Source organism: Schistocerca serialis, chromosome 2, assembly GCF_023864345.2.
Source record: "Schistocerca serialis cubense isolate TAMUIC-IGC-003099 chromosome 2, iqSchSeri2.2, whole genome shotgun sequence".
In the NCBI taxonomy this organism is placed as follows: Eukaryota; Metazoa; Arthropoda; class Insecta; order Orthoptera; family Acrididae; genus Schistocerca; species Schistocerca serialis.
In genome coordinates this window covers 372,513,570-372,585,658 of record NC_064639.1, presented here as the reverse complement: position 1 = coordinate 372,585,658, position 72,089 = coordinate 372,513,570, and the positions used below count along the sequence as shown (strand labels likewise).

The 72,089-nt window shown below is 43.2% G+C and overlaps 1 protein-coding gene across 1 annotated transcript; it reads right to left on the bottom strand.

The window, feature by feature from the left end:
* Nucleotides 1–37,622: 37,622 nt before the first annotated feature.
* LOC126456000 (gustatory and pheromone receptor 32a-like) lies at nucleotides 37,623–38,171 on the bottom strand. The gene has a single exon (XM_050091755.1). The coding sequence runs from the start codon at nucleotides 38,169–38,171 to the stop codon at nucleotides 37,623–37,625; it is 549 nt and encodes a 182-aa protein (XP_049947712.1).
* Between the last annotated feature and the right edge of the window lie 33,918 nt (nucleotides 38,172–72,089).

Below are 72,089 nucleotides of genomic sequence, written 5' to 3'. Positions count from 1 at the left end.
CTGTGCGATACAGCATGAGCTAGAGGGTCGACAAAGATGGTAGCCGCATTTATACCGATTCTACGAGACATTGTGGAGTAATGTATTGGAGATAGGCTGCCAAATTGACCACCCATCCGAAGAAACCATAGCTCAGTTACATGATGCATTCTGGTCGTCAATGGAGGTGGATGTGTATGATTCAAAATTTCCAGTTGTGGGCATGGAACTGTGATCTTCTTTAAGTTCTTTGTATACCCAGTTACATACAAAATGTTAAAAAACCACTGCATCCAAATGTAAGCGAACAGTTACCACCATGTCCGAATGGATAAAACAACCTCGCCCAAGAGTCTTGTAGTGAGTTACCCGCCCTTCAGTGATGATGCTGCAAACCAGAAGAACAAGATGAATGTTTCGTTACTTCCTGATAATATACATTCTTTTGTAATTGCGAATTTGGGTTGTGGAGACACTAATCTTCCTCTAACACTGTTAACTCATCCCGAGGAACTCTGCGCTGGGAATGTATATACCTTATCAAAACTCCTGTTTCATACAGAATATCAGCTATTGCAAGAGATTGCTCATAGCTTTGGGAGAGTAACATACTAGACGTTCAGAGAAAGCAATGATACTCCACCTCCTGAAGAAGTAAATCGAAACAGCGTATTCATATTCAGCAACATTACATTGTAAAAACAAGATGTGATCCACAGATATTTCTGCTTTGGTCGCCTTATGCAAGTCAACAAATTTTATTTGAGCCAGACGTACTCAAAAATGCTGAAGCAGTTGGCCCAGAATAATGTGAACTTAATTATAGCTTTCAAACAGGACAATCTGAATTTAAAGCAAATTTATCAAGAACATGTAGGAATCGACATGTTATTCAATGAATTCATTACCATATGCAAGGATTGATGGAATAACCGGCAGTGTGGCTCTGTGGTTGTAGATAAAACTGGAAAAATGAATGAAAGTCAATATAGACGAAATTGCAATGAGAATCTTTATCAAAGACAGTGTATCAAAACCTAACTGTATCAGTATACTGTAGACTATGGACAAATTTGCACACGTGTCACACAGTCAGTCGAAGTGGATAAAACACATGCTTCAACACCGTGACAGAAAAGTCGTTCAAATGGCTCTGAGCACTATGGGGATTAACTTCTCAGGTCATCAGTCCCCTAGAACTTAGAACTACTTAAACCTAACTAACCTAAGGACATCGCGCACATCCATGCCCAAGGCAGGATTCGAACCTGCGACCGCAGCAGTCGCACGGTTCCAGACTGTAGGGCCTAGAACCGCTCGGCTACTCCGGCCGGCGACAGAAAAATTGAAGCAATCAAAGCTACATTGATGGAACTATAAAGACTTATCAACATGGAGGCTACAAATATCTAAGCGTTTAATGCTAGGATACAGCAACGTGAAGTATACGTCAACTATGAAGTTGAAAAAGTCAACAGAACACTAATCGATATGCATGGATGTATCAAGGCAGTAACTAAGGTACTAGAATCTCAACATCAGTAGTTTAGAAGCATATACATATATGTTGTACACTCTAACGAGGACGGTTTAGTATACAGCAGCATATCGTTGACAAAGAATAAAGTCATTGAGGCGCAGAAGGCTATTCGAAAAAATGAAGATTCTTAAAGTTAGGGCAGTTGCAATGAGATCAACATCTCTCAGAAACACTTAAGCCAGTAACCAACAATCTGAAAGGTCCGTCACACGTTTAAGATGGAAGCAGAAAGGACGAAGACGAATAAGGTGAGGAGTATATGCTATTACTGACCATCGATAATACTCTTAAAAATCTCGAAATTCAAAAAATACACCGTGAAAGATCAAAAAGTGTGTGGTCAAAATTACACATGACGAATGCACTTAGAACCTCAAAATGACGAGTGACAAATACAGCAATGTGACTTCTCTATAATTACAGAAAGAGCATAACCATAACAATTTTGAGAATCACTCATTATGAAGTTAATTTCATTAAGGTGGCCCTTATTAAAAGAATTTTACAAGTTGAAGACTAAGATGAAAATAACTTGAGATCGTTTCTGGCGCTAGTAATTTAGAAACCGAAGGATAACTTCTTAAGAGGAGAAATACAGGTTCAGCATTTCTCTAGAAGATTGGTGGACCCGAGCTTAAATACTATGTTTAAGGCTCTGAGGCGTTAGCTGCCTTGTTCACTCTCAAGAAATTTGAACTTTATTTGGAACACTAGGAGTTTGATCCGAGACTGACAACCAAGCTCTTCGTTGAGTCCTCAGTCGGCCTAAATAGACTGGAAGGATCGCGAGGTGGGCTGTCCGTATCTCCACCTTTCGTTTTAAAAGCGCGCCATGTTAGAGGTTCTGATAACTTGGTTGCTGATGCACCTAGACGGTCCTTTGGAGAGGATAGCGAGCCAGTTCTTCGGTGTCCTCCTGAGACAAGCATTCTTGTGGGCAGTATTGTAACTGACGGTCCCCAGCTCTTTAGCGATTTAAAGGGAAAACAGGATCTAGACCCTGACCTGGCGCCTATTCATGTGCAGCTTTTGGCTGGAATATCGTCCTAGGTTACGCCTTGCAGCAACGCGTTCTTTCCTAATAAGTAGATAGGTCTCCGCAGCTTAGAATTTGTTTACCGATCGAGATCATTCCTTTGATTTTCAATTACTTTCATAGTTCATTGGCGCGAGGCCAACTAGGCATCCGCCAAAAACAAACCTTTCCAAGCACGTTCGCTGCTTAGTGGGGTACCGTAAATTCTGTAGAACAGCTAAGCCCGGGTCGCCGTGACTCCGAGGTCCGAAAGGACATGGAGTTGAGTCGGGTTGGAGCTGCAGTCAGCTTCGGACAGCCAAGACTCGCCTGACCGTTGCCAACACGTGTAACTTGAGTGGGAACGACCTGGGTTGGTTGTTCGGTCTGTCGTCTCATCGGACGATGTGTATTTGGTCGCCAACCGCGTGTGGAAACTCTCTGTGTGTCGAATTGATTCGTTCTTGTTGTTGCGCAGTGATTGTTTTTACGGTTATTCGGGTTCTTGTGCAAGTGTGTTTACAAGGAACCGTGTGTAGCTCCTGTGATTTCCACTGAGCAGATGAATGCTGTCTGCGTACGGGAGCAGTCGGTCGGTCGGTTGTAACGTGATTGACCTGTTAATCGTTTAACAGTAATGACCAAACGTAACAGTTAATTTGATAAAACAGCCAACTATTAACAAGACCCTCCCATGAGGGTCTAGCTTCAGAACAGCTCCGAAAAGATTTCTCTAATACGGAAAATTTCCCCACCGCTGGTTTTATCCAGCGAAATTTTCGGAAACATTGATCAACAGAAATACCATACATGCTCTTCACGCAACATATTGTTGAAATCATTCAAAGTAATGAAGAAAAGAGGTTATGAATACCTTGACATATGATGTTTTATCTGGTGAATAGCAAATTAATATTGTCGTAGGTAGTAGTTCAGCGAATTTACTTCAAAAATGAGGTTTCCGTGGCGGTCAGATTAACACAGAGTTCTGGATCAAGAGATATTTATGACATTAACACGTGTATCTATTTATGGTTTATGCTGCACGCTGCAACCATTCTTTCTTCAGTGGTGTTTAAATTTCTTGTAAATTGCTAGCCCTCATTCCTGAAAAATCTTCTGATCTGACTTTTTGGTTTTCTTGCTGAAGCATTCTGCTGGGAAAAGACTGCACACTGTTCACTACAATTAGCAAAAGTTGAAAATACACTTTGTGTTGCAGTTTATTTATTGCCCTACTAGTAGCGATTCCATCTTAATAATTCCAATTCTCTTGATCTTCTGTTTTATTAGTGTACATCATTTGCAAATCTTAATGCAGCTTTTGACGCTACCATTACACTGTGGAACGTAGGAGATGCTGATTTCAAGGGTAATATTCATTATGTCAGATGGCGCGTTCTTAAAATATGTATGGTAATGGCTTCGTTGGATGTGCAAATAATATCTGACCACGGCCATAATTTGTTGTTACCAATGATACCTCTTGCACTGATTTATCTTTTCATCCTAAAGATGTTTAACTAAACGTTGGTTCCAATAGAAGTTGAAGAGTACTGTCTAATTTTTTTTTTTTTTAGCACTGAGAATGGTATTAAAAGATTGGTTCAATGTGTGATTTTTTTCCAGTTTTTGCTCCTACGTTATTTCTTTACAATGTTACAGTACATCTTAATTAAGTAACGTTTGTTCTCTGTGTAATTCATGGTTAAAGTGTTTCTTTAGATCATATTATAATGACACAGTTACAGTTCAGATAGTTTAACACATCTTCGTCTTCACTGAGGCAGTTGAAAATACAAACACTTGTAACTACAGTATCTATAAACAACTATTTTTAAATGTTTGAGCATCACCTACTACTGTCTTTATCTGTGGACTAAATTCTCTGTTATATTTATTACGTTCCTTCCAATTCAGACATTAAATAGTCTATTTATTCATCTTAAAAATAGCTACCACTACCCCTTTTTGCTCGTACGTCTTATACCAAGTATCTTTTTTGTTTTAAAACAAAACAAAAAAATGGGAAACTGATGTTAAACACTTACGTCCTCGATTGCAGTTGTCAAATATTTCTATGGGATGAGAATGTTAATACAAATTTTCCTACTATATAGTATGTCAATTATGTATATGTACCAATAAAGCGTTATTATTGAGAAAGTATTCATTGAGGGAGAGTTCCAAGTCAGAAGGGGTGAAAATACTTTCTTATTTTGAGTTCAGAACACGGATCCATATTATTTGTCAGAAAGGTATGTTACTAAAATATAAGGGCAGTATTAGTACGTTTTTAAATCTTTTGGCTGCTATCTCAAGTTTCCAGTCTGAATCCTCCGATACTAAAGAAAACTTTTAGTCGATTATTTCATTCTAGTAGGCAAGTAGTGTCCTGAAATTGCAGCTGAAATATCGGCAAAATGTCCTATTTTTTAACCAAGTAGCGAACTGAAGCACACAAAATGGCAACGTCAGGAGAACATGTAGAAATTTGGTGAATGTTGTAACTTGTTGTAGTAACTCTTTCTAACCACACCTCTACAAAGTTTCTTGCAGCTGTGTTGTACAGATATTTTCAGAAAAATGTGTAGTTTTATTCAATTGGGGTTACATCAAATATACCAGAATTGAATAAAGTGAAAAAATGATAATATTGAGTTCTAAACTTGCCACACTAATTAATTCCAATACTGAAAATTTTGAGTGCACAAGTGTGGAACCTGGTGAGTAAATGCCCAAATTTGAAAAACTTGTGAAAGCAGAAAGTGGCAGATGAAGAACTGGTTCTCGGCGGCAACAGAACAGAGGAAAAACAGATACCCTGAGAAAATAGTTTTTTTTGTAAACTCTGTCGTGTGTCGGAAATGTTAGAAGTGGACGCATTCTGTTTTAGTCATAAAGAAACCGATAAACAGCAGAAAATCACCAACTGTCGCTGTGTGTATCTGGCTCTTTAGCCGATTAAGTCTACGTCTTGATAGATTAAATGCAACTCCGTCTTCACACAATGCATCGCATTTAATGTGATGTCGTCATTATTAAAATGTAACACTTATTATACTCTATATTGTATTAAATTACAACATTGAATTTGTGATGACCTTTGTAGTCTCCAGTTTGCTATTTTTATAGTATTGACATCCATAGCCCCAGTAGATCCAACCTAATTAATACGATATTATAGTGCCTATGTGATTCCGAATTACGATTGAAGTTCCTTCGGTCAGGCATACATGTCCAAAGGAACAGGATGGCGGTGACTGTAGCCATCAATAACTACATTAAATGTATTCGCAGTTTGCAAACGAGGGACACCATCAACTACACAATGGAATGTCGGCGATGAAAATTTGTGCTGAAATGGGACCCAAATTTTCATTGTCGTCATTTTATTTTACAGTTGATGGTAGTCCGTATTCGCAACTGCGAATACATTTTATGTGTTTCGTGACGGCTGTAGTCGCCGTAATGTAGTCGCTGCAGTGGCTGTTCCCTTACAGCGTGATTCGGAATAACACAGACACTGCAATGTCGTATTTATCCGCCAGTACCAGGCAAGCGACTTTTAAAAGTAAAATATCTCCTGTCTACCGGAATGAAGATAATATGACAGGATAAAAACACTTGATTGACGACATGTGACTGTTTCGGTTTGGCTGTGAGTCGTGCATGGAATGTTTAGTCGTCCAGCACAAATTTTCATTATCCTTATTCCATTACATAGCTGAATAGGTCCATACTCGCAACTGGGCATACACTTGAAGTTTAACCAATTTAATCTCTGTTCCTTGTCTCATTTCTTCTTAAAATGCTTATTTGTGTCGGTGTTTTTCTGAAGTTAAATTACAATATTTTATGATCTTTGTCATCATTTTGACAGCTTAATTAATAGAAAAGCTAATGAACTTTATCAAAATTTGAAAGAAACCATAATCTACTACTTTCAGTATCTACATACTAAACCCTTTACTTCGTTTTTAATTTCATTATTTTTATTTACCTTAGTCACATAAAATTTTTTCTTTGTTACCTGATGCTGTACTATTTAAAATACGAATTATTTCATATCTAAATAAGCACAGCTGGTTACTACTATTCATTTTCCTTCATTCTGCTTATTTCCAAACATATCGATCAACTGATTTTAAAATTATAAACAGTCCGACTTTATTTACATTGATAAAGATTTTTATGCTCTAAGAATAATGAAATATATTATCAGATAAACATGAGTCAAACGTGGAACAACTCGAGCTTTGCTGCAGTGTGTATGTAAGCACTCATTAAGCCGTAGCAAATCGTTGTTCTTGCTGTGTCTCTTCTTCTTAATTAATTACTGGCATCCAAGCAAGACTATAGAGGCAATCCCAGTTGATGATACTGTCACTGGTGCGTATTTCGCTGGCTGATTTCGAAGTTTGTGCTAAAATCCTGGTGCGTTCATATTCCACTGCATGAGTTTCGCATATGTTGGATTCTGTGACCGTTAATTTGGTAGGATAGATTAGCCGTGCAGCCACTGGTGGCGCACACAGTTTGTGCAATTCATGTCTTGCCACTCTGGCATGGAATCTGTAAACCGAGGTCATCTTAGATGCTCCCCATTAATGACTGCGTTTTCTTGGGTGTACAGAAGTCATTTTTAATCTCTCCTTCTCAGCATGCTCCTGAGTTTTCACGGTAGCATGCTGGTGTATGACATTAACACTGTGGATGCCTCTTTCCTCATACGTGCGTTCATCTCAACGGGATGTACTGTACTGGTAGGGCGTGGAGCATGATTTATCTGCCATTGCGAGCAATCGATTCCCCAGAATACCATTCTGAGGTGTCCCACTTCTCGAGAGAGAATTGAATTCGAGGTAGTGACCACCCTGTGTAATGGCATTTTGAGCAGTTGTCTTCGTTCAGGTACAAATCAATGTGCGTTTTCTTGCGGTATACACTGAAGCGCAGGGTGTCATCCACTCTTCGCTCGACAATGTTGTCCAGATATGGTGTTCTCCTGTCTGCCTGCGCCTCCATGGGGAATCTGACCTGCGAAGGGATAGTGTTTAGACGTACGAGGAAACATGAGGATATGGAGCCAGACGAACGATTCGCGCACATAAAGAAAAAAGCAAGCGAGTTTCCGTGTGGATGACTTCAGGACTTCTTCTTCAGAGTGCTCCATACACAAATCCATGAGTGAAGGCAAGAGTTGGCTGGACAATGTCACTCTCTCTGTCTGCAGTATCCTCCATCAAAGAGAATATATGTGGAAGTGAGGATATGACTGAAAAGGTGTAAAGATCGAAACTACGTTGGTGAATATGAGGATGGGTCAGGATGTGTATAGACGACTGTGGATCTAATATCCACGTACGATCTGTTAATATCTTTAGTAACATTGTTTTTACTAAATGGTTCACCACGTGTTAGATATTGTAGCGTGTTGGTAAGATGGATGTAGGTAGTTATGGATGGTGAGCTGGAAGTCAACAAGACAGATTACATGAAACATGTCCTATGATTTGCTGCTGTATGTACTGTATACTGTGACACAAAGGAATTCGGAACACCAAGTTCCAATTACTGTCCCGAAGTCAAGTGACTGATGACACAGCCGACGAGCAAAACGCCGCATGTGTTACGTCAGTGTGTGGTAAGGCGTACGTAAGGACTCGATGTTGCAGCACTGCCTCGACTGGTGGAACATGGTTTCGCCACCAGGCACCCAAATAGTCAATGGGTTGTTCCTTACACGTGCTTATCAAAACACCTGGGAGGATCAATTTGATGAACGTAGCTGGATTCCCCAGAATCGGTTACACAGCTGTCGTCATCATGAGACCGCCACTCTCACACCGGCGTCCGGAGTTCTTTTCACCATACCACCCCACCTTCAACCTACTGTCGAGCGCCACAGACAATGTCGGCCGTCGCCTGCTCAGTCACTAGGGCCATGACCAACAATTTCCGCCTCAGCACGCGGTGTGGCAGCGTTCGCTTGCAACCACGCTGTCTTCCACAATGAGCATGACCTTTAGCACGGCCTGGAGTTCCTGCCAACCCATCGAACACCCAAAGCTGAACACTGTCCTGACAAACCAGAAGAATGCCTCCTCCACTGTAGCTCTCAACGTAACCCAGACCTCATCAACTTACTGGCTGGTGTTTGACAGTATTGATTTTGTATTTCCAGATGATGTATCAGGAGGAAATCCTAGCGATATGGTTCTGAACACTATTTTCGTCAGCAACTTCGATGCATAAGCCGCTAATCGGATTGTGCGATAGTTCTCATATTTATCTGCTCTTGCTACGTTTGGGACTTTGTGGATAATATTTTTCTGAATGCCTGACTCTAACCTTACAGAAGCAATGCACCAATTTGAATATTTATTTGACTCCCATTTTGCCATTGCTTTTAAGAATTCCAATGGAATGTTACTTATCCAATTTAGGTAATTTTATCGTAAGTTTCCCAAGCTCTTTTAAGTTCTGATTCTATTATTGTATCTCTCCAAGTCTTGCAGTCAGCTCCCATTTTTTTCTATAGTGTCATCGGATAACTCCTCCCGTTGTAGAGGTTTTCATCGTAGATGATACTGTTGCGTCTAAAGGATAGTGTACCAAGGAACACGCGATGTTTTTTGGTCGTTACTTCGCTCTAGTGACTGACTTTAGATTCACAAGAAGGAATGCTCACTGCAGATCGCCATTTGCAGTTTAGGCCATTTTCTAAGGTTTTTGTAGTCGTCAGACACGGGGTTAGGTTTTTTGCAGTATTTGTTAGTATTTCGCTATCTATGCACTTAAGTACTGTGCAACATATTAAAGAAATTAGGAATATATTGTTAACTCTTCTGGTACAGAATTATACAGCGAATAAAATGCTTCATATCTTCAGTACTATTTACATAACTTGTGGACAATTAAGCTGTAATTTGTCGGTCATTCCATGAAACGCAAGAAGGTGTTTTACCATGGATGGTGAAATACCTACAAATGAACTGAGTTTCTTTAATCTCTTAACAATTTTATGTATTTTGAAAATGGAAATTTGTGTTGGTTTCAATAGTATGTATTTCAAAATGTATCTAGCTTATAACTTGGTTTTGATAATACTTATGCTTAATTTTATTTCACTTAGTGTTTACTGGTGGATGGTAGAGAAACATACATATTATTAAAAACAGTTTTGACAAGTTTTTCTCCATAACAACGCTTTTAAATTTCGATTGAATATTTTTCGCTACTTATGTGCATGGGACTTTTGTACCTGCCAACAAATTTTGGAAAAATTTAATTTTCCGACCTAATTTTTAGAAAAAGTATTCATCATATAAAAAGTGAATGCCATCATTCAAAAACAGATGATAAAATCTATACTTATCTAACTTAACATGAAACAGTTTGTACAGGAGAAGTTAAAGAACATAATATAGAATAGTTTGAGGTTGACGATCAACCATTGATTATTACACCACAAACAGTAGTACAATACAATATATAAAAAAAAAATCCACAAGGAGAAAGAACGTATGTAAGTTAAATAAGGAAGAATTACCCAAACAGTTAAAGAAATTACAAAATTAAAATCAGGAGAAAACTAATAAAGGAAACAATTTGAGAAAGTAGGAATAGGCTGTTCCTCTAAAAGTAATTTAAATGCATCAGTAAAATTTACAGGAATAATAGCAAACCCTACTGTACCAGAACCCTTACTAATTTCATTATAACCTAAAACCTATAGCCCTAAGTTACAAGAAAAAGACTAAATGAAACACAAATAACGAAGAGAAGACGATTTACAATACAAATAGTTCAATACTATTTGTAGAAAAATCTCCACAAATGAATTCTAAATTCTAAATGGTATTTCAAAACTCTTTTTACGAGATAATTTTCCTTTTCCCTGATCTGTGTTCAGAATGGGCTTACGTGGGCACACTTACTATGTACTAGAATGGGCAGTTATATGAAAAACAAACACCCACCACAATGGGACTACTCAGTGGTTCCCTTCAAAAGTAATCACCAAATGCGTTAAAACATTTATTCCACTGGGAGCTGAGACGATCAATTCCTGCTCCGTAGAACGGGGCCGGTGGCTGACGGATCCACAGCCATATCCACTCTTGCACTTCCTCACCCGAATGAAAATGATATCCACTCATGTGTTTCTTGGTCACCAAAGAAGCGAAAAACACGCTGATAGATCAGGGCTGTACAGAGGTTGTTACAATGTTTCCCAACAAAATCGATGAAGCATCGCCCTCGTCCCTGCTGAGGTCATCGGTCCCTAGACTTACACGCTACTTAAACTAACTTAAACCGACTCATCCTAAGAAAAACACATACACACATACCCATGCCCGCGGGAGGACTCGAGCCTGCGGCAGGAGGGGCCGTACGTTTGTGCTGAAAGAACCCGACAAAATAGACTGCACAACAATGCACCCACATTGCAGTTAAGATCATGAATCAAAATTATCTGTTTAGGCTAGGCTAACAACAACGACCAGGAATCAACGAAGTGAACGGAAAACCAACAACAGACACGTCGTGTGTCTTATCTTTAGATGAACAAGGTCCACGTTCATATGTCCCCATCAGTGAGGTACAATTTTCTTTAAAATAAACTAGTTTCCATCCAGGAGAGAGTGAAACTTATTTTTCTTAGTGAATCCAAAGAACAGGGCGTGTCAAAAAGAATCATCCGATTTCGCACCTCTATATTTCTGGAACTAATAAACATGTACAATGAAATTTTGTTTTTTGATGAACAGGAAACTCAAAATACTTTTTCATGCCTTTTCGTTGGTGTTCGATATGACCCCCTTGAGATACACGGCGTATGTCAATGCAGTATTCAAATCGTTCCGACACTGCAACGAGCATGTCTTGAAATACAGCTTCCACAGCTGCTGCTGTACGATGTCTCAGTTATTTCATTGTTGTTCGTAACGGAGGCACATAAACAGAGTCTCTTATAAACCCCCACAAGAAATAATCACATATAGTCAGGTCCGGTGACCTTGGAGGACAGTGATGAAAGGCTGAATCATTTGGTCCAGTGCCACCGATACATCGTTCAGTAATCATTTGATTTAAAAATTCCCGCACTTCCAGCTGCTAATGTGGCGTTGTCCCATTCTGTTGGTAAATTAAGTCGTTTGAATCAGTCTCCAACTAAGGGAAAACAAAGTTATCAAGCATATCGAGAAATTTGCTTCCTGTAACAGCAAAGAAAAATGGACCATACACTTTTTCCCTCGACACTGCACAAAACACATTAAATTTTGGATAGACCCTCTCATGTTGTACAGCTTCATGTGTTTGTTCCATACCCCATATTCTCACATTATGACGGTTCACCTATCCATTTAAATAGAATTTTGCATCGTCACTAAGCACTAAGCGGGGAAGAAAACTGTCACCCTCCATCTTGCCAAGAACGAAATTACGAAAATTCCACACGTTGTTGTTTGTCACCTTCACGAGGAGTTTGCAGTAGTTGAATTTTGTTTGTTTTATGTGCAAACGACGATGTAGCACACGCCAGAGTGACATCGGGTGCATGCTCAGCTGTCGAGCTGCACGGCGAACGGATTTCCACGGACTCCTTATGAAACTATGGCGGATGCGTTCTATGTCTGCGTTAGACACCCGGGGACGGCCTGGCGAATTGTCATGCCTTCCTCGAATGCTGTGTGCTGTGTGCTGTAGTACCTTGCAAGGATGTCGCGCTGGACAGTTATTACTGACCCGCCGTGCCCAAAACGTAGAACACAAAACGCTCTCTTTTGTCTAGACGCCATTTTTACTGCAACTGAAGGGGGCGCACATTAGTGCTGCTTAGCGGGAACCGTGTAAAACAGAGAGTTTGCGCTTTCCAACAGTACGTTGTTAATGCATATATCTCAGATGACACAATAGTTGTGATTTTTTAAAAATCATATCATTCTCTTTGATACAACCTGTATAACTCTTTCACATTCAACGACTAATTTTACATCCAAGAAAATGGACCAACCACGGTTTCTATAATCTCCAGCACACTTTCAGATTTTTTGTTATTCTAGTTGGAGGAAGTCTGAATTACTCATAATACTCAAAGATTAAAATTTTATACTATAACTAGGCTGTTATTAGTAGATGGCAACGATGGGGTAATGTAAAACGTTTAGAACGCTAACAACCTTAGTTCCGGTATAAGTTACATGCCGACGTCGTAAGTAAGAGAGGATTAGTATATATCAATGAAGTTACGTCTAATCCGTAAGTAGATACAACGAAAATGTAACAATAATGAGGAACTGAACGTGGTAGCAGCGGAAGGAATGGAGACAGATTTACGGAAGAAATAATGGTCGGCAATACGTATGCCAAGGGAGAAAGACTCCTTGAATTCTAAAGATAAATTTCTGATGATAATTGCAAATAAATTCGACGAAAACCACGAGAGGAGAAGTATAACTGGAACAAGGCATCTGAAACAGGAAGGTGCCTGCTGGATTACATCACAGTGAGAAAGAGATATTAGATTGCCAGATATGAAAAGAGATCATAATTTTGTAAAGACGATGAACACAATGAAGTTTAGGAGGATCATCAGGAAAAATGAGAGTGCAGCCAAGTTGGCTACTAAAGTACTGAGGAGCAATAATGAGCAGTCGGAGTTGTGGCTATCACAGTAAGAACTGTAAGGCTGGTGAAACTAAACTGCTGCAGGTGAAAAGGGGAGAAAATCGAGTAGTTGATGGTAATCGGAAAGACAGATTCATCATATCAACCAGCTGAAATAACTTTAAGAGAATTTCAAGATGAAATCCCCCGGTATTAAGAGTCGAAAAGGAATTCCATTGGCAAACGCGGAGGCGAAAGTGATGAGTGAACCAAATAGACTCCAGGATAGTATGTCGTGCTATTGAGATGAAGGAGATTAAAGAGACGATATGAAGGTGGTAGCGGATCCAGTACTAGAGGGAGAGTCCGACAAAACTTTGGAAAACCAGTGAACAATGACAAAAGAAGGTTCAGATAACGTTCCCTAGCATTTTACTTAATCATAGGAGGAAGTGGTGAAACATATCATGTTGCACTATGGTGCTGACCACTTCCTCCCTCTACCTCGGAGTAGCGCCACTCGAGGCGGACGGAGTGTGTTCTGTTAAAGTGCGAGGTACATCGCGAGATCGTTTAGGGACTGCGCAAGTAATGTGGTGCACCGTGACAGAATGTGTTCCTTTAGTAATATATCAGATAATTCGGATTACATGTACGAATCTTTGAACTATATACAGTGTTAATCTCTGTTGATCCATTGTGGACTCAGGGCAGCAGCTGGTCAAATATTTATCAAGGAAACTCGGCAAACAGCTGTACGTATTTGAGAAGTTATTTTATTATGCTGTGGCTATCAGTTTCAGCATTTCAGTATGCCTATTTCAGGATCCATATACTTCATGTACATGCTCATATGTATCGGTATTGGCATACGGGAGCCATCAGCGCCTGGATATCCTGAATTCGTTATTCGAGTGCTTCCTTCGATGAAACAACAACAAATAAAATAAATTCTCAAACATGCTGCGGCTATTTGCCGATCATCTTGATAAATAATTATACAGAATTATTTTTTTACCCTCTATCATGTGGGGTATGACTAAAAGTAACAGGTGAATAACAGTTGAGAGGCAATTGTGTTTTTATGGCTACCGTAAGAAAAATGTCAGGTGAGAAAATTGACTTTGTAGCGATACTAACTAGGGAACGAGAGAATGGCGATGACATAGCTGTTTGTTTAAGTTCAGTGCCTACTTCGTTCACGGTGGAAAACAAGTAAATTATTTGGGCAACCAAACGAATCACTGATAAAGCCATACTGTGTCAAAGTGAGGACGAATATAAGGCCTGTTTCATGGAAGGAACGATACAATGATTAGATTGCTAGAATTGTCCAGTGGAAGAAACAATATAATGAGAGCGACACACCAAAGACTTACGAAGTACTATGTAGCAGCAGAAATGACGTGGAATAAACTGAACACTGAAGCTGGAGTCCATGTAGGTGACGAAGTGACGAAATTCTACTACCTTAAAAGCAAAATAACTCTTCACGGACAAAGCGAGAACATAAGCAGCAGATTAGCTCATGGACAGGGAGCATCCGACGCTTAAATAGGTCCGCAATTGTCAAACATAGGTCTTGATTTCAGAAAGGAATTTCTGGGAATGTACGATGGAGGACAGCACTGTGGGAAAAAAGAAAAGATAATCGAAATATTCGAGAAACATGCTGAAAATTAAGCAGATGGCAGAACAAAAAGTACGGACGTGTCGACGAGCTTCTGGAGGAACAGTTTGGGTTACCAGTTCCCATTAACATTGCGCATTGTGCGCTCTGTGGCACATGTGGTGCGTACGTGTTAATTATCGTCATCGTAGGGTGTACCGTCTACGGATATCCTACCATACAGTAAATCAGTAACCAAGTCTGTGCTATGGCTCGCCTACCACTGCCACAAACTGGTGGACTCGGCGCTGTCCTGTGCTGCAGTGGAGAATGCAGCAGAACGTACCGGGTGATCCTGCGGAGATCGTCGGTGCTGCACTCTTCATTCGCTGACGAACTGGAAGCCTTTCTGCGTGTGACGTCGCAGGACTCGCTACTGCGTTTACTGTAGAACTTACGCAGTCCCATTGAGCCGTGGTAAAATTTGCTCTTTTGAAGAGTGCGCCGCAGAGCGTAGTGTAAAGCAGTCGCCCTCCGTTACTGGCGGTGGCGCCGCAGTGGCAGCTTTGGTATCTCCCTCTGGTGTGAAAGGGGAAAAGTTGCCTGTTCACGTGCATTTAAGGGGCGCTATGAGCTCGGCAAGGAGGCATTCCGGTCTCCTCTTCAAGCTCCAAACCTTCGCCCTTCCCCTTAACTACGTCCGTGTGATCGGCTCCTTTCTCTCCCGCCGTCCTTCCTATGTCACCATCCATAACACAGATTCCTACACCTTTTTCCCCTCTGCCGGTGTGCCCCAAGGCTCCGTCCTCTCCCCTCTTCTGTACCTTTTGTACACGGCGGACATGCCGCCGTCGTCAGCCCCCGTCCACCTTCTCCAATTTGCTGATGTCACCGCCTTCCTTGCCCTTGCCCCCACCCTACAGCGCTTCCAACACCTTCTCCAATCCCATCTTGACCGGTTCACCGCTTGGTGCAACCAGTGGTTGCTCAAGGTCAATCCCTCCAAAACCCAGGCGATCATTGTAGGCAAAACCACCCCTTCCTTCCGCCTCCTTGATTTCTATCTCACCATCTATGGCCGTCCTATCACCCTCACTCTCACCCTTAAGTACCTTGGCGTCACCCTCGACCGTCGCCTCTCCTGGACTCCCCACCTCCGGACAATCCAAGCCAAGGCACGCTCCCGACTCAGTCTCCTCAAGCTCCTCTCCAGCCGTACGTGGGGTCTGGACCCCTCCACCATCCTCCACACCTATAAGTCCCTCATCCGCCCTATCCTTTGTTATGCCCATCCGGCTTGGATCTCCGCCCCCCCTACCTTTTATAAATCCCTCCAAATCCTTGAACGACATGCTCTCCGCCTCGCCTATCGCATCCGTCTCCCCTCCCCCACACGGATCCTGTAGGATCTCATCCCCTTCCCCCACCTCCTCCTTTTCCTTGAAAGGATACGGATCCTGTACACCTCCAGCAAGCTCGATTCTCCTCACCCGCTCGTCTCCCTGATCCTCTCCCACCCCGCCCACTGCCGCGCCTGAATTCCCACGTCCCGCCCGGCCTCCATCTCTCCACCCTCCTTACCCTCTACCAAGGTGGCTTCCGCCAGCTCCCTGATGATGTCCTTCTCCCCTCCATCTATCCCTCCTACCAACCTTAATCCTCCCTCCCTCTTCCTGTCTCTGTTCCTTTGGGCACCCCCCATCCCTCCCCCCCCCTTCTCCCCACTTCTCCCCTGGGCCTCCCCTCCCCTGTCCTTCTACTCCTCCTCCCCTCTCCTCAGCCATTGGCATCTCTGTTCTCCCCTCTCCACCCTCTCCACCCGCCCTCACACTTCTTCCCCTCTTGGCAGGTCCCCGGACTCGCACACGCTACGTGGACTTTCGCGCGCCGGAGATCATCGCCATCTGTGTCTCGTGTGTGTGACGTCGTTTAGTGTTTTTAGTGTCCGCCGTCACGCTTCTCCGTTCACTTGTGCCATCGGATTCATCAGTGTTATGTGCGTCGTGTCAACGTGTTTTCAGTGTCTTTCTCGTCGAGTGTGAACGGCTCCGTGTTTTTTGTGTGACTGTGACCACTATATTTTGCCCGTCACTATGTTCATTTTCATTCTCCATTCTTGTACTGTGATTGTCAACTCTATGGCTGAAGAGCGGCGTAGCATGCCGCTGCCAGCCTACCTGATTGTTCAGGTGTTAAATTAACAATAAAATAAAAAAAAAACTCGGCAAGGAGGTCAGTTGCTCAGTCGCAGCGAGTCTGATCAGTTGGTCAGCCAGGTCATTCTGGGCCAGTCAGTGTCTGTCTGTCGTTCGGAGTGCTAGTATGTGTTAGGCCGCCAGTCTGCTCGAGTTTGTTCAGGCAATGGTCATTGGCTATTGGCTCGATCGATCGGTTGGTCGGTCGCGCACTGGGACACAAGATGACTTGTCCGTCTTGAGCGTCAGCGCATCTGAGGTCGCCACGTCAGTCCAATGGGTCGCGCCGTATAGCGAGGGTTAGTGGCTTCGCGGCCGACACGAGAGCAACAGGAGTCAACCCACGACATCGGGTTGGCCGGGGCGAGCTGCGACGCCGTGAGACGGGAGATCGGCTCGCCTTCCTGCGTTCGTTGAAGCGGCTGGCAGCTGACGGTTCGGAAGAGCACTTTGGGGATGCTGCGCCAGGTCCTCGCCAGAAATCGCAGTTTATTACGACTGGAGATACCTCGTTTCATTTACTTGTTAAATTCTACGGGTTTTCTTGGTCAGTCGCCTCCCGATGTGGCCGAGCGGTTCTAGGCGCTTCAGTCTGGAACCGCGCGACCGCTACGGTCGCAGTTTCGAATCCTGCCTCGGGCATGGGTGTGTGTGAAATCCTTAGGTTAGTTAGGTTTAAGTAGTTCTAAGTTCTAGGGGACTGATGACCTCAGATGTTAAGTCCCATAGTGCTCAGAGCCATTTGAACCTTGGTCAGTCTCTCATTCCCATCTTGCTCGTCTGTCTCTCGCCCGCATTTGTTAGGCAGTTAGTGTTTGTCTGTCTGTCTGTCGGTCTGCCTTAAGTTAATAGCTGCCTCTGTCATGTTTGTCGGATTCGGTGTTCACGAATTTATTGCTTAAAGTGTAAAGGCCGAATTCCTGAAACATGTTTTTATCTTGCCTATCATGTTGAGAGGTGGTATATGTGTAATGTAGAGCATGTTTGTACGTTTTATGTAAGACTGCATTTCATGGATTTTTATTTAAATAGTTATTTTAGTATATAAAGTTGCCACCCTTCCACCGTAAGAGTTCTTTTAAAAACAAGTTGCACTTTCGGTGGCAAATGATTTTTAATGTGAGTGTTTTGTACCATTTCCATCCCTCTTACGGGGTGCATAGTTTATGTGTTTGTGTGAGTTGTTAAAATTTTTAGTTTTAAGTAATTTGGTGTGTTGCAGACTTGTACTCTTTCAGAGGTTGTTGTGAGCGGTCGTCACTATGGCCGTGTTGAAAGGGAGCGGCAAGGTTCTCAGCCCAAAAGCAAATACTAACAAAAAAAAATTGTTATTTCTGCCTCTGAATAAAATGTAACTCGATATTTACAAGGTCCTTTCTGGTCATAATTTTAAATCTGTTTAAAAAAAGGAGGCTTTTAGGAATAAAATTTCCATTTATTGAAAAAAAATTAACTTCTTTCATCAGTTAACCATTGACAATTACTTCCAAGCTCACATAGTGTGATTAAATGTGTTAATGTTCTTGATGTATCGTTAGTAAATAAAGTAAATACTTAAGAAAAGGTTTTGAAAGTAAATCCAGGGTTCACCCATCAGACTGCTGCTTCAATGCTTAAAATATGAAATTCTTAAAATATTTCTGCTAATGGCCTTATTTGGTGTAAAAATTATGTATGATATAATGTATTTTATCCATAGTATCAGTTAACATGATTTTTTTACCCATTATATAGGCATTTCAATTGTAAACCTTTCAAAATTTGATATTTCTGTTCACTACATTGTATACTGTACTTTTACTTAGGTAAAATCATTTATAATTTACACAGAGTATCATACTTCGTGTAATATAACTAATATTAAAATATTGTTTTACTTTCTTATATTATTATCTCATATATTGTATGTCCAACACAGTTAATTTCTCACGTCAGCGCCAATCATTGTTTAATTGCTTAGACATATTATATTATTATGATCTATTTATGATTTAGAACACATAATAAAAGCATTTTGGTTATTACTGAATCAGTTTAACTTACTATTAAATTTTAAACTAATTACTTATATTTCATTTTGAGAATAAATCTGATTTTCACTTTCGTTAGTACTGCACTAGATCTATACTAATAATAAATGTGTAGACTCTTGTTTATTTCTTCTTGCCTGTTTGAAAACGCTTCTCCAAAACTACGGGACGAATTTCATGGGACTCTGCCAGGTAACTAAAGAATAGCGTGCGGCATCGTATAAGCTTTAGTTCATAAAAAAATTGGACCAATAAAAGAAGAGGGAAAAAGATATTGTGACCTAAGGATACACTGAAAGCGTATTGTCTTTCTGTTTGCGCCTTTTAACAAGCTAGCTTTAACTACTAGTCCAGTTTTCGTGAGGTTTTCTAAGATGACTTCAGCATAGCTTGGGGCACCGTTTAGGCTTTTTTCCTCATAATTGGATCACGGAAAAAAGATATCGAGATTTAAAATTATATCTATAACCGCCCTTCTGTCCGTCTGTTTGAACACCCTAATCTCTAAAACTTCTAGACTAATTTTCGTGAGGTTTTCGCAGTTAACTTGAACGTAGTTTGGGTCATCGTATAGGCTTTATTTCATTAAATCGTATCACGAAAGTAAAGATAACCATACATTTTATGTGTGTGTGTGTGTATATGTGCGTGTGTGTGTGTGTGTGTGTGTGTGTGTGTGTGTGTGTGTGTATGTATGTATGAATGTTCCACATCTTCTCAGAAAGCAGTGGAACGCTGGAACTATATACATGTCACTTAATGTCTGGAAAGAATAGCTGTGGGGGTAAGGACCACCGAACTATCAACGAGGTGGGGTTGGGGTAGGCGACGACGAACGAATACCCTGATTTTATTCATCCAGAATTGAGAATGACAGTACTTAGTGACTTCCAACAAGACTTACACGTAAGTAAAAACCCAACAAAATGATGAAAAGATACATGTTTATCGCTTACTATATTTTCACTGTTCATGCAGTAAAACTCTAATATCAGGCATGAAGTTTCAATTTACTGCTTTTTTTACAACTATTTGCATTCGTTACACATGTACGAATGAATATACTTGCAAAATTATGTCATCGTACGGCCCCTAGTATAGGATATATGAGGATATATGACGTCATAAACACTGAGTTGCGTGCAAACGAAGCTGCAGGGCAAAATTCGCTAGAGATACTGGTGAAATATGTGTCCTAATATCTGTTTCAATTATATTTAGCACAGAGATAGCTGGAACTTCGACGAAGAACATAGGCTACATTATGTGGAGTACAGTACAAGATATTTTAATATGTAGAAAATTACGCGAATTAGAGAAAAATATTTACTCTTTGAAAATGCTATTTGCTCTCTGACTTTTGAACTACATGACTTACGTGAAAATGTTTTTATTGCTTGATATGTGCTACGATTCAAAGTAGTGAATACAATGCTTATACAATCTTTAATGTATTTAATCAATACTTCCGCATTATTTGTTGCATGGTGTTACGTTGTACACTGCTTGGCAACCGCTAAGTAACAGAGACGCTATCGGACAAGAACAATCAGCAGGTGGTGATGGACGACATGAAACGCGGCACAAAACTAATATTGATGGAATTGTATATTTATAGGAAAAAATCGTACAGAATTCACCACATGTGAAAGCAAGAAATTAGACATTAAATGACGTTTATATTTGGCACAGGTCAGACTCCCAAAGCGAATGTCGATAGCGGGCTTCCATTCAGGGATACACACTCCTTGGGTCTAACGCACATTTTGTAACTATTATTCATGATAGCTACCAAATTGTAGAGGAGTCCTTGGGAGGATATTGTTCTCTCGTCCCTCAAGAATGTTTTCAGTTGTTGGACGGTTCGAGGAGGACTGTTCGTTGAGAAACACGTCTACCAAGAGCATCCAAGGTATGCTCTACAGAATTTAGGTCCGTGGAGTATGCGGTCTATTCCATGTGTTCAATATCTTCACATTCCAGTGTGTCCGACACCTCAGAGGTCCGGTGTAAACTGGCATTGTCGTCCATAAGCAGAACGGAGGGTACCTCCCGCACCTCCAAAGAGACTGAAATTATACAGAATAATCTCTTTGCAATACCGATGAGCTGTAAATGTACCCCACCCGCAAAGATATGTAGCAGAGTGACCAGAATCGCTTGGTCAGTGTGGCGGGATTCGTCGGAGAACATCACTCTGGACCAGTGCCGCTGATCTCAACCGACATAGCTCCTATTCCAAAGAGCTCCATTTCGACAATGGCGTAGATGCTGAGGGATACATTTATCAGGCTTTCGAGTATACAAACAAGCCTGACTTTATCCCCACGAAATGGTTCTGGCAGAGACTTCTACCGGTAGCGACTGCAAGTTCTGCAGCGACCTGCCTAGGAGTGAGACGTGGGTTACTTTTTGCGGCTAGGGTTACGTGTCGGAACTCCTGCTGTGTGGGAGTGTGTCTACTCGTACTGACAATGTTTCGTATAGCATTTCTACATTCAGCGACTTTGTTTCATCTCGAAATAACACTTCTGGGCACACCCATTACAATGACGACAGCAGCGACATTTTGCCGGGCTTCGAGGCGTCAACTACTCGTCTACGATCGTAAACACTCATCCGACAAATCTTCCCCCTCATGCAGCCTTTCAATGTACTATTTCCACCTACCCGCTCTCGCCTCTACATTTAACAATGGAGTTCCTGTTAGACTCTTAATATTATCACCTTTCCTGTCCGGCCCCGGTAGCTGAGTGGTCAGCCGGCACGGTAGCTCAGCGTGTTCGGTCAGAGGGTTACGTACCCTCTGTAATAAAAAAAACTGAGTTAATAGATCATCAACGAACTTAATCGGATGTCTTACGACGTCCGCCCCGAGCAGATACAACGAACAAAAGCGAACAAAATGAGATTAAAAAAATAAAAGTGGTCAGTGTGTCAATCCTAAGGTCCCGGGTTCGATTCCCGGCTGGGTCGGAGATTTTCTCCGCTCAGGGACTGGGTGTTGTGTCGTCCTAATCATCATCATTTTCATCCCCATCGACGCGCAGGTCGCCGAAGTGGCGTCAAATCGAAAGACCTGCACCAGGCGAACGGTCTACCCGACGGGAGGCCTTAGCCACACGACATTTCATTTCATCACCTTTTCTTTTAATTTCACCGATGGTCATTTTGATTTTTCTGTATGCTGACTGAGTCCATCCGACAATCATTTCTTTTTCAAATTTTTAACATTTTTCATGCAGCCATTTCGTCTTAGCTTCCCTGTACTTCCTATTTATTTCATTTTTGAGCGACTTGTGTTTCTGTACTCGCGAATTTCTTGAACATTTTTGTACTTCCTTATTTCATGGATTAACTGAAGTATTTCTTCTGTTACCAATGACTCCCTCAAATGGTTCAAATGGCTCTGAGCACTATGGGACTTAACATCTGAGGTCATCAGTCCCCTAGAACTTAGAACTACTTGAACCTAACTAACCCAAGGACATCACACACACCCATGCCCGAGGCAGGATGCGACCGTAGCAGTCTCCGCGATTCCGGGCTGAAGCGCCTAGAACCGCTCGGCCACCGCGGCCGGCATGGTTTCCTCGCAGTTACCTTCTTTGTACCTACGTTTTCCTCTTCAACTTCTGTGATTGCCCTTTGTAGAGATGTTCATTCCTTCTCTACCGTATCGCCTGCTGAGCTGCTTCCAGTTCGTATATCTATCACCTTAGAGAACCTCAAGCGTGTCTCGTCATTCCTCAGCACTTCCGTATCCAATTTCCTTGCGTATTGATTCTTCCTGACTAATATCTTCAACTTCAAATTACTCTTCATATCTACTACATTGTGATCTCAGTCTATATCTGCTTATAGGTAAGCCTTACAATCCAGTATCTCATTTCGGAATCTCTGTCTGACCATGATGCAATCTAATTGAAATCTTTCTGTACCACCTGGCCTTTTCCTAGCATACTTCCTCATCTTGTTAGTCTTGAACAGAATATTCGTTATTACTAGCTTAAATGCATTACAGAACTGAGTTAATCATTCTCCTCTCTCGTTCCTTGTCCCAAGCACGTATTCTCCTGTAACATTTTCTTCTACTCCTCTCCCCACAACTGCATTCCAGTCTCCCATGACTATTAGATTTTCATCTCCTTTTACATACTGTATTACGTTTCCAATATCCTCATATACTTTCCCTGTCTCTTTATATTCAGCCTGCAACGTTGGCATGTATACCTGTAGTATCGTTGTCAGTGTTGGTTTGCCGTCGATTTTGATCAGAACATCACTGTGCCTCAACTGTTCACAGTAACTCACTCTCTGCCCTATCTTTCTATTCATAACGAATCCTCACCTGTTATACCATTTCCGCTGCCGTTGATATTACACTACATTCATCCGATCAGAAATCCTTGCCTTCTTTCCATTTCAGTTCACCGACCCCTATATGTGCAGATTAAGCCTTGGCATTTCCCTTTCCAGATTTTTTAGCTTCCCTACGCCGTGGTCTAGGGGTAGCGTCTCTGATTAGTAATTAAAACTTCATCGTTTGTTGTATCGAAAGCCCCCACCTATTAAATTTTGATTAATAATCAGCATTGGTAGTCGAAGACTTCCGGCATAAGAAGTCACCCTCAATATGCCAACGGCCTCGTCAAAGAGGGCGGAGGAGCAGACAGAGATTCAGGCACTCTCTTGTCCTTGGGGTATGGACTGCCCCTAAAGGCGGAAGAATCGGCAATGATTAACGGCATGAGAACGCAAAAGGCAATGGAAACCACTCCATTAAAGACACATAACGTGTATCCAAAGGACATGTGGCCTTTAATTGACAAAATGTCATGATAATATCTCCTTTGGGAAAAGACTCCAGACTCATCCCCCATTCGGATCTCCGGAAGGGGACTAACAAGGGGGAGGTGACCATGCGAAACAGACTGAAAATAATCAACGACAGGGTAACGTTCCACGAGTAGGGTAGTGGAATGTCAGAAGCTTGAACATGGTAGGGAAGCTAGAAATAGTTGAAATCGACTTTTAAAGGATTTCAATATTTTATTTTCTTCATACATAGGAAAGCTTTCCTAGTGAGTCTATCGTCTTTCCTTCATTTTCTGCTGTGTTTCCTAGTCATATTTGTGACGAATCCACATTTAATTCCTGTCTAAAATTAATATCCTTCTTATGATTTAGGAGTTCGTATCCAGGCACATAGTGGAGAGACTTCTTTTCAGAAGCTTTGATTTGTATTATTTGGTCCGACGGTGCACGTCAACTTTTGCAGTTGTACAAAAACAACGGAAGAGCTCTAACTATGTAGAGTTTGGGTAGGATTTCCTTTCGCACATTACCTCTTAATGTTCAATGCATTATATCACAGAAACAAAACATTCTTCATTATTTTATATACTTACTATGACACTCTTCATATTACACTGAGTGAGGTGGTGCGGTGATTTCCCTAAATTTCTCCAGGTAAATGCCGGGATGTTTCTTTGCAAAAGGCCACGGCTAGCTACCTTACCCATACTTTCCTGATCCAGGCCTGTGCTCCGTCTCTTATGAGCACGCTGATGAGGAGATGTTAAACTCTAATGTTCCTTTTTCAATATATTGGTTACTTGTTCTATTCTTTGTCAACTTTTGCAGTTGTACAAAAATAACCGAAGAGCTCTAACTATGTACAATTTGAGTAGGATTTCCTTTCGAACATTACCTCTTATTGTTCAATGCATTATATCAGTCTCTTATGAGCACGCTGATGAGGGGATGTTAAACTCTAATGTTCCTTTTTTCAGTGTATTGGTTACTTGTTCTGTTCTTTGTCAACACATTTCAGTTTTTGCTCTGATCCGTTCCAGTCCTCCAGATATTATCATTAAATTTTCTTTTAGAAACTGTCATATCAATTGTAGCAGCATACTCGCGCAAATTTATGTACCACAGTCTGTAATTTATTATTAATTAATTATAAATTATTGCATACTAATATCAGGTCATCAGCAACCAGTTAAATTCAAAAATTTACCTTGTTAATGAAAAAGTCTCGTTAGTCAGTTTTTTACGAACGTGCGAATAGAAATATTAAAAAGCCTCGGTGAAAGTGAACACTGTTGTCTGACCCGTTGATCAGTATTTGCTGACACTGGTTCTCCTTTCAGAGAATGAATCTTCATCCAGTTATTTGTGTAGAGGGATTGATCAGCGGATATTAAGTTAGTGCTTCCCATAGTAATCAAATCGCCCGGGATCCGCACCCGGATTTCCCACTTTACGCGAGCTATCTTTGCACAACCCACGATCAGACCCATACTTCCAAATGTCGTTGTCCTTTTGTCACGACCTGTACTCATTCGTTACGGATATTCCTACGAAGGCGGGTTTGAAGGGGGATGAGGAGAGTGTGGGCGTGGAAGATGCTGTTGGTGACATTGATCTGAGCATCCAAGATATCATATACTAGAGTACTTTAACGTAAGTGTAAGTAATATAGTATAGCCATTATTACCTTCGTACTTAATATTTATTGCTGTCAGCCAACTTTAAACTGTGTATTCAGATGATGCTCTTCGTCTTATGAAGTGGCTGTTTTCAAAAACATTATTGTGCCGTGGATGCCCAGATGAATGTCATCCGCAGTGTGTCCCCCGCGCTCCCCCCGTCGCACCAAGCCTTTGTTCGTGGGGACGTTAATGTTTTGAGAAGCCACTGAGCTGCACCACAGTGTTCTGGACACTGCCATCGCCCAGGTATAATAAGTAACGTGATTCATTCGACCACATGGCTCGTTCACATTGATTCACAGTCCAATCTCGATGATCCGGCGTCCATTGCAATCACAATTGATGGTGTTGGATGAACGTGGGGACATGTAGGGGAAACCCTATGTTGGACAACGCTCGCTGAACGGTTTTCTGTGAAACACTTGTGTATGGGCCACCTTCGCACCCTGGCGTCAGATCTGCCACATATCGCCACAAACCCTGGTTTACAGAGTTGGCGAGCCTCTGACCCCTACGTTTTGTGATGAGACGTGGTCGTCCACAACCTCGGCGCCCACTCGTGGCTTCACCGCCAATCAGCCACTTTCCACAGACGATCGCGACAGTACTCGTAGTATGCGAGCAGCCGAGGAGCTTGGCCGTTTTCGAGATGCTCCTTTCCAGAAGCCAGACCATAACAACCTGATCTTCGTCAAAATCGATTATTATTATTACTATTGTTATTTTGAGTCAGCAGTCTTCTGACTGGTGTGAAGCGGCCCGCTACGATTTGCTCTCCTGTGTCAACCTGTGCACTCGCAACCTACTACAGCCTCAGTTATTTGATCGATGTACTCTAGTCCCTATTTTACTCTACAGTTTTTACCTCTGTTGCTGCCTCTAGTACCAAGAAAGTTATCCTGTGATGTCTTAGCATATGTCCTACCATCTTGCCCATTCTTCTTGTCAGTGTGTTTCCTCACCGTTTCTCCAACGACCTCTTTATTCCTTTCCTTGCCAGACCACCTAATTTTCAACAGTGTTCTAAGTACCACATCTCAACTGCTTTGATTGTGTTTTGCTCCTGTTTTCACAAAATCCATGTTCCAATACTATACAATGCTGTTCTCGGAATGTACCTTCTCAAAAATTCCTCCCTCAAATTAAGGCCTACGTTTGATGATAGTAAACTTTTCTTGGCCAGGAATGCTCTTTTAGCAACTGCTAGTCAACTTTTTATAACCTCCTTCCAGCGTCCGTCACGGGTTATTTTGCTTCGTAGATAGGAGAGTTGTTTAACTTCATTTACTTCGTCACCATCAATCCTGACGTCTAGTTTCTAGCTATTCTCACTTCCGCTACTTTTCATTACTTTCGTCTTTCTTCGATTTACTCTCAGTTCGTATTCTGTACTCATTCGACCATTCCATTCAGCAGATCCTGTAATTCTTTTTCACTTTCACTGAGTGTAACAATGTCATCAGCGAATATTATCATTGATGTTCTTTCACAATAAATTTTAACCCCACTCTTGAAACTTCCTTATGCCCGTATATTTTCTCTTGCGCGACCTGTATTGTCTCTACTCCCTTACTTTCTTTGCTCGGTCATGCAGTTTCAGTATCACCATCTGGCATTCCTTCTCGCGGAAGGCAGGGATTACTTTGCGTTGTTATTGTCGTATTCCTTGCATTAAAGCATAAGAACTATTTCATAATTTAATTAACTACTACCTAATTTAATTAACTGACGATAGCCGGCAACCTGGATCACGAAGTTCGCGTTCCTCACCTGAACACTTGATGGGATTTCTAATGAGAGTACTGAGGAATGAACCTCACTCTACTGCAGAAGATCTGGGCAGGTGATGCCATCCAGCCCCCATACTGCCGCCAGCACAGCAGACGGCTATGACTCACTGACATGCGGAGATTACGTCACAACTCCCTGACGAGGTGTGCCACTCCTTGGCAGCTTGCGCTTAATTCTACCAATTGTCCAACACCCTGAGAGACTTTATAACTCTGTAAACTCAAAGTATAAATGTTATTACAGATAAAATTGGGTCACTGACTCCTCCAGGTGTAAACTGGAGCGCTCTCCCAAGCTCCATACCCAGCCTCTTGCATACAACACTACTCCAGTTGCTTGGTTCGCAACATCAGTATCATGATGTAGTCGCAACATTTCGCTGAGGAACTGATGGTATCACTGGAGTCAGAATTGACTGTCACCTCAGGAATTCAGTGACATTGGTACCACACTGGCTGCCACTCATCGGAAGCTGGCTTTAGTACTACAGGGTTGCAGTTTCGTCAACATGAGTTAGGCTGAGTGCAGTACTTTTTTGTGCTCTTCTTTGGCTGGGAGGCTCATAAAGAGCTGATAAGTTTTTCCCCCAAATGCCTAAGTGCATTTATACGTATAAATAGCTCAGAGGACTATGGGACTGAACATCTGTGGTCATCAGTCCCCTAGAACTCAGAACCACTTAAACCTAACTAACCTAAGGACATCGCACACATCCATGCCCGAGGCAGGACTCGAACCAGCGACCGTAGCGGTCACGCGGTTCCAGACTGAAGCGCCTAGAACCGCACGGCCACACCGGCCGGCTATATGTATAAGATGAAAGAGATGAGGCAGATAATGATCAAAGATTGTGTGTATCACTTTCAACCATTTCTCAGGGGTACTGTACTTCGCTGAGCGTTGCTCACTCATTGTCTCGTAGTAGGGTGTATGATACGAATAATCAGTCTGTCAGAATCTCAAGTTGTAATAAATTTATAATAGTAGCTTATTTTAATGTCTGCATCGTCGCTTTAGGTCGTCTGTTTTGTTGGGTTTTGGATCATTCTTTCCAGGTCAGCTATATATTGTCGAGTAGACAGCGCGCTACACTCTTATCAGCTGCAGAAGCTTACTAGAGGGGAGGAGTGCAGAACAGCTCGCGTGCACTAGAGATATGCTCAAGCATCCTAGTACCACTGGGGCTGTATGACCCTACAAGCAAATTGGAAATATGTGTCTCCTTTGTTTTCAAGACTTTCCAAATATGTAACTTTCTCCCTCTGAGTCAATTGTGGTCAATGATGTTTCGTTCTCTTTTATATTTACAAGACATTAAATTTATCAGTGGGTTTGGCATAGAGTACCACTGGGATCATTATGACCTCAATATATATTTCTTTTTGTATCTTAAACGTAATATTAGTGAAAATAGAATCGTTACTGTTACACTGAGCCACTGTAATGAATGTTTTATGTTAGTTTGTTAACATACTGCCGATAAATCCGGTTTAAAATACTTGGGATCCATATGACCTCAGTGGTACTCAGTGAGAGAAAGAAATCTTGGTACTAGGAGGGTTAACAAAGTACCGGCTAAAGCTGCAGACGGCACAGTTTCAGATGAAGAAGAGAGGGAGAAGGAAATAGCTTGTCAGAAGACAGTACGTGAAGAGAAGTCGTGACGACTGTTTGATTGAAAACAGACCTCTGGTCGTGAGAAGTACGAAGAGCACAGGTAGTGCGGAGAGAAGGGATAGACAGGAACAAGAAACAAGGAAGCAGGAGGAACTACGGTTGAGAAGTGCTATATGAGGTTGGATAGTGGCGACAGGAAATGAAAGTTACGGAAATTCCTGCGACCTTATTTGATACGTATAGTACTAGCGTTGCGAAAGTAACAGACGGTAATACAAAGCTATCTTGTGAAAATCCAGAGTCTGAAGTATCCGAAGTACCAAACTAAGTTAGTATGTTTTGAGGCAGTCGAGCCTGGGCCACGTGTACAAGGAACTACATTTGCCACTAATTTTTGCTTCGGGCAAAAAGAAAGCGCAGACGGTGATTATAAGGCAGATGCTGTGGAGAGTTCACAGGAAACTAGTGATAACGTTAATTGTATTGCGGATGTTGTGAATTGTGGAAAAGAACAGACCCATTTATTTCCAAAGGACACAGATTCGCTACGATTTGGGGAGGCACCAGCTTCTCGAAAGGTGGGAGAGAGGAGGAGAAGAGGGTAGTAAAGATTATTGTAAGGCTTGTAAGTAGGCTGTTTAGGTTTTCTTATTGGTAACGCACACTGCTATTTTACTGTGATGAACGATCAGGACTGTCTTTATAGACTGTTAGAAAATATTAGCTTTTGACCAACATTGTATCAATAAGTGTGTACCTTTGATTTCTTTGTTATTGTAATTATGAAAAATTTTATCAAATCATTATTGGCCACTGCCCAAAACAATTTGTAAAATTTTTTGTTGGGAGCATGGGGGCTATGTAAGTAGACTGTTTAGGTTTTCTTACTGGTAACGCCACGTAGCGCTCTGTATGAAAATCACTGGCTGTGCTGTGTGCAGTCTGTGGCTGCTTTGCATTGTTGTAATACTCGCCATTGTAGCGTTGGGCAGCTGGATGTTAACAGCGCGTAGCGTTGCGCAGTTGGAGGTGAGCCGCCAGCAGTGATGGATGTGGGGAGAGAGATGGCGGAGTTTTGAAATTTGTAAGACTGTCATGAACTGCTATATATAATATGACTATTAAGGTAAATACAGTGTTTGTTCTCTATTAAAATCTTTCATTTGCTAACTATGCCTATCAGTAGTTAGTGCCTTCCTTAGTTTGAATCTTTTATTTAACTGGCAGTAGTGGCGCTCGCTGTATTGCAGTAGTTCGAGTAACGAAGATTTTTGTGAGGTAAGTGATTTCTGAAACGTTTAACGGTTAATATTAGACAGGGCCATTCTTTTGTAGGGATTATTGAAAGTCAGATTGCGTTGCGCTAAAAAATATTGTGTGCCAGTTTAAGCACAGTCTTGTATAATTCTTCAAAAAGGGGACGTTTCAGGCTAAACATGGAGCCGACAAGACTGAAACATTTCAGGAAAGTGTGCCTGAGGATCAGGGAAAAACTTGCAGTCTTACAGGTAATGTTGGTAAGAGAAAACGTCGTGTAATTGTTCTTAAAAAGAATTAAAACTGGGGAGACATACATTCAGACGAAGCAGACAGGTGCAAGTGCTACATCGTCACAAGAGTCTACTCTCATGAAAACAGAACCTCCTAAAGAGCGTACGACTACACTAAGATTCAATGGACAGAAAATAGTGCCGAAGAGCAGAAGGAGGTTGGCTTTGAAAAGGAAAGGTATAAAGAAACACGCCTTTGCAAGGCACAGTCAGTCCGTAATCAGCGGTCCGACGCACTGAGACATTTTATAGCTCTGCAGACTCATCGTGAAAAAGAAAAGGTGTAGCAGGTACCCTTGTGTCATTGGTGCCTCCTGGCGTTCACTGGACCACTATCCCACATTCCGTGCCCGGCCTCCTCCACACAACGCCAACCCTGTCGCAACAGTGCATCTCACAGTGCGACAACACTCCTCATTTCTTATCGTCTTTTATCGTCCTTTCCTTCCGTCGGCGAGTAATGAATTTAGGCTTAGGTGCCAATGATGGATTTAGAAACTCGCCCAGAGGGTGGATAGAACGTGGAGGGGACTGCAAGTTGAATCTGTGTTCGTTACAGATACCGGCGTGGGCAGTTGGTATTTCACCAGGCTAGAGCGTTCGTATAAGCGAAGGAAGAGAGTTGTTAAGCGGTTGCGACCCGTTGTGACTTCGTCTATTCCCTGAGCTGGCTCGAAATTAACGGTGCCTGAGGCGGCACCGGCGAAAGGTATTGCAGAGACTTGCGCGACACAGTTACTCATATAGTCAAACTGTACAAATTGTTCGGTTCCTTATTTAACGTATATCTGTGGAATTTTGAGGGAGAAGCATCACAATTATTATTAGTAATGGGGAGATGTGATATTTTTCAATGAGCTTGCAGTGGGTACGTACAGGAGTGAATTTGTCGTTGAAATTTTCCGATAAGCCTATTATCGACAGTGATATGGTATGGTTCATAGGCAGCAGAAAATGGTAGGTTCGTTTCTAGAATCACGATTATAGGAAAACGCTAGGTGTTCCCTCCACGATAAAATTACCAAAGTGATGGACATACACAGTTCGCCTAGAAGGGTGGACACACTAGCATTTTTGGAAAAACATCCAGAAACTCAAAAGCATCAAATTTAAAATCAGTGTCATGCTTTTGAAGGAATATGTTTCAGTTTTATACTTTTCTGGACAAATTTTTCGAAGTTTCCAACCATTTTTCAGAATATGGTGTATTGTCGTTGAAGTGCGTAACTCAGATTTTCCACAGTCACACACTGTATTGTCAAAAGTGTCTTACGTCATAAATTACGCTAGTATTTGCCACCATGTAGTATAATACACTCCTGGAAATGGAAAAAAGAACACATTGACACCGGTGTGTCAGACCCACCATACTTGCTCCGGACACTGCGAGAGGGCTGTACAAGCAATGATCACACGCACGGCACAGCGCACACATCAGGAACCGCGGTGTTGGCCGTCGAATGGCGCTAGCTGCGCAGCATTTGTGCACCGCCGCCGTCAGTGTCAGCCAGTTTGCCATGGCATACAGAGCTCCATCGCAGTCTTTAACACTGGTAGCATGACGCGACAGCGTGGACGTGAACCGTATGTTCAGTTGACGGACTTTGAGCGAGGGCGTATAGTGGGCATGCGGGAGGCCGGGTGGACGTACCGCCGAATTGCTCAACACGTGGGGCGTGAGGTCTCCACAGTACATCGATGTTGTCGCCAGTGGTCGGCGGAAGGTGCACGTGCCCGTCGACCTGGGACCGGACCGCAGCGACGCACGGATGCACGCCAAGACCGTAGGATCCTACGCAGTGCCGTAGGGGACCGCACCGCCACTTCCCAGCAAATTAGGGACACTGTTGCTCCTGGGGTATCGGCGAGGACCATTCGCAACCATCTCCATGAAGCTGGGCTACGGTCCCGCACACCGTTAGGCCGTCTTCCGCTCACGCCCCAACATCGTACAGCCCGCCTCCAGTGGTGTCGCGACAGGCGTGAATGGAGGGACGAATGGAGACGTGTCGTCTTCAGCGATGAGAGTCGCTTCTGCCTTGGTGCCAATGATGGTCGTATGCGTGTTTGGCGCCGTGCAGGTGAGCGCCACAATCGGGACTGCATACGACCGAGGCACACAGGGCCAACACCCGGCATCATGGTGTGGGGAGCGATCTCCTACACTGGCCGTACACCACTGGTGATCGTCGAGGGGACACTGAATAGTGCACGGTACATCCAAACCGTCATCGAACCCATCGTTCTACCATTCCTAGACCGGCAAGGGAACTTGCTGTTCCAACAGGACAATGCACGTCCACATGTATCCCATGCCACCCAACGTGCTCTAGAAGGTGTAAGTCAACTACCCTGGCCAGCAAGATCTCCGGATCTGTCCCCCATTGAGCATGTTTGGGACTGGATGAAGCGTCGTCTCACGCGGTCTGCACGTCCAGCACGAACGCTGGTCCAACTGAGGCGCCAGGTTGAAATGGCATGGCAAGCCGTTCCACAGGACTACATCCAGCATCTCTACGATCGTCTCCATGGGAGAATAGCAGCCTGCATTGCTGCGAAAGGTGGATATACACTGTACTAGTGCCGACATTGTGCATGCTCTGTTGCCTGTGTCTATGTGCCTGTGGTTCTGTCAGTGTGATCATGTGATGTATCTGACCCCAGGAATGTGTCAATATAGTTTCCCCTTCCTGGGACAATGAATTCACGGTGTTCTTATTTCAATTTCCAGGAGTGTATATACAGTGATATCTTCAGTTTATGTCAGAGCAAAATTGATTTCCACCTGTTTATCAAAAACATGTTCTCTTGAAAATATTTTGAGGTCTGGTCTCTAATTACTGCTATTTTAGCATAATATGCCTTGAAGTGCTTAATTTATACACACAATTTAATGTGAAAGTGTCCTACCTCGTAGTATTTACCACCACTTTTAAGTAGGATGACTCTGCTGATGTTGATGAACCAATCACCACACTGCACAGACTTCGAATGAAGATACTCGCGGAATTGGCACCATAATAAAATTAATTTTTATGCGTAGAGAGGCAGCTAATAAAGACACTTTTTAGTGAATTTGTCTAAACAATTTCATTTCAAAGGCCCCAGTCGAGTATCTACAGTTTTTCTCCCAGAGTAACTTCGCCTGTACCTATATGACACAAGCTGTCAGCCTCTCAGAACCGAGTCAGTCCTGTCCCGTCAGTGATGCTGACAAGAGCACTCTGCTGAAATTTCAAACAGCAAATTCACGCCATCAGTTTAGCCAACAGCTTGCGCGGGGGGCAGCCCTTGTGTATGAACTCCGGAGGGTTCTGCAGAGCAGAACACAGTTGCCTCTCTGTCTAGTCATCCAGACCTCGATCAGAAGAGACATCTTTCTTGCGAGACGGAGCTTTGCACCCCTTAGCCATCCCCTAACAGAACTTAAGATGAACGACCTCCCCTCCCGTTGCTCACTTTATTTAGTTTGTTCGAAATCTTAGACTGGCCTACACCTGATAACTCTTTATCCTAGGCACTCGCAATGTATGCTGTACACTTAAATATATTCGCATTATTTGACTTCACTTCCTGTTTTATCATTTAATATCACCTCTGTACGCACACCTGATAAGTTCTGACCGCTCGAGCTTCTGTACATTGTAAATTTAAGTGGGATGGCACAACCTCCTTCTCTCCTCACACCTGTACATTACATAGTATATTATGCATGAAACAAGTCAAATGTACAACTATAAATTTTATCAAATCGCAGTTAACTTTTATAGAATTTGATATGTAGACTTATGCAAGTCCACTCGTACAACAAATATAACAACAGAAATATCGTACAGTCTGTTTCTCAGATGTCTAGAATAAGGCAATTTATTTCAATATTCTCAAACTATACAAATATTTCACTGTTGTAGTTGAAGGCATGTATGTGTAATACCATTTAAACAGTTTTTCCTTTTATTACTTTGAAACAAACACTAACACACATATGGGAAAATCAAATCAATAAGTGGGATAATTCGAAAAACTAAAGAAAATTTTAAAAATCGTGTATAAAGAAAGTGGCCCACGGTTATAGATAGTAACAAGATATGTTTCCTCAAATTTAAATAAAAGTTTTAATATTATTGTTAGAAGTGTTTTTATTTTAAATTGCCTCACTTTTTTGACAAAGCTGTATTACAATTACTGACCCGTAAAAGGATCAAAGTATTCTGATGCATAGAACGTTTTAACAATGAATAACATAGATAGCAGACTGTACTTTGCATAGACATATCGTTTTGGTGTAAAGCAGTACTATTAAGACAGTAAACTGGACATGGGAATGAATCACAATTTAATACAATAATTTAATCCCAAATACATTTCACATAATTATATATTTGAATTTTGAGACACTAATCTTCAAATTATTCCCTGTTCTGATGATTAACGGATTTTATTCAAATAAGATTACCATGTTGTATATTGCACAGAAAATTGTTCAGTTAATTCTTAAGTTCAATTAAACATACTTGTGATGAAAGGATAAATCAGTGTAAAAGGTATAGCTTTGTTGAGACATTAATTAAACACCCAGCAATGTCACTAGCAATAGTAATTGACTAGAATGGCATCTGACATAATGAACATTAGCCTGGGAAATTACAGTCTGGAGGGCTTACAAAGTTCCATAGTGCACTAGTACTGCTCAAGAGCATTATGAATGTAAATGATCCACACTACTAAAACAGATTATGAGGATAAGAATCACTATCTTAGGATTACTTGTAAGATAGGCAATATATCCATTGCAGCACAAGATGCATTATCAGTTTTCGTTTATTTAACTGCACAGTAGTGGTACAATTAGTTTCCAGAAGATCGCTTCACATATAATGCCAAAAGGCCAGACCCTTTTATTATTTTGAATGATTTCAACAACACCTTGTGTGAAGAGCACATATGGTGTTTCCATTTATCAATGTGTCCGAAGACTATTTTGGATAAGGATTGTTAGATTGATATGAATATTTTTGAGCAGTTGCGAAGACATACCCTCCAGCCACGGTGACAAAATATTAGAATTAGTTCAACTAAAGAAAATGAACACTTCAGGCTAAAGAGTACTAATAAACTTCAGGAATTAATGAGTGTGAAAATTTGCATATGCTGTTTGAAGAAAAATTTCCACACTCGGATTTCGCAGCACGACTCATATAATTTCATCCTGCGCGTATTTCCGGCAGTAAATGATTGTTGAAGTTTGGCAATCTGACAACACAGTAATCACATATACAGTAACTACTTTTGGCAGCAAAATGATTAGTGCTGCGAAGTTGGCTCAGTGGGTAGAGTTTTGGTTTGACGCGCAGGATGACAAGGCTTGTTTTTATGCGCAAGTTTCATACTGCCATATAATACTGTAGCATACACCTTTCTTAAACCACATTTATCCGACATTTACATAGTATATGTTTGGAAATGATTAGCAAAGCACGTTTGTAGCCCTACTGGTGACGCAAGCCCATAACGAAATGTAAAAACTAATATACCTCGACCCAGAATCGAGCCCTTGACCTCCTGTATGCTAACCCAAAACGGTATCACACACCTGCAGCAACTGCACAGGAACACTTCTATATGCTGACAGAGGTAGTTACCGCACATGTGGTTACAGTGTTGCGTGACTGCCAATCTTTAACGTGCATGTACTGCCCAAAATATGCGCAGGCCGAAAATTTATGAGAGGCATGTTTCTATTGCTAGTATGAAAAGGAATCGCTCAGCGACGCCCGAGTGGACGAGTTTATCTTCGCCCTGTATATTTTACAGTTAAGCGAAGGATGCTCAAGACTAAACAGATGAAGATAGCTATAGACCTATTCTCCGTTGTTTTTTTTTTTTTTTTTTTGAATCCGTTGCATAGTTCCACTAAAAAGTTATTGATTATCACCAAGACGTCAATTTTTCGACCTCAGTCAAGGAGTTAACATGTCTTCAAGCGATATATACGGGAAGTTCTGGGCCAAACGGACCAACAAAGTAGACAGCATGTTATATTAGTGAATCTGAGTGGACAGGCCTCATAAATTCAGTGGCAGCTGCCAATTTATAATGAGAAAATATTTTGTTGTGATAATCCAACAAATAAATAGTAAGGTGATAGCAAAATACGACTGTAACCAAACCTCAGAGTCATCTATGGTACAACTCAGGTAACGCTAAGGACACATCTGCATCATAGCATCACTATCTCGCTCGAGTTAATATTCTCGAATGTTTCAGCATCTCATGTGTGTTATATTTCTCTCGTTCACCAAGCAGTCATTGCCGAACCAGAAAACCCATACAAACTGAACAGTTTAAGCGCATTTTGATATTCAGTTTAAGCACGTTTTGCAATTCATTTCAGTGCTACCACAGCAAATACTCAAGTGACCTTATTGTGTGTACTCTTTCAGAGTAAAAGTTATTTTAATATCTTTGTATTCTCTCCACTGGTATTGATTTTTATGAGTAGCGTGATCATTAAGCTATGGACTAATGTGAATTACACCCAGAAGTACAGAACGTAAGTGAACTGGATAGGAGGCTATGAAGCAGGTACCCAGTTTAGCAAAAACAGACAGCCCTACGAAATCTTCAATGGATAAAATAATACCCACTACACTTTCAAAGAAAGAAAAAGTTTTACAGGTTAATGTATAATTAACAACGTCACTAGAGATTCTTCACAGTCTCAAAATGGAAGAAGATGGGATAGGAAATAAGTTGTGTTCATATCAGAGAAAGAAAACCACCATTCATCTTCATAGATTTGAAAAGAACCACATAAAACCTAAATATGGCGGCTACACAGAAATTTGAACTCTACTTTTCCAGTGCTTTAATTGCAGTGTCACCCCGTTCTGGGAGTACACCTACAAGGTAAAAAGTATCTATGACAAAGTGGGTAGCAAATAACTATGAATAAAAAGTACATATTTCTTGTGGAATAGCGCCGTGAACCACCACAGCCAGCTGGCAGCTATCCACGTTAAATATTTTTGTTTTTGTCGTCATTTCCTTCCCCACATGTGAGAGCGCTGGCAGCAGCGATACAGCCTACTACTCAGCGTTGCTCAATGCGGATCACTCGTTCTTCTTGGCGATCAAAATTTCATTAAACTCAAAGAGACAGAATATCGCAGGACGTTTTCACCAGTCAGTCACAGATTGACCAATGACGACGAGGTACGTAATGACGACGGCAAGTGCTGAAACCAGAAAGCGGCGGTCGATTTCGATGAATCCTGCAGCTGTGAAATTCAGTTGTGCTTCCTGCGACGTCACACGGAGGAAGGCGTCCACTTCGCCAGAGAGGCAAGGTGGCAGCACTGGTAGTCTCCGCAGGATCACACCGGTACGTCTCGCCTCGTCCTTAGCTGCCCCACAGGACAGTGCCAGACATATTACCTTGAAACAATGGTAGGCGAGCCATAACATCGACGTTCTCAGTGATTTGCTGTACGGTAGTAAACGAGTAATATGTGGTTTCTCGATGGCGATAAATACTTCGTATGAGCTGCAGATTGCACCAAAAACGGCATGTGTGATGTCAGCAGCCAATGACAGCTGAAAGTGTTCCTCCAACTTCTCGGCAGCACGGATCAAGGCCAAGAACGCCTCTCGCAGATGACTCAGCCTCACTGACGAAGTAGCCGACTGCGGCGCTACTTGCAGCAGTGGAGGACGAGGATGAGACATCTCCTCCAACAGACATGTGTTGAGACTCCTCAGCCTCGCCCAAAGCTCCAGAACCAGAAACACGAATTGAAGAACTACAACTGAGTCTACAAACAATCGGAACATAATGTGTAAAGACACAATTATGGAGTTTTGATACAGACTCAGTGCAGCGCCACTCGTCAGTGTAACGTTAATGACGATCAGAAAGCAACATATGAATTTACTATGAATTGTCCCCTTTACAGGAATGTGGTCGTCTACAAACTTGAGCTCTTCAATAAAGGAACGTACGTGTTCAAGCCTAGTTATAGTGCATATCCAAAAAATCAAAATCAGCTTCCCTTCTCCTATAATTAGCATGATGAAGTAAATGATTAATGGTATGGAAGGTAAACTAACATGAATTCCAAAATTTTCATACCAATCTAATACTGACAACAGCACAGCAGTGCACAACCAGGAACCAGAAGGATGCCGTACTCTCCTCCATAACACACTATGAATTTTCTTGCAGTGTATCGGTGAAATTGTGTCTTTTTCCACAGGAGCTAATCCTAATACTAGCCACAGTTTGTATACTGGTAGCAATACGAAACAGAAATTTACCATAGGCTTGTGGTATGATATCTGCATTTCCGCTGCTTTTTTTTATCATAAATTTGTTCAATCTCTACACACACACACACACAGTACCAACAAGTGACCAATGTTAAAACCTAGACCAGTTAACTGCAGTCACTCTTTTACTAAGACATTTTCGCTTCAGCAAACCGTACCTATGCACCAGAGTGCTGTTAGAGGTGACTCATATTTGGTGGTGATAGTGTCATTAATATAGTCCTTCTACAAGCACACCATGTCTATTCATTTATGTAGCTTAATTTGCTAACACCAGATTGTCCTCTTTTCACTAAGTGAATTGTACATTAAGCTCCGTCAATTTCATTCCTTCCATATACATGCGTCCATGCTTCCTGTTATCTTACCACAACCCGCAAACGCGGCTTTTTTTAAGGAATTCATTAAGCTAACGGAACTACTAGTGGCTGTTGACTCTTGCTTTTATGCTGAGAACTTGGCTGCTCTTTGTTTGGCATAATCGGGAGACATGATCGAATCTTTAGAGCGTTTCTGTGTTGTTGTTGACCTACGTTCATTCATCATGGAGAACATGTGTCTTGAAAACGAACTGGCAAGTCGCTTTTAATTTTTCAAATAGGGAGCCTTAATCATCTAAAGAGGTAACGTCAATGTAGCGGCAGTTATCGATTACTTTTCCTTAACAGCTTATATGATAATGAACAGAGCTAGTCGTTGCAAATACTCGCCAACTTTGTAATATGAGCCTATAGAAATAAAGGCTACTGTAAACAAATGGTACTTGAAACGCGTTTGTTTCTCAAAAGGTCTGACGACGCTTTGCATCGCTTTCTGTCTGTACTAGTTTCTCATCTCTTCTTCCTATAGTTTCTCAATATTATTTGCAGTTTCTTTTGCGTATTTATTAACTTTCCCTTACTGTAAATTTTCAATCTATTGTTTCTCTCCTGCCAGTAAAGTATTCATAAATTCCCATTAATGTGTGCTTTTTTCTCATAGGTATTCCCAATTACCTTTGTAGCACTTCGTTACAACTTTCGCCAGTCAATTTTTCGCATACACCATATTTAAATGCACATATTCTTCTCATGCCTACCATCAGATGTCAGCAGCAGGGCACTGCCGTTTCTGGCAAAAAACGCTGACTTAGCGCTGGCAGCACTTTTCTATCTGCTGTGTCATATTACTGCAGTGAATAATGTGCGCATACTATGCCACTGACAGCAGCATCAGCACTTTCTTATCTCCATGGCCATTCCAGGAATCATGACATCCAGCCACATGAAACGTGACAAAGCCAACGAGGTGAGGCAAGAGGGGACCTACCAACCTGCTTGCACTCTTGCAAATTTCATGATGCACCCAGCCCAACACCTCCCCCCCCCCCCCCCCCCCCCCAATGTTCCTGTTCTGCAACCAATGATGTGCAATCAGCTCCCTATCCCATGACAATTTTTTATAATAATGTGATTGTATACACATCATTTGCTTTCCAAGATGAAGCATTGTCAGTAGAAGCAGGAGTGATCAACTGCGGAGAAGAAGACTATCAGAATGTATTATATCAATCGATCTCTAATTATTATTACAGTTATTAATATTATGTTTGGATGTTTCATTATCCTCAGCTCCTTTGCTACTATTGTTATATACACAGCAACAGATGCCGCTAATTGTTAAACAATGCCATTAACGAGCAGAGCAGCTGCAATGAGTGCTTGATCTGATATTGAATGAGGACACTCATGTTTCCACAGTCACAGCCCATAGGATGTCTGGCTGCCCTTTTCGGTCTCATGTCATCAGATTATGCCATAGTAGCACTTGACTCCCATCATCGACGGTAGTTTTGAAGTTTACATACATTGAACCCTATTCCAAAAACGGATTGTTATAAAGCAGCATGTTGTTGACGTGTAAAGTTAGTGATGTGTCGAAGGCTAGTCAATGGAAGACACAACTGTAAAAGTTAGAACAGGTGCAGTGAGATCAGCATCTCTCAGAAATGTTTAAGCCAATAACTGATAGTCTGAAAGAGCTGTCATACACTATGGATAATGGATGGAGACGGAAAAGAAGGATAAGAATAAGATGAGGGGGTATATGCTATTACTAACTTACAGTTACAATAATGTTGAGTTAGCCACAGCATATGGAGTCAGCAGTACGAAGCCGTAGATGTTGGGTAAGCACTCAATATGTTTAATGGAGAATGCTATATGAGCTGGAGGTAAGAATGTCCGGTATATTAGAGGTAATATTCTTAAAAACGTTGAAAGTCAAAAAGTATACGCCGAAAGAGATACAAGCTTATTGTTATATAACACACACTACTAACACGCATAGGACCCCAAAAGACGAATGAAAGCCTCAAAGAGCGACGAATACAAGAATATCATTAAAGCAGCGTTAGAAGCAGCACATAGAGCAAGTACAGGCGTTGAAAATCAGCGAAAAAACGAACAATATATCTCCTGAGCACATACAGGGTGTATCAAAAAGAATCATCCGATACGGCACGTCTATATTTCTGAACTCAGACTTCAAGAATAATATAATAATTACAATCCCAAAGAAATCATGTGTTGACAAATGCGAAAATTATCGAACTACCAGTTTGATAAGTCACGGCTGCAAAATACTAACGCGAATTCTTTACAGACGAATGGAAAAACTAGTAGAGACCGACCTCGTGGAAGATCAATTTTGATTCCGTAGAAATATTGTAACACGTGAGGCAATACTGACCCTACGACTTATCTTAGAAGCCAGATTAAGGAAAGGCAAACCTACGTTTCTAGCATTTGTAGACTTAGAGAAAGCTTTTGACAATGTTGACTGGAATACTCTCTTTCAAATTCAGATGGTGGCAGTGGTAAAATACAGGGAGCCAAAGGTTATTTTATTTGTACAGAAACCAGATGGCAGTTATAAAAGTCGAGGGGCACGAAAGGGAAGCAGTGGTTGGGAAGGGAGTGAGACAGGGTTGTAGCCTCTCCCAGATGTTATTCAAACTATATATTGAGCAAGCACTGAAGGAAACAAAAGAAAAATTTGGAGTAGGTATTAAAATCCATGAAGAAGAAATAAAAACTTTGATTTTCGCCGATGACATTGTAATTCTGTCAGAGACAGAGACTGTCAAAGACAGTTGAACGGAATGGATAGTGTCTTGAAAGGAGGATATAAGATCAACAAAAGCAAAACGTGGATAATGGAATGTAGTCGAATTAAATGGGGTTATGCTGGGAGAAATAGATTAGGAAATGAGACACTTAAAGTAGTAAAGGAGTTTTGCTATTTGGGGAGCAAAATAACTGATGATGGTCGAAGTAGAGAGGATATAAAATGTAGACTGGCAGTGGCAAGGAAAGAGTTTCTGAAGAAGAGATATTTGTTAACATCGAGTATAGATTTAAGTGCCAGGAAGTCGTTTCTGAAAGTATTTGTATGGAGTGTAGCCATGTATGGAAGTGAAACGTGGACGATAAATAGTTTAGACAAGAAGAGAATAGAAGCTTTTGAAATCTGGTACTACAGAAGACTGCTGAAGATTAGATGGGTAGATCACATTACTAATGAGGAGGTACTGAATAGGATTGGGGAGAAGAGAAGTTTGTGGCGCAACTTGACTAGAAGAAGGGATCGGTTGGTAGGGCATGTTCTGAGGTATCAAGGGATCACAAATTTAGTATTGGAGTGCAGCGTGGAGGGTAAAAATCGTAGAGGGAGACCAAGAGATGAATACACTAAGCAGATTCAGAAGGATGTAGGTTGCAGTAGTTACTGGGAGATGAAGATCGTTGCACAGGATAGAGTAGCATGGAGAGCTGCTTCAAACCAGTCTCAAGACTGAAGGCCACAATAACAACAATATTTCTGAAACTAATAAACACATGCAATGAGTTTTGATTTTTGATGAACAGGCAACTCAAAAGGATTTTTTCATACCTTTCCATAGGTGTTCAATATGCCCCCCTTGAGTTGCACGGCATATGTCAATGAAGTATTCAAATTGTTCCCACACTGCAGCGAGCGTGTCCTGAGGTACAGCTTCCACAGCTGCTGTTACGCGATGTCTCACTTCATTCATTGTTGTTGGTAATGGAGGCACATAAACAGTGTCTTTTATAAAGCATCCACAAGAAATAATCACATACAATCTGATCCGGTGATCTTGGAGGCCACTAATGTAGTCGGCCGCGGTGGGCGTGCGGTTCTAGGCGCTTCAGTCCGGAACCGCGGGACTGCTAGGGTCGCATGTTCGAATCCTGCCTCGGGTATGTATGTGTGTGATGTCCTTAGGTTAGTTAGGTTTAAGTAGTTCTAAGTTCTAGGGGACTGATGACCTCTGATGTTAAGTCCCATAGTGCTCAGAGCCATTTGAATCGAGCCACTAATGTAAGGCTGAATCATTTGGTCCAGTGCGCCCAATCCATCGTTCAGTAATATTTCGATTTAAAAATTCCCGCACTTCCATATGCGAGTGTGGCTGTGTCCCGTTCTGTTAGTAAACGAAGGCGTCCGAATAAGTCTCCAACCATAGGAAGAAAAAGTTCTCAAGTACATCGAGATATGTGCTTCCTGTAACAGTGTTCCTGGCAAAGAAAAATGGACCATACGCCTTTTTCCCGTGAAACTGCACAGAACACATTAAATTTTGGAGAGTCCCTCTCATGTTGTACAGTTTCATGTGGTTGCTCCATACCCCATATTCTCACATCATGGCGGTTCCCCTTTCCATTTAAATTGAATGTCGCTTCGTCACTAAACACTAAGCGTAGAACACTGCTATCCTCCATCCTGCCAAGAAAGAAATTACTGAACTCCACACGTTGTTATTTGCTATTTTCACGAAGAGTTTTCACTAGCTGAATTTGATTGGTTTCATGTGTAAATGTCGACGCACCACACGCCAGACGGACATCGAGGGCATGTTGAGTCGTCGAGCTGCACGATGAACGAATTTCTGAGGACTCGCTGTGAAACTATGGTGGATGCATTTGACCCCTGTGTCAGACACATAGGGGCGATTTGCTTTTACGCAAACATTATATTTTTCGGAATTGTCCATGGCATCATCTAATGCTCTGAGCAGTAGGAGGATCCACGCCATACCTAGTACGGAAGTTACACTGAACAGTGGCTACTGACCCGCACTGTACAAAATGTGGAACACAAAACGCTTTCTGTTGTCCCGACACCACGCTTACTAGAACTGAAGTGGACGCACACTGCTGCTACCTAGCGGGAACCATGTACAACACGAGAGTTTCTGTTTCCAGCAGTATGTTGTTCACGCACATATATCAAATAACATAATAGTTATGGTTTTTTTAATCGGATGATTAGTTTTGATACACCTTGTATATTACAAGTAAGATGACGGAATGACTACTAGTGTGGTACTCCCATTCCTGGCAGAAAAACCCTGTCCCGGCACATGCCCACACTTTTTTATCTGAGGTTTCATATTAGCACGAAGACAACTGCGCATGTTGTATTATGATGACAGCAGCATTGCCACTTCCTTATCTACAAGACCTCCAAGGCCACTGGAATGGCCGGCCGAAGTGGCCGAGCTGTTCTAGGCTCTACAGTCTGGAATCGTGCGACCGCTACGGTCGCAAGTTCGAATCCTGCCTCGGGCATGGATGTGTGTGATGTCCTTAGGTTAGTTAGGTTTGAGTGGTTCTAAGTTCTAGGGGACTGATGACCTCATATGTTAAATCCCGCAGTGCTCAGAGCCATTTGAGCCACTGGAATCACTGCACCCAGCTGCAATCAATGAGGGGAGGGGATGGCACCTTCAAGTCTGCAAGGACCACCATGCTTCCCTACGCCTCTGCACCTTTGATATCACAGTACTACAAATAAAATAATATGTGTGAAACATTGCATATATAGGAGTTGCTTAAAATGCATATCCACACAGGAGGTGCAAGAAGTCATGGTAAGTGATCTTCTACCAACAGCTGTTACTTTGTTTTTTATCCATTATGCTTAGCTTTCTTTTGTTTTTGCTTTCTATTAAAGCAGGAAGTGGCAACAAAACGGCTATTCACGTTGGTGTGTAGAATGTATGAGTCTGGCGACATACATCTGACTTTCAGAAAAATATTATCAACACAATTCCGAAGACTGCAAGAGCTGAAAAGTGCTGGAATTATCGCATAATCAGCTTAACAGCTGATGCATCCCAGTTGCTGACAAGAATAATGCAAAGAATAATGGAGGAGATAACTGAGGATGTGTTAGATGATAATTAGTTTTGCTTTAGGGAAGGTAATGGAACCAAAGAGGCAATTCAGACGTTGCGGTTGAAAATGGTGGCAAGGCTAAAGTAAAATCAAGGCACGTTGATAGGATTTTTCGACCCGAAACAACGTTCGACAATATAGAATGGTGCAAGATATTCGAAATTCCGAGAAAAATAAGGGTAAGCTATAAGGATAGGCGATTAATATACAGTATCAAATGGTTCAAATGGCTCCGAGCACTATGGGACTTAACTTATGAGGTCTCAGTCCCCTAGAACTTAGAACTACTTAAACCTAACTAACCTAAGGACATCACACACATCCATGCCCGAGGCAGGATTCGAACCTGCGACCGTAGCGGTCGTGCGGTTCCAGACTGAAGCGCCTAGAACTGCTCGGCCACTCCAGCCGGCTATACAGTATCCGCAAGAGCCAAAAGGGAGTAATAAGAGTGGACGACCAAGAACGAAGTGCTCGAATTAAAAAGCGTGGAAGATGTCAATGCAGTCTTTCACCCCTATCATTCAATCTGTTCATCGCAGAAACAGTGGTGAAAAGAAAAGGAAGGTTCAAGAGTTGAATTAAAATTTGGCGTGAAAGTATATCAGTGATGCGATTCGCTGATGACATTGCTGTCCCGAGTAAAGAAGAGTTACGTAATGAGGTGCATGAAATGAACAGTCTCTAACGAGTACAGGATATGGATTGATGGTAAATCGAAGAAAAACGAAGGTAATGAGAAGTAGCAGAAATGGGAACAGAAAGAAACTTGACATCAGGATTGATGGTTACGAAGTAGATGTAACTCTGCTACCTGGGCAGCGAAATGACCAACGACGGATGGCGCAAGGAGTATATCAAAAGCAGACTAGCACTGGCAAAAAGGACATTCCTGTCTAAGAGAAGTCTACTAGTATCGAACATAGGTCTTAATCTGAGAAAGAAATTTCTGATGATGTACGTTTGGATCACGGAATTGTATGGTAATGAAACATGGACTGTGTGAAAACTGGAACAGAAGAGAATCGAAGCATTTGAGATGTGATGTGATAGATGAATATTGAAAATGAAGTGGACTGATAAGGTAAGGAATGAGGAGGTTCTGAGCTGAATAGGAAAGGAAAGAAAATTGTGAAAAACACTGACGAGGAAACGGACAGGACATCTGTTTTGATATCAGGACCTGACTTCCGTGGTACTAGAGGGAGTTTCAAAGGGCAAAAAGTGTAGAGGAAGGCAGAGATTGAGATACATCCAGCAAAAAATTGAGGACATAGGTTGCAAGTGCTACTCTGAGATGAAGAGGTTGACATAGGAGAGGAATTCGTGGCGGGGGGTATTGAACCAGAAGATTGATGAATAAAAGAAAAATGACAATGGAGGTCGCGAATATATATTTACAGCGATTGATAAATAGTTCAGCACTATGAGAGAAACTTCGCAGGATAATACTCGTACTGTCGAGATCTATACCAACATACGCTGCTATGAGGCACAATAAATATTAACGACATCGATGAGGGAAAAAGAAGCAAGCAAGCTTAACCAATAATGCTTTTGTCCCTGCAGGTGCGGTGAACCTGTAATGTAGCAGCAGTCACCTGATGTGAGCATAATGTTGTTCAATAAGACTTACTTTTTGAATATAAGTGGGTGTAAGCATGTCAGTGTCGGTATGATATAAAATACAGAATTGTACCGAGTGTTAGTATTTGAAAACCCTGGATTTAGTGATGTCAAAGCACTATTATCCAGGCATGAATGAGTCTGCTACGTGATTTTCAATGCCGATATCATTCATGTTCCACGAAAATGTTTATTCTCTGTTGGTGATGCTGAATGGACTTATAATCCTTGTAGGGAACTTCCCTGCTACTGTTAAAAGATTTGACAACAGAGAGTGCATACTCTGCAACAGCAGACTTAAGAGTTAATGGATGCCAGCTATGCAATACAGCATGAGGTGAAGGGTCGACAAAGATGGCAGCCTTTGTCGACTTCAAACTGCAGGGTCAGGTTGTCAAATTGAAAGATGTTATAAATCAGCTTTCTTCAGAGGATGTAGCAAGTTTGAGTGGGGACCAGGTTTCTGATAACCAAGTTGGTTTAAATTATCCTGGTCAGGTGCTTACTTCGCCTCATTGTTTTGCTATGAGTAATTTCAGCAAACTGCCACACCCTATGGGAATTTCATTGAGGGAAATTGATAAGTTGTCCATTGAGTCTGTGAGTGATGTGGAGGTGGTACTACGGCGTTTGGTTAAAATTAAGCGTCATCCGGATGCGTTGAATTGACCTTATGAGCAGGTTCTTCAGTTACTGTACCCGTTAACTAGTGGGACACTGAGTCAAATGTTTGCTGATATTTTATGCTAGAGGAAGGTGTTGATGGGGTTACGTCAACGGGTGGTCAGTTTCAAACTGTCACCTCATTTGACAACGAGTTATAGAGTAAGCGTTACTGACGGATGCAGTCAAGTAATGAGCTCTTGAGTAAATAGCAGAGCGGATGCGAACCGCTGTTTTGGTCTTGGAATTGCAACTTGGAAAGGATGAGCCCCGAGGATCGATCTCGCATCACCTTTGCTAGTAAACCCTTATTAGTAAACACTTAATTAAGTGCTTTGGTTTCCGGTATTGAGAAACTTAGTTATGCTGACAGTCAGCCGATTCAATTATCTTATGGTTGTTTGGGACCTAGTAGCTGTTCAGTGCAACCTAAATTCGACAGTGGCCCGCGACAACGTTCTAAGGAAATTTGTGGTAAGTTCCAATGAGGCCAAACAGCTGAGGTAATCGGTCCCTAGGCTTACACGCTACGTAATCTAACTTAAACTAACTGACGATATGGACCACACACGCACACATAACAAAGGGAGGACTCGAACCTTCGACGGCGGGAGCTGCGCGAACCGTGCCAAGGCGCTCCTTAGAACTAGCGGCTACACCGCGCGGCAACAATCTAAGGCATGTGGGACATTTCGTTTGTAAGTGTTCGGTTCAGCAAAAAGGCGAGATAGACATTTGACCGTGCCGGAAGTCGGGAAAGGTGTTTATAGCTTCCTTTCCTATGCGTTGTCGTCGAGTTGTGGGCGTAGTGCATGATCCCTTCCCCTTTGTGTGCGCTCAGTTGAACAATGAGCCACTCTGTGCCTTTGCTGATTCTGGGAGCTCAGTATCACTGCTGGACTATCATTGGTACCTGGAGTAAGTTTGCTCCTTTACGAACTTCTTCTCGGAAGTGCCTACTGATTTTAGTGAGTTAGTTTGTGATTGTTTAAGTACTGCGATGTTTTATTGGCCGATTAAGTTGTTAGTAGTTATGAATTTGTCTGCTAATTTGATCCTGGGCTGTGACTTTATATACCACGCGGGATTTATGTTGAATGGTCAACAACGCACTACTTATTTTAAATTTTGTCTTGGGGAACGCATTGGTTTATGCTCGTGTAAATCTCATTGCAGGTGTGATCTGTTTTTCCTGCTACTGGGTGTTATGAACTGAGTCATTTGGAGCCACAACAGAGGGATCAATTTTCCCGACTGCCCATAGGTTTCCGAAAGTCCTCACCAATAGGCTTGGCGTGACTACCAAAATCAAGTACAAAATCAGGTTGATTGACGATGATCCCGTTTGCCAGTCGCCCACCTATAGGTTGTCTCCCCCCCCCCCCTCCCACCCCACCACCAGGACCAAGAGCCTTTGTGTCGTGATAGACGGTATGTTGCGTGAACCGGTCATAAGTGCTTCTGCCTCCTCCTGCGCGTCAGAGTTGTGTTCTTGGTTCTTAAGGGTAGTAGAGAGGAGTTCCGATCTTTAATTGATTACAGGTTGGTGAACGAAATGTTTATCTTGGGGTCTGTGCCTTTAGCTGATATTCATTTCACATAATTCTCTAGAGTAAAGTATTTCACCGTTTTGGATTTCAACCAAACCTATTACCAAATTCCGGTGTTAAAGGATTCCAAGCAAATTACCGCCTTCTGTAGCGATTGGAATCTCTTCGAATTTAACAGAATTCCGTTCGGTCGGTCGACAAGTGCGGATATTTTATCTAGGTTTTTGGGTCAGATGCTTAGCGACTTAAAATTTACGTGTATATAAAATTATTGGGAAGATGTTTGACCGATAAACCTTTTAAGGTCACCTTGTCGTGCCTGCAGATTTCCTTTCTAGGCCATTTAGTCTCTGACGAAAACGTTGGGATAAATGAGGGGTGTACGAAGGATCTCCAAATATATAGCCCTCCGGCAAACAAAAAGGGGGGTTGCCAGATTCATTGGGATGGCCAACTATTTCTCCAAATATGTGCCTAACTTCGCACAGTATGCTGCCCCTCTTAATGAATTACTCAGGAAGGAGATAATTTCCGTTGGGTTCAACTCACCAGGTATCCTTCGAAAGTATTAATCAGGCTCTTAATAATCCACCCATCCTGACTATATCAAACTTCGAGTTGCCCATTGTCGTCCAGACCGATGTCTCTGGCTGTGGGGTGGCAGCAGTACTCCTCCAAGAGTCGGATGGGGAACGTAGACCGCTGGCCTATGCGTCTAGAAGGTTATCCCTGGCAGAGCTTAAGTATTCTCTCTACGAATGGGAGGCGCTAGCGGTGCTTTTCGCTTTGGAAAAGTTTAGGTTTTACCTTGAGCACCACGAATTTTTGCTAGAAACTGATAATTAAGTCCTCAGCTGGATTTTGCTGCACCCTCGTAAGATGGGCCGTGTAGCTCGCTGGGTTGCCCGAATTTTGGCTTTCCAATTCAAGGTGGAGCATACCCGAAGCACCGATAATCACGTGGCCAACACTTTGAGTTGGATGTTTGAGGCTGCGGTTCAGCAGCCAGAATAGTATTCCCGTCGAGAGATTTGTGTAGGCGGGATACTATCCAAAGTCTCAGAAGTTTTCAGAGACCTCAGGCAAAGATAGGATATCGACCCCAGGATTAAGGCCATGAAGAATAAACTGCTGAAAATAAGGTATTAAATGGGAAACAGGTAACTTAGTCATCTCATCCATAAAGGCCTCGTTTGTTGTCGTGGGGTGGGGTCAGGTGTTTGTCTGTTTGTCCAGTCAGCTCGTCCAGCCTGTGGTCCGATAGTTTCATCATACAGTGGTTTGAGGGCAGCTTGGCCTCCACAAAATTATCACTAATATTAGGCGCCACACAAGGATGTTCAGTGGATGGCAACAATGTGAAATCTATAAAATAGCAAAACCTAATTCTAGCCCTGGTAAAGGTTGAAACTTACTGGAAGATTAAAACTGTGTGCAAGACCGAGACTCGAACTCGGGACCTTTGCTTTCGCGGGCAAGTGCTTTGCCAACTTTTTTTTTTAATTCTGTCGCACTAACCACTTTTTTTTACATTTATTTGTTGGTATTCTATTTGGATACAAAATTAGGCAGTCCACAAACACTAAATGAAATGCATCCTCTGCACAAAAAAAAAAAAAAAAAAAAAAAAAAATCTTAAAACAAATCACAAATTTAAAGGAACAGGGATGTTGTGTTTTTTATTTATTTATTTATTTTCAATAAAGATCACTCTGTTAAGAAGAAACATGTAGATAATTTCATCATATAGTATGTGCATTACATATTGAGTGGTGAGAGAAGTGTGAGGTTCATTATTAGCTGTCAAATGTGCACACCGACTGCACCCGGCACATCCCAACTGCGTGATGGGTCGAGGAAGACTGCCTGAAGATAGTTGGCAAAGGTTTTCCGATAGTGTGACCATCTATGAACCTCATTGTCGGCTTGATGCAAGAAATACCAAAAGTCAAGTCGCGACTTGGCAGCATCCCCATAGAGGTACGCGATCGTCCAACCTTTGACACAGATGATCGACTGTGATTTAGTCGCCGGAAAGTGGTCACTCTCCGGATGTAAGAAGGAAGCAGGGGTAATATGTTGCGGGGTCACACGGAGGTAGCAAGCCACCATCTGTCTTCCTAGGAGCCAGACGTCCTCCACCGCGATACAAGTTAAGCGGTGATGGTCGTCATCCACTTGGCGACATTTCGGGCATAGTGGAGTGTCCACTAGTCCAATTGCATGGAGCCGTTGGTTGGCGTTGAACTCGCCACAGGCGACAGAGAACCACAGTGCCCGAACGAAGGTAGGAAGGAATTTTTGATGCACATGTCTCCAAGTCTTCGGCCAATGCAACCTGGGGTGTTTGAGTTCAATGACATTACGACTTACCCGTCGTAGCAGCCAAACATAAAAATCCTTCGCGCATGGCGGTCTCGTGCGCGGATGCTCGTCTCTGATATAACCAAGTTCCACGATAAATGTTGATACACGCGCAAAATGTGGCGTAATGTTGTCCACCGCCACTGGAGGTGTGAGGGACGCTGGAACTAGGATATCCAATAGGCGGGATGTAAGGGAATCACGCCCGCTACGCCACTGCTTGTACATCGTGGCTAGAAGGAGCGCCGTCGCTCGGCAGTGAACATTCGTAAGTCCGAGTCCCCCCTTGTCCGTAGGGAGCGTGAGCGTTTCGTATTGCACCTTGAGGGGAGATTCAATCATCACAAAATAGCCTAGTGCTGATTGAAGTCGACGTCCGAGCGTGAGTGGTAGGGGCAGGATCTGCGAAATATGCACCATTCGAGAAACCACATAAGTGTTCAGATACTCGACTCGCTGCAATGGATCAAGGCGCCGTAGGAGATGTTGTCGGACCATGGTACGTGTTGTCTGTAAAATACGTCGGTAGTTAACTGCCGCAGTATGTTTTACAGATGAGGTAAAGTCTATGCCGAGATAGCGGAATCGTTGCACATAAGGAAACGGACTGATTTATTCCGGCGTAAGGCCCCTTCCAACCGGCATTGCCGCCGATTTGTTCATGTTCACTGCACTACCCGCCGTCACACTGTGGTCCAACAACAGTTCAAGGACCGTCTTCACCTCTTCCTCAGAACGAACGAGCAGCAGGAGGTCGTCCGCATAGGCACGACATTTGAAGGTGTAGCCCCGTAGTTCCATCCCAGAAAGAGAATTGGTTAGCCTCCCAATTAATGGTTCCAACGCTGTCGCGAACAGCAGTATCGAAAGAGGGCAGCCCTGGTGAATGGATCGTCGAATTTTAATGGGCCCTGCTATACGCCCATTAACCTGTACCAAAGATTGTGCGCCCCCATAAATCCTTCTAATGAGACCAGTAAAACGGTCTGGAAATCCCATTTGTTCCAGTACAGCGTACAGATAGTTGTGGCGCTCCTTATCAAAAGCACTGTCAAAATCAACCGCCACCATCTCCGCTTTAAGCCGGCACTCCTCCGCCAGCGCTATCACATCACGGCATTCGCCAGTAGCTGTTTGCACATTGACCGATCCACCCGGTGTCGTCTGTTCTGGAGAGAGAACGCTACGAATTAACGTACGACATCGGGACGCTAGCAACCGTGCAAAGATCTTGTAGTCGGCATTAAGCAGGGTGATGGGGCAGTAATGTGTGACCGTAATTCCTGGCTTCGGTTTATGTGCTGGCACCAAGAGGCCTTCCATAAAAGCCGGTGGAATAGGCGCATCGGAATTTAACACCTCGTTGTATATTTCCGTCCATCGCGGTGCCATTTCGTTGCGAAATTCTCGATAAAATTCAGCAGGAACCCCATCAATGCCTGGGGACCGATTCAACGCACCTTGTGCGATCGCATCATGTACCTCCTCACAGCTAATGGCTTCCAGTAAGGTTCCCGCGGCTTCCACCGTCAGTGTACGGGAGACGTACGTCTCTATACGGTCGATGTCATCGACAGGGGCTGCTTCTTCCCGATAGATGTGTTGGTAATGGTCGACGAATGCATAGACAATGTCCACTTGACGCGTCACTCTTCGGTCTTCGTGGGTAATTAATTCCCGTACCAAAACGCGTCGTCGGTGCTTTCGTTCATTCAAGACGTGGTGCATGGAAGGAATCTCGTGCCTTATCGTATCGTGACATCTGGCGTGCACCATGGTTCCCTGAAGACGTTTCCGAGCTAAAGCCACTAGTTTAGCTTTTATCCTTTTGCGTTCGATCCAGATGTCCTGTCCCGGCGGACCATCATCCAGGTCGCGCAGCGCTGCAAAATAAAAGTCGGTCGTACGCCGGCGCCATTCTGCCATCTCCATGCTATATGAGATGAACGTACGGCGAAGCGCCGGTTTAGCACAAGTCAGCCACCAATCAAGCATCGTCGTATACCTTCCAATCCTTCGCTCGCACATCGTCCATGTCTCCAGGATCCGTCGACGGCATTCAGGATAATGTAGATGTCGAATGTTTAGTTTCCACGGGGCCTTACTGTTCCACACCTATCTACGTGGAAGAAGCACCGTACAGATGTAAGCGCTGTGATCGGAAAATGCCAATGGCCAGCGTTCCGCGTCCTGGACATCATTTGCATGAGCCCGTGAGATATAAATGCGATCTAATCTGCTCGCCAAATGACTTGTCACATAGGTGTATCCCGGTGCATCTCCATGTCGTAATTCCCACGTGTCACTAAGTACAAGGTCGTTGACAACGATTCGCAACTCCTGGCTGATGTTTGCTTGCGGCCATTGGTCTTTCTGGCTGAGAACACAGTTGAAATCTCCACCAATTATTACACATTCATAACGTCCATGGAAAAGTGGAGCAATGTCTTCTGCATAAAATCCTTTCCCGCCGCCGATTATTTCCCCACGGTGCATAAAGATTGATGATGCGGGTCCCAAACGTCGTGAAAGTCATTCCCCTGGCCGACGGAAGATAACACACGTTTTCCACTGGGAAGCCATCTCGCACGTAAACTGCCACCCCACTCCCATTGTGATCTCCATGTGACGAATAGGATTGGTAGCCTGCGCTGTATGGGAGTGCAGCTATGTGGCTTCCTGTAGCAAAGCAATATCCACATCAGATGCCCAAATCGTTTCCTTCAGTAGGTGTATTTTGGCCGGTGAACGCACGTCATTTATATTTAATGTCGCAATACGGTTCGCATGGCGTTGAATCCCACTCTGTCGAGGCGCAACAACATCTCCCTGCATCGGCGCTGGGGGTTGAGTTAGAAGACGTTCTCTCGCCCCTCTCCCTTCACCTTCAGCAATTATTAGGCCGTCTTCGTGAGTGCTGGCTGCCTCTGTATAACGTCCGGCGCCTCCTCAATATCGCCATACCACATCTTTTCAGGCTGTGATATATTAGTGTCCATAGCCACAGCATCTGCGTCTGGAGAGCCAACTGGCTGTGATTCCTCTTCAGCATCACCACGTCCCGGTACCGTGAATGTGACAGACCGCTGTGGGTCTGATCGAACAGTTCCCATTGCCTCACCCTGTTTCGTAGAGGCTGTTGTGTCGTCTTGGTCCATAGGCACATCGTCGTCGGGGCAGGGGAGTCATCCCGAGGAGATGTCGTGCGACGCCGCCGTTTCCTCCTTTTGGGGGAACGTTGTTTGCTTGATCTTCCTCCCGTGTCCTCAGATTGTAGGGAATCACGGCTGCCCGACAGAAAAGCATCAGTAGGAACTGGAAGTGTTTCGAGTCCCATCGTTGTACTTGGCGGGAGTTCGGTCGAAACTGATGTTATCGTCTCAGAGTGCGTTCCAGACGGAACAGCATCCGTAGTGGCTGGGACTGCTTCGTGTGTTATCGATGTGCTTGGTGGGAGTTCGGTCTCATCTGATGTTGTCGCCGTAGATTGTATGCTCGATGGAGCAGCATCCTTTCTCATACCGACGTCTGCGACAAGGTTTCGGAGAGTGCCATCTTGATCTTCCACCGGGGCTGTGTCTTTTCGGTCATCAGCGGACGCAGTGAGGGCTTTGGCATAGGTGATCGGTAGTGCTGTCATCGCCGGCGATGGCTCCCGCACATCTGAAGGCAGTTGCGTAATCCGCCGTTGCATACAGTTCGACCCGAGGTGTCCCTCCTGGCCACAGCCAAAACATGTACGTGGTTGACCATCGCAAATCAACACCGCCCGACAACCACCAATTGTCAGATAGGACGGTACATGTTTCTGAAGATAAATAGTGACCTGTCGCACTCCGTTAAGAACGGGGTATGTCGCGAATTGTGTCCAGCGTTCTGCCGTGTGACCATGTACCGTGCCGTATGGCTTAAAAGCCTCGATAACTTCTTCAACCGGGAGCTCAAATGGCAGCTCAAAAACACGTATTGTCCGTACACCCAGACCAGTATGTTCTACAGTTACCGTGCCGACATTCCCGTCACTATGGCAAAATCGGAGACCTGCTTTTGTCGCCTGTAGAATTCTCTCACACGCCGCGTCATTTACCATCTTAACATACATCGTGGGACTAATGATGGACAGGTGAATTCCGACAACATCGTTTGGCGGTATCTTGACGTCCTCTCGAATGAATCGTTCCACTGCTAAAGCCTTCAGTCGTTCGTAGTCTTTGCAGAAATTGAATCGTAATGTAGTTTTCCTGTACTTGTTCGCCATGATCGTTGTTACTAGCACGCGCGCAGACTAAGTCCACAAGTAAACAAACACTCGCACACGCCGCACAGGCGGAAGTATTGGACCTCCGCTTCTCACGGCCGCTAGCGCCGAACTGCCCGAACTGAGCTACACAGCACGCCTCACGCCCCGTACGCTTTCCTTCCGGCAGTACCTCGTCCCCTAGCTTCCAAACTTTACAGAAGCTCTCCTGCGAACCTTGCAGAACTAGCACTCATGAAAGAAAGGATATTGCGGAGACTTGGCTTAGCCACAGCTTGGGGGATGTTTCCAGAATGAGATTTTCACTCTTCAGTGGAGTGAAAATCTAATTCTGGTAAAGTTTTTCTGCAAACCACCAGGGAAACTTATCCCATGATAAGTGCTTCGTCGATTATATTGATCCTTTGCCACACACTCGCGAAGGTAACTGGTATGTCCTCATGGTAGTGGACGCCTTCACACACTCCTATTGGTCAATCCCTAGTCACGGGATTATGGCTAGGTAATATCCACCTTTGATCCTCCCCCTTCCCCCCCCCCCCCCTCCCCGAGGTGTTTGGTCAACGATAATGGCCCTGATTTAAAATGTAAGGGCTTTAGGACATTTTGTTTCGAGCTGACTAACCGCCACATCACAACTACCCCCTATCACCCTCAACGATCTTTTGTGGAACGTTTTAACCACAACTTCAAAGGGACTTTTATTGCCTTCCACAGTAATTTGTAGAGTAAATGGGACCACTCCATGGGGTTCCATAATTTTGCATTTAATACAGCCCAACATGAGTCACTGAAGGCTGCCCCTGCTTCCCTTGTGATGGGCTATCAAGTTAATTCACCTCTGTCCAACTTGTGGTCAAATAACGATTTGCTCCCCGCTAAAGCACTGCAGGAGAAATGGAGAAAGGCGCGTCGAAATACTCAGCGGACCAATCAGAGCTTGGTCGATCTTTATAATAAGGCCGTAGAGAGTTTAGGGGCAAATAGGTGATAGGGTTTTTGTATACTATCCCAGTGTTAACCGGTAAGGGGGAAGATTTATTCTATTAAGTTAGTACCCTAGAGTTTGAATCCCTTTAGGATCGTCCGAGTATTCGTTCCAGTCAACTTGCTTGTGCACAATCTTGAATCGGGTAAGCTGTCCAGGGTTCACGCCTCCCAGCTTAAGGAGAACTATACGCCTCTCTGAACACTCAACACATCAAAAGAGAAGGGCGTCTCCGTGGGTTTGTCAGGGGAGGTTGAGCCCTATGGCAGAGCTTCCTACGAATTCCCAGGGTCGTCTGTCCTTTGTCTGTTCGCTTCTCAAATGTTCTCGTGGACGCGGTCGCCTTGCGGCGGCAGCTAGAGTTCTGCGATTGTGGCGATGAGAGGGCGCGATCGGCAGTACAGTGGATGGAGCAATCGATGCAGGGTAGTCAGGTGGAGTGGGCCTGGCCACATGGAGGTGGCAAGAGGAATTAGGACGTGACCGCCAAAACAGACAGAAGATGGCCTCATCGTTTTTCAAGATGAAGGGCTTCAGGTGTTGGTGTCTAGTGGAAGGGGATCATTGCCCGCCATGGTCGTGTTTCCACTACTAAGTGATATTCTTTAACTTCTGTTATCTGGTGGAGTGGCTGAGGTGCCGTGGTCCTGGACAGGAATTATGATCCTAATTACAAACACTGATTTATGGCTTAGCTGTTTGCTCACATGTATTCCTGAAAGAATACGCCTTGCTACCGGTTGTGTTATAACTATCCACTTAACCTTAAAGCCCACCTTGTGTTCCATTCTGGATACTTCTTGAGATCTTTGGGGTAATGGGTGTGTATCTTTAACTCTGCCTGTGAACTATATAAGTTGCTACCTCCTCTGAGTTGTCCTAAGTTGGGCCACTGTTTGGTTTTACCTTTGCATCTGTCAGTCACCTCTCGAGTCATCTGGGTCTCCGTAGCATCTCTCCCTTGTTTTGTTTCGATATGGCCAAGTCGAGCTGGGAGCTTTGGTTTCTGCCCATTGACTTTGAATCCCTGGTAGCTCAACTCTCCTAATTGACTGTGGTTTTACAGAAGCACTGTGCTATTTGGCACTGGACTTATATTTCTCTCCCATGTGTATTTATTGAAACTACTTCTCGGCTAGTGGTATGGAACTGGCCGTTAACACACGCCTTATTGTGTTCTAGCTTTGCTGGCGTGAGGGCCGCGCCTTGGAGAAGTCTGATGGTATGAAAGGACACCTGCACCTGTGACAGCCGAGGGGCAGCAGCTCGGCAGAGCGCTCACAGCATGAAGAATTACGTAAAGCATAATTCAAAGCTTACCTAGAAGGCACAGTTTAGCCGTGGGCTCTCAAATTTTTTTTCCTCCTTTTCTCAAATAATTAAGATTTCAACAGTCTCGTTTAAATGAATTGTAAGATTTTACTAAGTATGGTGGGACAGTGCAGAATTTAATATTTTAAAAGTATCATAAAAAAATTGAAGCTTGTCGTGAAAGTATACGTGACCGGTGTCCACAAAATGGTTGTTTTCCCTTCAACGGTTGAATAACTTTTTTAAAAAAATTGTTGTTTTCAAATGGCGCAAAGGTGAAAATTTGATGGGTAACACTTCTCATAATAATTTGGCAATTGTGAGCCTTCCTCAGGTTGGGGAGTAGGTTATGTTTTATTTAAATTATATTTCTTAAAATACTGAAAAATTTTTTTACTGAAAAATCTTGGCTCTTTTTTAAATAAAGTGTGTAAACTAAAGGGTGAAAGATATTTTCCCTAGACTTTGCCTGCGTTCCACGTTCCCTTGGCCTTGTTTTTAAAACTGTTTTCATGTTTATTTGGTTACGTCAGTTTGTTCATAGCCAGATACATGCAGACGGTTATAAACAACTGCATCCTAATGCAAACGAGCTGCTACCTCCATGACTGGGTGGATAAAACAGTCTCACGACAAGGGTCTTCTAGTAGACAACTGGTCCTTTACTGACGACGCTAGAAACTAGAAGGACAAGGTGAAAGGTTCATTACGTCCTGATAACACACGTTCTTTACTTATTGGGTCTTAGGGTTGCAGGAACACTAATCTTGTTCTAATAATGTTAAAACTTCTTGAGATACTCCACTCCGGCCATTTATATACTTTTTCAAAAATCCTGTTTCATTTAGAATATCAGCTATTGCAGGAGACTGAGCATGGCATCGAGAGAGTAACGTCCCAGACGTTCAGAGGAAGCAATAATACTCTACCGCCTGAAAAAGTAAAACCAATCAGCTTATTCATATTGAGCAATGTCACTGAGGAAAAACAAGACGAGATTCACAGACATTTATACTTTGGTAGCCATATGCAAGACAATAAATTTTATGTGAGACGGACATACTCAAAGATCCTGAAACAGTCGGTCCAGTATAATTTGACTTTATTACCGCTTTCAAACAGGACAATCTGAATTTAAAGCATATTTACCAAGAACATGTAGGAATCTACATGTCATTCAGTGAATTCATTATCATACACTCCTGGAAATTGAAATAAGAACACCGTGAATTCATTGTCCCAGGAAGGGGAAACTTTATTGACACATTCCTGGGGTCAGATACATCACATGATCACACTGACAGAACCACAGGCACATAGACACAGGCAACAGAGCATGCACAATGTCGGCACTAGTACAGTGTATATCCACCTTTCGCAGCAATGCAGGCTGCTATTCTCCCATGGAGACGATCGTAGAGATGCTGGATGTAGTCCTGTGGAACGGCTTGCCATGCCATTTCCACCTGGCGCCTCAGTTGGACCAGCGCTCGTGCTGGACGTGCAGACCGCGTGAGACGACGCTTCATCCAGTCCCAAACATGCTCAATGGGGGACAGATCCGGAGATCTTGCTGGCCAGGGTAGTTGACTTACACCTTCTAGAGCACGTTGGGTGGCACGGGATACATGCGGACGTGCATTGTCCTGTTGGAACAGCAAGTTCCCTTGCCGGTCTAGGAATGGTAGAACGATGGGTTCGATGACGGTTTGGATGTACCGTGCACTATTCAGTGTCCCCTCGACGATCACCAGTGGTGTACGGCCAGTGTAGCAGATCGCTCCCCACACCATGATGCCGGGTGTTGGCCCTGTGTGCCTCGGTCGTATGCAGTCCTGATTGTGGCGCTCACCTGCACGGCGCCAAACACGCATACGACCATCATTGGCACCAAGGCAGAAGCGACTCTCATCGCAGAAGACGACACGTCTCCATTCGTCCCTCCATTCACGCCTGTCGCGACACCACTGGAGGCGGGCTGCACGATGTTGGGGCGTGAGGGGAAGACGGCCTAACGGTGTGCGGGACCGTAGCCCAGCTTCATGGAGACGGTTGCGAATGGTCCTCGCCGATACCCCAGGAGCAACAGTGTCCCTAATTTGCTGGGAAGTGGCGGTGCGGTCCCCTACGGCACTGCGTAGGATCCTACGGTCTTGGCGTGCATCCGTGCGTCGCTGCGGTCCGGTCGCAGGGTACGGGCACGTGCACCTTCCGCCGACCACTGGCGACAACATTGATGTACTGTGGAGACCTCACGCCCCACGTGTTGAGCAATTCGGCGGTACGTCCACCCGGCCTCCCGCATGCCCACTATACGCCCTCGCTCAAAGTCCGTCAACTGCACATACGGTTCACGTCCACGCTGTCGCGGCATGCTACCAGTGTTAAAGACTGCGATGGAGCTCCGTATGCCATGGCAAACTGGCTGACACTGACGGCGGCGGTGCACAAATGCTGCGCAGCTAGCGCCATTCGACGGCCAACACCGCGGTTCCTGGTGTGTCCGCTGTGCCGTGCGTGTGATCATTGCTTGTACAGCCCTCTCGCAGTGTCCGGAGCAAGTATGGTGGGTCTGACACACCGGTGTCAATGTGTTCTTTTTTCCATTTCCAGGAGTGTATGTGGAGATTGATGCAATAAGATGCAGTGTGGTTTTCTGGTTATAGATAAAATTAGGAAAATGGGCGAGGGCCTATGTAGACAAAACTTCAATGAAATTCTGCATCAAAGCCAACGTATCAAAAAACGTAACTGTATCAGTATACTGCACACTATGGACAATTTTCCACATTTGTCACAAATTCGTTCAGAGTGTGTAACACACAGGCGTGTCTACACAGTGACAAAAAATCGAGGCAATCAACGCTGAATTAATGGAACTGGAAAGACTTATCAAGCTGGGAGCTATAAATGTCGAGGTGTTTAATGCTAGGATACAGGAATGAGAGCTTTTTGTCAATCGCAAAATTGAAGAATTCAACACAAAACTAGCAGATAGGCATGGATATATCAAGGCCATAACTAAGGCACTAGAATCCAACCATGAGCAGTAGTTTCGAAGTGTATATACGATGTACACTATATCGAAAACGGTTTAGTATACAGCAGCATATCGTCGACAAAACGTAGAGTCATTGAGGCACAGAAGGTTATTCGACAAAAGTCACGGTTTTTAAAGTTGGGGTAGTTGCAAGGATATTGTCATCTCTCAGGAACACTTAGGTAATTAAAAATACGAAAGGTGTGTGACACATTATGGATGGAAACAGAAAAGAAGAAGACGAATAAGATGGGGGAGTATATGCTATTACCGACTTCAGGTAATATTCTTAAGAACTTCGAAAGTCTAAAAGTTCACTCTAAAACAGCTAAAAGCGTGTGGTCAATCATTACACATGACTAATGCACAGAGGACCTCAAAATGACGAATGAAAGTCTCAAAGAGTGGCAAATACAATTGTGTAATCACACCAGCGTTACAAGCTTCACGTAGCACAAGTAAAGAGATTAAAGTTCAGCAAAAAAGATCTATTACTCTACCTCTGGAGTATTTATGTTATGATGACCCGAATGAAGTCAAACATCAATTACGACTATATACAACATCACCTGCTGGAGAGGATACAGGTCACACAAACAAAATAATATTAGTATTACCTGAGCTGCAAGAAAGACAAATCACCAAATAATTATGGATATGGTTATTCATGAACTCCACAGGCCTGCAAGCAGAACATTTCCAAGCAGACGTGATAATACGAGGGTTGGACGATTTATGCCAGATTGAACTCATAGATATACGAGATTATTCACTAATGAATAACGGTTTTAAATAAATTCTAATGGTCATAGATACATATTCCAAAGTCGATTGGGTTATACTAGTGAGGAAAAGGCGGGGAAGGATGTTGCAAAGGTTTCTGAACAATTCCTGCAGGCTGGAATGAATTGGTGCCCCTGCAACATTCAGACCGACCATGAAGGAGAATTTTACCACCGACATTTCATTGCGCTGATGGAACGATATGTGATAAATCACTATTCACCATACTCCTTCGTGAAATCTAGTGTCGGTATTAATGAATGGTTGAACAGGGTGATGAAATACTGGATGTGGAAGCAATTTAATCTTCAAGGGAAGTAAAAACGGCTAAACATACTACCAAAAATCATTGACGAGTATAACTACACTACTCACCTTGCAATTAGGATGAAGCCCATTGACGTCCATGATAATGAACTTCTAAATACAATATACAACTATATCAAGATGGTGGATCAATGCTAGCAGAAATTCATTGCAAATGATAGGGTATGTATTTTTACACAGAGGAATTACAGAAAAACTACGAACTGGATTTGTTCCTCATGGAGTGAGTCATAATACGTTGAGGCAACAAGGCGTTAGTAAAATGGCTAGGCTTTCCACCAAAGCACAACAGTTCAGAGAAGGCTCGCAGTTTGCTATATAATAGGACTCACAAACCTCAAACCACAAAGTAGTGTGACATGAGTGCTAGTAAAGGTATCGGCAGAGCTGCAGGCGATATTACCGAAAAAGTGCCATTGGAATTTCATATTCCTGGATACAATTTTTGTGGACCTGGGGCAAAATGGAAAAAGCGCCTATTTCGTGATGAGAAGGGACTTAATATCCTAGCGAAGCACAATATTGCCTACACTACATCCCATTGCAGACCAAATATTAGCTGATACAGTTAGACCGATATGTCGAATAAAGGACACTGCTCGATAAAGCAGTGTGTGCTAAACTTAAAATGAGTGTTGGAATAACCTTAAAGCATAAGATGAACGCAGCTCATTTAACACAAAATACGAAAAGAAACTTACGAGGTGTTTGAAACATGGATTGCATCCAATCAACGGTGACAGCAGCAAAATGTGCCCTAAGGCAAACAGGAGGAAAGAAAAGGTACATTGAAACTTCCAGGGAGTTGCCAATACCAAAGACAGCTGGCGGAATAATTTCTTTTCTAATCATGGCATTTCCTGGCCTATCAGCCATTGGTACTTTAACTAGGGAGAGGGGGGAGGGGCACTGCCATACCTCAAGCAGCACAGAATGCACAAAACGCTGAGAAGCAACTGCAAGGGGCTAAAAGGCTTAATATGGCTATGGAGACCATCGCTATCGGTAAAGGGCAACATTTAAACCCATACAGGAAAGGGCTTGGATTATGCATAAAGAAAAAGAAAACATGGTGATACTAGCTGACAGACCACTTATAAATACAAATCTGCTCAGAAAACTCAGAATCCCGAGATTTCGAGGCGTATTTACGTGGGATACACTCCCAGAAGCGATTTGGAAATCAAAAGAATGTGGTATTGTCACACTGGATGTTTCAAGGGGATATGAAACTCACTGGGTTGCCTATATAACAAAAAAACACGAAATACCATCTATTACTTTGACTTATTGGGCAATTTATGACCGCCTGAAGAAGTGTGTCGTTATTTCACCAACGGGAACCCGGTGTTGTTTAATTTTCGACGCTGCCAAGGCTTCAGTTCATACCTCTGTGGAAACTTCCGCCTAATGTTTCTCGTGACATTGGCATAAAAACAAGCAGTAGGTACACTGCATTATTGGAGGTCAAGGAGCAATGTTACTCTAAAAAACATTCATCAACATTAAAAGCAATGTACTTTCTTCCAATACATCTCAGCAAGGAGAAATGGGGTGTTGCACTGATCGTTCTGAAAACACACAAAAGCACAGCTGACGATACAAAGGCAAATAATAAATTGTGTCTACGAAGTGGAAAACTTGTGGTAATACCTCACGGCTCCAAAAAAATGACGATTTAAATTCGTATACAAAATTATTTGTAACAGGATTAGAATTACATGCAAACATCTCACTGTGACTGTTCAGATATTAGACTATTTCAAGCGAATGAGAACGTGAACCATGGCGATTTTCGTGGTGAGGAAATTACAGAACGTCTTCATCTATTTTAGGAATGTGGGTATTAAATGTAAATACGACATACCCAGATATTTGAAGAACACTTTTCAGCGGTATCAGAACACGCGATACCCCGCGAGTATTACGAATTTTAAACTTAAAAAATGGTTCAAATGGCTCTGAGCGCTATGGGACTTAACATCTGAGGTCATCAGTCCCCTAGAACTTACACTACCGGCCATTAAAATTGCTACACCAAGAAGAAATGCAGATGATAAACGGGTATTCATTGGACAAATATATTATATTAGAACAGATATGTGATTACATTTTCACACAATTTGGGTACATAGATCCTGAGAAATCAGTACCCAGAACAACCACCTCTCGCCGTAATAACGGCCTTGATACTCCTGGGCATTGAGTCAAACAGAGCTTGGATCGCGTGTTCAGATACAGCTGCCCAAGCAGCTTCAACACAGTTCATCAAGAGTAGTGACTGGCGTATTGTGACGAGCCAGTTGCTCGGCCACCATTGACCAGACGTTTCCAGCTGGTGAGAGGTCTGGAGAATGTGCTGGCCAGGGCAGCAGTCGAACATTTTCTGTATCCAGAACATGCGCTCGTGTATTATCCTGCTGAAGTGTAGGGTTTCGCAGGGATCGAATGAAGGATAGAGCCACGGGTCGTAACACATTTGAAAAGTAACGTCGACTGTTGAAAATGCCGTCAATGCGAACAGGAGGTGACCGAGACGTGTAACCAATGGCACCCCATACCATCACGCCGGGTGATACGCCAGTATGGCGATGACAAATACATGCGTTCACCGTGATGTCGCCAAACACGGATGCGACCATCGTGATGCTGTAAACAGAACCTGAATTCATCCGAAAAAAATGACGTTTTGCCATTCGTGCACCCAGGTTCGTCGTTAAGTACGCCATGGCAGGCGCTCCTGTCTGTGATGCAGCGTCAAGGGTAACCGCAGCCATGGTCTCCGAGCTGATAGTCCATGCTGCTGCAAACGTCGCCAAACTGTTCGTGGAGATGGTTGTTGTCTTGCAAACGTCCCCATCTGTTGACTCAGGGGTCGAGACGTGGCTGCACGACCCGTTACAGCCATGCGGATAAAATGCCTGTCTTCTCGACTGCTAGTGATACGAGGCCGTTGGGATCCAGCACGGCGTTCCGTGTTACCCTCCTTAACCCACCGATTCCATATTCTGCTAACAGTCATTGGAACTCGACCAACGCGAGCAGCAATGTCGCGATACGATAAATCGCAATCCAACCGCTATCAAAGTCGGAAACGTGATGGAAACGCATTTCTCCTCCTTACACGAGGCGTCACAACAACGTTTCACCAGGCAACGCCGGTCAACTGCTGTTTGTGTATGGGAAATCGGTTGGAAACTTTCCTCATGTCAGCACGTTGTAGGTGTCGCCACCGGCGCCCACCTTGTGTGAATGCTCTGAAAAGCTAATCATTTGCATATCACAGCATCTTCTTCCTGTCGGTTAAATTTCTCGTCTATAGCACGTAATCTTCGTGGTGTAGCAATTTTAATGGCCAGTGTGAAATTGCAAATATCTAATGAAACTTACGATGAAATGCACTTGACGACTGTTAGGAGGGATATCTGATACCTATCACTGTGTACTGTTCATGTTCTATTCATATGTTGCCACACTGAGGATGCCTGGTTACATGTAGAAGAGGGAATTATGGCCGTAATCTTTCCAGATGACACAAATGCATAAATAAATAAAAGATATGCTAATTTGGAACAACAAATATATTTTAGGGAAGAAACTTTAATCTTTTTCTTACTGTCAATAAGGCTACCAAAATACCGTGATTGTAATATTATGTTTCAGGCGAAAATCCATTCCAAATGCCTTCAGTGTGTGAAAATAAAGCCGGCCGGTGTGGCCGTGCGGTTCTAGGCACTTCAGTCTGGAACCGCGTGACCGCTACGGTCGCAGGTTCGAATCCTGCCTCGGGCATGGGTGTGTGTGATGTCCTTAGGTTAGTTAGGTTTAAGCAGTTCTGAGTTCTAGGGGACTGATGATCTCAGATGTTAAGTCCCATAGTGCTCAGAGCCATTTTTTTGTGTAAATAAATGTCACACTCTATCTCAAGGCAATATCCGGGTATAGGGTATTATTCCAACCTATTCAGCTTAAGAGTACGGTAGACTAAATCACCTTGCTCGTCGCAAGTAAGGTTTAAGACATCTTGATCGTCAGACAGAAGAGTAACTATTCTACAGGAGGAAGTGTGCCTTCTACTAAAACAAGATTAAGAGCGCAGTCTAATCTGCTCGCTAGCTTGTGTGTCAGTAGTTGCCGTCTAAAGCACAAGATACATCGTAAACAGTCGTTAGTGAGCCGGAACAAGGCATCCAATAAATAATGTGAGGCGGCAGGGCGGCACGGTCAGAAGACAGAAATACGACCGCAGCGCGGCGCCACTAGCTTCCGCTTTCACAGTGGCGTCCACACGAGTGTGTTCCCTGCAGCGAGTAGTTTCTTCAGAGCGGTCTCACTCTCCTGACATTAATAACTCTTGACGTACGTGAGGTCATCAAGTACACGTGCTCTGCCTCTTGACAGTTTCTCAGTTAATGAAACCACAAAATCAAAGAAGCCTCGTACCTTCCGAACTATTTTTGATGGAATTAATAATTTTTATAATTTTCGCCAAGAGGTGGTTACGAAGAGCGATCAAAGCAGGCGACTGTCAGTAGCAAGTATCGAGTTTCAGCTGCACAACCGTTACCTCTTTGCAGTACGGTTAAATAAATAACTACAAAAAGACTACTTCAAACAGGAGCAATCAGTCTTCAATTGACTCTTTCCTTTCTACAGATTTAAACACCAAACTGTGCCAGGAACACAAATAGTACCTGTAGCCTCTTTGTTTTGAGTACTTTCTCGACTAATTTCCTCACACTCACGGAAGGCGGCCTCCCGTCACGGAAATCATAACTTTGCGCTGCGCAAACAGACACTCTGAGTGCGAGTATCGATACACGGGTATCCTTCTTCCAAAACCCGGGGTGAGCCACCAGTTCCTTCCTCGCTTACGGTCTTAGCTCTATTTGCCAGACAGCTCTTACTTGACTGATATTTGCCCTGAACTTTTCTCTAGAATTTAAATCTTGCGGCACGAAATTGACGGCTGAGAACCTTCTCATAACGACCCAAGTTACATGAAAATGAGGCAACATTTCGTAGTTACTCTCTGCGCTCCTCCACTCTGTTCACCAGACGGTTTTATTACACACGCGATCACCGACCGCTACAGAGGTGTACCGCCTTCACCGATCGAATCTGTGTTTCTCTCTTTGATGGGTGCAAGGCTGGTGTTGTGACACGCTGCTTCCCGTTTGCTGTCAGCATCAATGTGCTCTGGCAATAAGCCATTTAAGGATCACATGCTGGACACAGGAGAATTAGGTGGAAAAACGACATGAGTTTCGCGGGTATGGTTTTATGCACATCTTGGGTGACAGTGTTAAAGGCAAATGAAAGACAACTCAACGATTTATCCCAATATTTCTGCGAGCGCGAATGATAAATTATCAAGGTTGATTTAAAGTTCCTATTATTCCTTTCCACAAAGGAAGCTTGCAGACAATGAGGTGTCGTGCTTTTATGAGCAATTCCTTAAACCCAAATATAAAGGCGGGAAGACCGAAACTGGCGAAGATCTGGAGATGTAGGGCACTGATTGCCATGGTCATTCCCTTACTAGGTATTAACCAAATAAACCTAGCAAAGACATCAACCAGCACCTTTCTCGGTACGGAGAAGGGGTCCTAAACTACCAATAAAAGGCTCTTCATCAGCTGCTAGATTGCAACAGATCCTGTTTAATTCGCTTATTGGGCTTAGCGACACTGTGCTACGAGCCTCCGGATATCGGTCCCCTGACCTTTTTACGACAGTTGTTACCGAATTTTGTACCTCGTTTTGTGGAAGTCAACGTGCCACCCACCTCAAACAACTAAACGTGTAAATACTAGAGACAGCTTAATTGCCTTTCCAGGGAGTGGCCGCCCAGCTTATCACCCTGCTGCTGCTTACTACTAATTAGACCTAACCTTAGATCTTCTTGTTGCTTTTACTTCAGATCGGTAAACAGAGCTGGTATTCCAGACAGGACCGCAGAGACCTCAAGATGATCAATTGCCTTATCTTGTACGAGTTTTTGTCAGCTTCCTGAAACATCTGGCTCAACGCGTGTGCTACATAGTTCTGCGTCTCCTCCGTACCCCCAGTGTGAACCACCTCCAAACTGAAACGCAGAAATCCGCACTGCCTAGCGTGCAACACGGACGGCCCTGTGAGGTCGGGCCAGCACACAACTCAGTGCCTGGTTGTCGGTCTCCAGAGGGATTTTGTTGTGTTGTAAGTAAAACTTCAATTTTCCCCATGCAAGAGGAGGGCCAGAGCTTCCAATTCATACAGCGAGTATTTGGCTTCAGCAGGAGATAACGCCCGGGACGCATACACCAATGGCCAGCACTCTCTGCCGCAGGCCTGAATTTGAAGCGTCAGTATGTACGATGGAAGGACACTTAGAGTCAGGAATACCCAGTACACGAGATTACTCAGCGATAGTTTTAATACGGCAAAAGCCACCTGCTGTGAATCACCCGGAAGGAACTTTTCAGTTTTTCTCTATAACTGGTTGAGGAGGCCGCCAACTGAATGGGATTCGGGATAAATTTTTACTATTCTGGCAAAATGGGGAACATCTTTCTTGTTACTACTATCCTGGGACCCATAGATAGCCTGGGAGCAGATGTGATCAATCCAGACCCTTTTAGCTGATATTTTGTCTCCCAAAATCAAAATTCCCTACAAGCCAAGATAATCTTTGAGGGCTAAACCGTAAGTCCAGCCTCTCTCAGACGTCCCAATACTTTGCTCAGGCAATCTAGCTTTACGAGAAAACTCTTATTATACACAACGACATCATCCAAATAGTTGTAGATGGACTTAAACTTCAGATTTCTCAGGACTGAGTCTAACAGACGCGCAAAACAGCATTGCCTGTGGCTAAACCAAAAGGGAATCTGTTGAATGCGAATAGGTTGTAAGCCGTACAAAGCGGTTATACTGGCCTGAACTCCTCGCTAAGAGGTATTTGAAAATGTGCCTGGTGAAGATCCAACAGGTAAAGATCTTGGCTCGGCCCTCCGCAAAAATAAGTAAAACAGTTGCGTAACTTGGACAATGGTACAGATTCCAAAATCACCTTATTTAACTCCCAATATTCCACCAAGGATCTATATCCCTCACCATTCGGCTACATGAACAAAAATATAGGAGCAGCATATGGCGACCCTGACGGTCTTAACACATTATTTCCAGCAAATGCAATTCTGCACAACTGTTTCATCTTAGGGGGTTAAGGAACCCTGTCTGGCGCATCGGATTCTGTCTAGTTATTTAATAACTTTTTCCAATCGTGAGTATTCCGACTTACGGAGTTGCTCCACCTCGAACTTAGGCTCGTTTCCGGTCGGACTACACACCCCGGTACCACTATTTGAGCGCAAAGGGTGTATCTTATCTCAACCTGACATTTAAAATGAAAGCCTACCCCAGAATAATTAAGGATACATCGCGTAGTCTAAAAAAACTGCGGCACAACTACACCATAGTAACTAAGGCCTTTGACACAGAAAACTTTACTGGCGATGTTATGAATACTTACTTTAAATCGGGCCTGCTCTACCACATGCAACGACTGCCCGGACACTGATCGGCCATTTCGGTTAACAGTTTGCAATCAGGGAACCTAGCTATTCGACTGTATCTACATCTGAATCTATACACACATACCACAATCCACCGTACGGTGCGTGGCAGAGGGCAATCTGTAGCACTGCTAGTCACTTGCTTTTCTGTTCCTCTCGCTAATAGAGCGAGGAAAAATGACTGTCAGTGTGCCGTAATTCCTCTGTGTTCGTGGTGCCTGAGCGAAATGTATGTTGGCAGCCGTAGAATCATTATGCAGTTAGCCTCGATAGCTGATTCTCTAAATTTTGTCAACGGCGTTCCTCGAAACTCCCATTTGAGTTCCCAAGAGCATCAATGTGATCCACGTGTGGCAGAGCAGGTCGCACTAGCGTTCTATATACTGTCTCCCTCAGAGATGAACCACACTTTATCAAAATAAAACGAAGTTGACCTTTCTTTCTCCTTCCCTACCACAGTGCTCACATGCTCGTTCCATTTCATATCGCTTTGAGACGTTAGGCCGAGATATTTAAACGGCGCGACTGTGTCAAGCAGGACGCTACTAACGTTGTGTCCGAAAATTACTGGTTTGTATTTTCTACTCATGCGCATTAATTTCTATTTTTCTACATTTAGAGCTAGCTGTCATTCATGACACGAGCTGGAAATTCTATGTCTTCTTGCAACTTTCTACATTCATTTAACTTCGACATCTTCCCATACACCACAGCATCTACACCAAAAAAACTGCACATTGCTGCCCACCCTGTCTGCCATACCATATATGAACGTAGAAAATAATATCAGTCCTATCAGACTTCCCTCGGGTGCGCCTGAAGATAGCCTTGTCTTTGAAGAACACTCGCCGTCAAGGACAACATAATGGGTGCTACAATTTAGGAAGTCTTCGAGCCACGCGCATGTCTGGGAACCTATTGCATATACTTGCACCTTCTTTAAGAGTCCGCACTGGGGCACTGTGTCAAAAGCTTTCTGGGAATCTTGGAGTATGGAATCTGTCTGTTGCCCTTCATCCATGGTCGCAGGATATCGTCCAAGCAAAGGGCAAGCTGACTATCGCAAGAGCGATGCTTTCTAAATCCGTGCTGATTTGTGAACAGAAACTTTTACGACTCAAGGAAATTGATTAGATTCTAACTCAGCGTTTGTTCAACCACTCTACAGCAAACCGAAGTTAAGGATATTGGTCAGTAACTTTGCAGGCCATCTTCTTAACCTTCTAAAATGCCAAGTGCAATCGACCAGCAAAGCATTACTGTCAAAATCAAGGAGACCGCACACAGGTTCAGAGCTGAACTCATCACGTACGTAGGGTAAACGCAACTTACTCCACACAACCTGGAGTAGCCTAACAACGGAGGCGCGGACCACACCACGCCGCCCCGCTTCGACTGCGTCAGCTATTCGGACGTCTCCTGCTTTGCACACCATAGTCTCTCGTGCAAAATGTCTCTGTTTTGCACAACGAAAACACGATCCGCCGTAGTTCACCGATATATTCTAACTCACAACTTACGTGGCGGCTCCGCTCTTCATTTCCGTACCGAGTGTAGAAGAAGAAAAGAATACAGAAAAATATGGGCTTGGGACAAGCAATACAGAGGAGAAAGACTAATGGAGCTATGCAACAAAATTCAAATAGTAACAGCAAAGAGTCTGTTCAAGAAAAACAGGAGGAGGACGTATACTCGGAGAAGGCCGAGTAATACGGGAAGAAAAAAAATGGCTGTGAGCACTATGGAACTTAACTTCTGAGGTCATCAGTCCCCTAGAACCTAGAACTACTTAAACCTAACTAACCTATGGACATCACACACATCCATGCCCGAGGCAAGATTCGAACCTGCGACCGTAGCGGTCGCGCGGATCCAGATGTAGCGTCTAGAACCGCTCGGCCACCCCGGACGGCTAATACGGGAAGATTTCAATTGGATTACATCATGGCCAGACAGAGATTCCGAATTCAGATACTGAATTCGAAGCCGTACCCAGGAACAGATATAGACTCAATTCACAGTACAGTAGTGATGAAGAGTAGGCTGAAGTTTAAAAGATTAGTCGTAAAGAACGAATACACCAATAACTGGGATACGGAAGTACTAACGAATGACAAGACAGGCTTGAAGTTGAGGGCGATAGATACAGCAATCAGGAACAGCTCAATAGGAGGAATGGACATCTCTAAAAAAGGCAATCACAGAAGTTGGAAAGAAAAATAGGTGCAAAGAAAGTAACTGCGAAGAAACCATGGGTAACAAAAGAAATACTACAGCTAATCGATGAAAGAAGTACAAAAATGTTCAGGGAAATTCAGAGTGCAGAAATACAAGCCACTGAGAGTGAAATAAATAGGAAGTGCAGGGATGTTAAGCCGAAATGGCTCCTGGAAAAAAAAGTGAAGAAATCGACAAAGAAACTATTGTCGGGAGGACTGACTCAGCACACAGAATAGTCAAAAAGCTTTCGCTGAAGTTAAAAGGTGAAGTTAAAAGCAAGGATGGTAACATCAAGAGTGCAACGGTAATTCCAGTGTTAAGTGCATCCAAGTTGCTGACAAGAATAATATACAGGAGAATGGAAACAGGAAACTGAGGATTTGTTAG

Coding starts and splice junctions, on each gene's coding strand:
- LOC126456000 (XM_050091755.1), bottom strand. CDS start 38,171: ATGTCTCATCCTCGTCCTCCACTGCTGCAAGTAGCGCCGCAGTCGGCT.